General features: G+C 41.6%; 6 protein-coding genes and 1 pseudogene across 7 annotated transcripts in view; 3 read left to right on the top strand and 4 right to left on the bottom strand.

Annotated features, from left to right (window-relative positions):
• The window catches only part of LOC121996970 (protein SUPPRESSOR OF K(+) TRANSPORT GROWTH DEFECT 1), a 5,124-nt gene extending 3,342 nt beyond the window's left edge, over positions 1 to 1,782 (bottom strand). The window contains exons 1-3 of the mRNA XM_042551157.1: positions 1,607 to 1,782; positions 1,013 to 1,533; positions 44 to 149 (exon numbers count right to left, since the gene is read on the bottom strand). Of these exons, the coding sequence (XP_042407091.1) occupies positions 44 to 149; positions 1,013 to 1,484 (578 nt within the window). The 5' untranslated portion in view covers positions 1,485 to 1,533; positions 1,607 to 1,782. The remainder of the gene's footprint in view (positions 1 to 43; positions 150 to 1,012; positions 1,534 to 1,606) is intronic.
• Positions 1,739 to 2,647, top strand: LOC121996971 (annotated as a pseudogene).
• A 133-nt stretch (positions 2,648 to 2,780) lies between these two features.
• LOC121996969 lies at positions 2,781 to 5,419 on the bottom strand. Of its 2 annotated transcripts, XM_042551154.1 has the most exons (3): positions 5,152 to 5,419; positions 3,683 to 5,059; positions 2,781 to 3,621 (listed from the first exon to the last, which is right to left on the bottom strand). In XM_042551154.1, exons 2-3 carry the CDS (start codon positions 4,792 to 4,794, stop codon positions 2,910 to 2,912), a joined length of 1,824 nt encoding a protein of 607 aa, XP_042407088.1. In that variant the 5' UTR covers positions 4,795 to 5,059; positions 5,152 to 5,419; the 3' UTR covers positions 2,781 to 2,909. The 2 variants fall into 2 exon arrangements, with proteins under 2 accessions (XP_042407088.1, XP_042407090.1); XM_042551156.1 differs by lacking the exon at positions 5,152 to 5,419 and having other exon boundaries at positions 3,683 to 5,119.
• Positions 5,420 to 5,642: 223 nt separating this feature from the next.
• Positions 5,643 to 6,896, bottom strand: LOC121995062 (protein PLASTID MOVEMENT IMPAIRED 15-like). Its single transcript, XM_042548903.1, has 2 exons — positions 6,846 to 6,896; positions 5,643 to 6,749 (listed from the first exon to the last, which is right to left on the bottom strand). The coding sequence occupies exons 1-2, from the start codon at positions 6,894 to 6,896 to the stop codon at positions 5,643 to 5,645; spliced, it is 1,158 nt and encodes a 385-aa protein (XP_042404837.1).
• A 30,354-nt stretch (positions 6,897 to 37,250) lies between these two features.
• LOC121996965 (LEAF RUST 10 DISEASE-RESISTANCE LOCUS RECEPTOR-LIKE PROTEIN KINASE-like 1.2) lies at positions 37,251 to 40,378 on the top strand. Its single transcript, XM_042551151.1, has 4 exons — positions 37,251 to 38,155; positions 38,752 to 38,781; positions 38,924 to 39,247; positions 39,321 to 40,378. The coding sequence occupies exons 1-4, from the start codon at positions 37,387 to 37,389 to the stop codon at positions 40,223 to 40,225; spliced, it is 2,028 nt and encodes a 675-aa protein (XP_042407085.1). The 5' UTR covers positions 37,251 to 37,386; the 3' UTR covers positions 40,226 to 40,378.
• A 400-nt stretch (positions 40,379 to 40,778) lies between these two features.
• Positions 40,779 to 41,583, top strand: LOC121996968 (probable calcium-binding protein CML18). Its single transcript, XM_042551153.1, has one exon. It carries the CDS (start codon positions 40,835 to 40,837, stop codon positions 41,327 to 41,329), a length of 495 nt encoding a protein of 164 aa, XP_042407087.1. The 5' UTR covers positions 40,779 to 40,834; the 3' UTR covers positions 41,330 to 41,583.
• Positions 41,584 to 41,847: 264 nt separating this feature from the next.
• LOC121996967 (delta(7)-sterol-C5(6)-desaturase-like) lies at positions 41,848 to 45,773 on the bottom strand. The gene is made up of 3 exons (XM_042551152.1): positions 45,397 to 45,773; positions 42,685 to 42,990; positions 41,848 to 42,424 (listed from the first exon to the last, which is right to left on the bottom strand). Exons 1-3 carry the CDS (start codon positions 45,626 to 45,628, stop codon positions 42,132 to 42,134), a joined length of 831 nt encoding a protein of 276 aa, XP_042407086.1. The 5' UTR covers positions 45,629 to 45,773; the 3' UTR covers positions 41,848 to 42,131.
• Positions 45,774 to 71,431: the final 25,658 nt, after the last annotated feature.

Raw genomic sequence — 71,431 nt, 5'->3', positions numbered from 1 at the left:
TTCCACCAGTTCAATTGGACAATTTTGTGGTTAGAATGCTAACCTGAAGAAGGTTGATTCAGCCTCTGTAGCAACAGCCTTAGCCAAATATGACTTTCCAGTTCCAGGTGGACCATATAAAAGAAATGCCCTCCATGGCCTTCGCTTACCTATCAATTTCAACGAGTGATTAATGATCAAATAGATGTACAATTAAACAAGCTAGATGATTTCTACTAGCTTAGAACAGAATACCAAAATAAGTCAAACAACAGCAATGTATGTACAAATAAGAAAATGACTGTGCAATAAATAACTAATATCATGGTATACAACACATTAGACAATTTGGTATATTTGTCATAATGAAAATCTACAACTAAAATCCAACTACAGAAGCTATCCATACTAAATTAGCCTGATAGATCTTGTGAAATATTAAAACATACACATAAAGAAAAACCTCTTGAATTCGACTCTTCTAGCATTGAGTAATGCCTAACAAGGTATTTGGTACAAGAATGTTGGTAAAGATGTATATAAATAATGCATATCCATCAAAATTTACTTATCTCGTAATTTCTAAATCCAGCAGAGTTTAACTTTTTCCATTTCTCATCTCTCAAAAAATAAAAAATCACATCATCCTGTTATGCACTCTTCAATTCTCTAATCAAGACAATTAAGAATAGACCTAACTAATCCAATTCTAAGTTCATTGCTGGGATGAGAAGTAACAGGAGAAACTATATCTGAAGTCATTTTAATTTTCAATTCACATGATTATCTCAAAATGACCACTTGTGCTTCAAATATTTCTGTTTCAATAACCATATGTAATCCTCAATCCAACTAGACAGCACGATAAGGAAACGCCAGAAAAAAGTGGGCGGAAAGAAAATATTTTTAAGTTTTTTTTCTGGAAAAAAGCATAAATTTGCAATAAAGACAGTTAATTGGTGCCCCATGCAAAGAAGAATAGCATAATAAAGTCCAATCATGTTGCCTTATAAATTTTGTGAAAGAAACAAACCAGTGAAGAATTGAGGGAATTTGACAGGTAGGATCACGGCTTCCTGCAAGGCCTGTTTGGCACTCTCGAGCCCCGCCACATCGTTCCACTTCACATTGGGCTTCTCCGTTATGATTGCAGAGGTGAGCCCCGCCCTGAGCTTCGCCTGATCAGGATCCTCGCCACCACCTTCGCCATCCTTGGGCTTGGCCTTGGGCCTCGTGGCCACGGCAGCGTCCCCGTTGGCGGCGGGACCTGAGCCACCACCATCATCAAGCACGGCGCGGATCTCCTCCGCGCGGCGCAGGTACTCCGTGAACTTCTGGGTAATGGCCTCCTTGATCTTGGGGTTCTTTTCGTACTTGAGGTGGGTGCGGAAGTACTCAAGGGCGTTCATGTAGAGGGGGAAGGCCTTCACGTAGTTCCCGGCATTATCCTCCTGAACTGCCTGCTTCACGTACTCGATCGCCTGCTCCTTGAAATTGCTATACATCGCAGTCGAAACCCCAATCAAAAACTGAGGAAGAGGAATCCAAATAACCCTAGAATTGGACAGCAGATCTCGATCAATTCCGACAATCGAAAACGACGAGAAAAGACTCGGGATGGAAATACAGAAGAAACTTAGATCTGCAGGGACGAAATCGAAGGGGATTACGACCGAGGTTGAGATTGGTCGATCCCCTAAAATCCTTCGATGGCTTCGCGAACAAGTTGATGAAAAAATTAGGAAGAGGGGCGGGGGTGAAATAGCCAAATAGGTTATTAGCTCGCCAAGTCGGACTTGATTCACAACCTGACTTTTAAATTCGAGGATGGGGCGAGGGTAAAATTGTCATTCCGTTTATACAAGAGACCTAGATCCAGGTATTTACTAGTGCTTGTTTTTTCACGCCTTCTTGTCGCCGCTTCTTCCTCGCCTCCGGATTTCCTTCCGCCTCCTTCGGTCACCATGAAGTATAATCCCAGAGTTTAGCGGCGGCAAGGCTCAAGAAGGTGCGCTTTTTTTCTTGGCCTTCTTAGTCTTGCCGCCGCTTCTTCCTCCCCTCCGGATTTGCTTCCGCCTCCTTCGATCACCATGAAGTATAAACCCAGAGTTTCTAGCTCCCGCCGGAAGTGCCGGAAGGCGCATTTTTCGGCCGCCGCTGTCGACCGATCTGAGGAGCAAGTCCATCGTGCGGTCAGTCCCGGTGCGGAAGGACGACGAGGTGCAGGTGGTGCGCGGCACCTACAAGGGCCGAGAAGGCAAGGTCGTGCAGGTCTACCGTCGGAAGTGGGTCATCCAAGTCGAGCGCATCACCCAGGAAAAGGTTAACGGTTCTACCGTCAACGTCGGCATCAACCCCTCTAAGGTAATCATCGCCGCCAAACTCAAGCTCGACAAGGACCGCAAGGCCCTGCTTGATCGCAAGGCTCGTGACCGTGCTGCCGACAAGGCCAAGGGCAAGTTCACGGCAGCTGAGGTCGCCGCTGGCGAAGCTGCTTCACTTCAGGAGATTGACTGATCCCTCATTCCGGCTTCCCTCTCGCATTATCATTAGATTTCTTGATATCCAGAAAAAACTATAATGTTTTCTGGATTTGAGGTGTTAATTAACAGCTCTAAACTTGTGTTTAATTCTTTAATAGCTTATTGCTAAGATTTTGTTCGTCCAATCAAGTCTATTGCGTGTCTACTGAATTTATCTCTCCACTCTTATCATTTATATAATTGGGGAAAGAGATCAATTCAAACCTTAATTATGTCAAGGAAGAAGAGCACGACATGCAACTAGGATTTTTGAAGGAATTTAAATACACAAGAGGGTAAACTTATTATTTAGATAAATTTTATTCTAATGCAACCATATTACATAAGCTAGATAATAAAATAAAAGTCCCAGACTCTAGCATGAATCCTGAAACCATATTGACTACCTCAACGAGCTCTTGTTATATTTTGATTGTTCAAATCTTCGGGAGCTGCTCTCCCGTAACAAGCTGCGGATCTGGCTGGCTGATACTGCCAGGGCAACGCTGGTTGGGAAGCTGCCTGAGAGTAGACCATCTGTGGATGGCCAGTGGCAGCAGGCATTTCATAGCTATAATTAACCATTGTCGATGGGGACTGAGATAGATGAGGATGCTGTATGACATGATACCCTGTTCCTGCATAAGGGTGAGATTGATTGGCTGCAACATGTACGGGTGTTACATAGGCACTTATTGGAACAGCGGACTTTGTCGGAACTGCTTGAATCGGCGCTGATGGCTTTCCTAGAGCGTGTAAAGTACGGGCATCTGTTAAATTAGGCGGAACTGCTGCCGAATCGTAGGGTGTTGTATCGTGAACAGGCATGTAGAACACCGGAACCTGGGGATCGAGTGAACGAACTTGTGGCGTCTGGTGCATAGGATGACCGGCAATTGGGTAGTTGGAGGGCATCGAGAGAACTGCTCCAGTTGCTGTTTGATGTATGTAAGGAGTATTCGCTGGCAAAAACTGTGGATGCTGTTGCTGAAAATGGAGACGGGGCTGTTGCCTCTGTAGTTGCTCTGAGTGGGTTCGAGGCATTATATAAGCTGGTAATTCCGTGACTGGCGGCGATGACATAAAATAGCTGGTATTCACTGGATTTGAGTTCATGGCCCTGGACATAGAAATCAAAGTAAGATTTCACAAGCTTTTGGTAAAATCAATGTGTAACATACCTTGAATCTGGATCACAGGGGATGTTATTATCGTTTTGTGGGGTAATCAGCCGCTGTGACGGCTTCCTCAAGCCTCCACGATCAGACTTATCGTCATCGGAGATGTCTCTATTCGGGTTTTCAGTTGGGGAGATGTTGGGAGAAGAAGCAGAGACGATCGGGAAAGGGAGGGGCGGAGGGTGGCGGGGATGAGCAGCATGGTCTGCGTCTTTGAAACCCTCTTCGACCCTTTGCTTGGAGGCGTAGTCCGGTGATCGGTTGATGTGGGAGAACTGATGATCTTGGTGCTCAGTAGTCCGATCGATGGTAGGGACGGGGATGGGTGGGAGATTGGAGAGGGGAGTAGACGAGGTAGATCCGAAGGAAGAAGCTTTATCAAGCATTGGCGAACCAGGGACGGATTGGACTTGCTGGCCATGGCGTCCGAGCCCACTGGAGGAATCGGGGCGAAGGAGGATGCGCCGTTCGGGTTCAGATTGTCCACCGACACCGCGCATGTGGGTGGAGGAACCATCGTCGAGGCCAAGAAGGCAGTTGATCGAGGCGGAATCGGTCGAACCTCGAGGGATTTCCTCCACGGCCATGCCGCTAATCGCGCAATTGAGAGAATCAACGAACAAAGTCCCCGACTTAGACGCGTCGATCAGCGACCCAATGGCGGAAGAAGGCGTCGAATCCAACTTCGCGGGGAAGAGGAAAAGACGAAGGCCGGCGGAGCGCCTCGAGCCGCTGCCGCTTCCAGAAGAGGCCGGGGCGGCAGCGATGCGATCGAGCTCGTCAATCATGTTCTCGAGGTCCTCGTCAGCGGCGACGGAGATGAGGGAATCGAGGTCCTCGTTGGGAAGCTGGTACTTGAGGGTGAAGGGGGCGGCGCCGCCCAGTAGGTCGCGCGAGAGCTTGGCGGACAGGTCAGCGAGAGTGGCGCGACGGTCGATGACGACCATGCGCGTCTGGCCGCCTAGGTAACAGAGAGACTTGTCGGTGGGGCGGGGGAGGATGCGGCCGCCGTAGCTGCACATGACGCGCCACGAGTCGCCGCCTCGGGATCGAGGCGAGGAGTCGACGGAGTATGGGTACCCGCGCCCGGAGGTACTCGCCGGAGACGATTCCATGAACGGGAGGGTGACGGAGTCAAATCAAGGTGTAGGGATGAAGGATTCGCGGAACGGTGCAGGACAAAAATAAAACAAAGATTTTATAAGCATTAATATAAACTGGTCCCTTTCGCTTAAGCCAAATCTTTCTTCCTGTTTAAGCTACGCAGGGATAATGGAGCCACCGGTGCCTTTATTTCCTTGAACGGGAGGGTAGACGAGTATTGTGACGGTGGCAATTATGTCGCTGGCCGGATCTAGTGCGCTGCTATGTCACTGATAACTAAAAGCAAAGGGATAAAGAGTAAGGAGATGCGAAGCGTAATCAGATTGGAATTGGATAAAGATTAGTGTGTCCATCAACAGATGACATACCGAATGACTCACTCACTGGTCCATCCCTTGTATTGTTCGCCGAATGTCACTCTATGCCGGGGGCGGTCGGGACAGTGCTTTGGTGCGTGTGGCTGCAAGGAAGGGGAGGGACAAGTGCCAACAGGAAGACGCTCAAAGCAGCATTAATGTGTGCTCTCGTAACGGTGACTGACTTGCTAGAGATGCGAGCATGGTGCCATGTTAATTGGCAGAGACCAAAAATGAAGACAAGTGCCAACAGAGAGACGGTCAATGCAGTATTAACGTGTGTTCTCGAAACGGTGAGTGACCAGCTAAAGATGCGTGCATGGTACAATGTCGACCATCCAGTTCCTGGAAATTAGCATCACTATCTATTCTCGACTACAAAAAAAAAAAATAAAATAAAATAAAACAGCAAAGGGAAAATATTTATGACATGTATTTGCAACAACACCTCAAAGAAATACAACTATTGTAATATTGAAGATTGGACAGTTAGCTTTTGAAGGTCAATTACCACTTCCACCGAGAAACCTAATCAGCTTGAGAACGATCGTCTTTCTACTGGCCGCCAAGCATGTGTCCGATGAGACTACACTCGGCTGCCCTCTCGATGAGCTTCCTGACCTCCTGCTCTTCGCTCTCCTGGATTGATCTGGCACTCGGCTTACAGTAAGAGATCTCCTTTTGACAGCAGGAGCAAGCTTCAAGTCCAAAGATCTCCTTTTCTTATCTCCTTCATGAGCACTGAGCTTAGTTTTGACTGCCTTTTTAGGCACATGTACTTTGTTGGAACCGGTGGAAAGACTTTTTCTGCGAGTTTTTTTCTCTCTATCTTTTCCGTTTGCCAATGCTTCTATCCACGATTGAGCTTCTGCTACTTTTCGGCCAGCAATCTCCTGCGCTGCCTTGGCTTGCTTTATCAAATGGTACTCAAATTTAGACATGGCGTTTGCTCTGTCACTACTGGTTCTCTCAGTAATTGCCCTCAGCGTCTGCTCTGCAACTGCCTCAAATGTTATTGCTTCTTCCATCTCTTCAATTGCTGCTTGAAGTCCGTCTTCCATGTGCAAAACACTAGATTCTGTCTTCTTCACTTCCCGTCTCAAAGCTTTGATTGCTTCATGCGTCAACTCCGCATCTCTTCTGGCTGCATCTCTATCTGCCTGCAGTTGTCGCAGAGCCGCCGAGAGATCGAGGACTAAATCTGAAGCCCTCTTCTCAGCAACGGAGGCAACCTCCAATTTGGACTTGGAACTGTGGAGCTCATACTTCAGGTGCTCGAGTGTGGATTCTAGTCTCTGTTTGATGACGCTGGATCGCTCCTTCTCCTTATAAATCTGCTGTATCTCTTCCCTTATAGCATCCATCACGTCCATGAGCTTAAAACCTTCTTCTTTGAGGCTTAGCAACTCGTTCTTCGCCTTCTCCACTTCTGCTTCGGCCGCTTGCACTGAAGGAGCCTTTTCGACGCTGCGTTTTATTGAGCAGCTGCTTTGCTTAATCTCTTTTTGCAGGGCGTGGATATCTGACACAGTGAGATGAAGTTGGGATAACAATTGGTCGATTTCACTTTCAGCGTCTCTCTTTTCCATCTCAAATTTTAATTTGTTAATCTGCACAATTGAATGCAGAAACTCCTCAGTCTAGGAAGACAGCAGTGAAACAGACGAATAAATTACACAAAACTAGAAGAAACAATGAAAGATTACCTGCTGGTTTGTGTAGTTTTCCACTGCCTTTTTTCTATGGTTTATCTCCATGCAAAGGCTAATGGTTTCCGATTACAATTGTGTAGAACCAAAACTAAGTGAATCAGGAAAGAAGAACAGAACGATGTGTTTGTAATCTGTTTGGATTATTACAGAATATTTCTGGAAAAGAAAAAAAGGCATTGAATACAAACAAAAGGTTTAATTTGCTGGTGCATGCGACGCCTATCAAAGGTGTACGGCTGGACGTGGGGCTGAATTCTGCCACATAAAAATCCTAAGACGAGGAAGCATGTCATGTCGCAATTGGGTCATTCCTGGGCCCAATGATTACGAGTTTCAATTTTTATATATCAAGTTTGATATGTTAACTGTTTCTATTCGAAATTTGAGTCAGATGAAAATTGAAAAAATTATCGCTAGTATTGACGGAGAAGCGATTATGACATCCTTATTATATGTGTCTTTGAGAACGGACCCCCACGTGGCGCTGACGAACGACGATAACTAAGCCGGCGATACTTGATCTCTACACGCACTCAGACAAGCACATGGAACGTTATAGGCCAAAAACTAGGAAAAAAATCCCTGGAGCAGGTCCTACGATGCTCAAGTCAGGTATTTTTTTCCCCCAGAAGAACAGTGTATAAAGGAGAAAGAAAAGTAGAAGACAAGTGCGAATGTGCGAGAGAGCGTATCTGCTCAAGGGAGAGGACCTCCCTTTTTATATGACAGTGCGTACCTCTGGAGTCTGACTAATGTCAGGGAATATCATGTGTCAGGACCTGTCTCGGGATGGAGGACGCGTGACATCCTCTTGTGGACTGCAAGAAGGTTCCATTCGTAGATGATCGCAGATTGTTGGAATATTCTCTGACATACAACAGTTATTCTCTGACAGACGGTTACGATTCCCTGACCTTGTTGTCGCGTAGCACCTTCTGCCATGCCCGGATATGACTAGGGCTAGCTCGGAATGATCTGTCAGGTATAACACCCAACCTAAGTCTTGAGGGGCAGGGAGAGCTGTGGTGAGATCGCTCAAGAGCTGACCGGGAGTTGACCTACTGGGAGAATCAGGCTTGGATATAATCGAGCTGTGGAAACCCAACCAGTCGGAGTAGGTCAGACATCACCCCGATTGCACACCCTGAATCAATTTTGGGATCCTGATCTACAAGCACCCGACCAGGCATCATGTGACTGATGACACTAGGCGGTCCTATCTCTTCTTTTCCTAACTGCTGACTGTCACGCCCTCCTGACTGTTGACTACTACGTCCCTTTGACTGTTGACTGCCACACCCCCTTAACTTTTGACTGACACGTCTCCTTGACTTCTGACTGTCATGTCTCCTTGACTCCTGACGACCGGGTCCTACCATTATAAATCGTATTACAAGCCTCCCCCCAAGTCTAGTCGAAGGAGGCTCAGGTCTGACTGGCTGGACTCAGACCCTGGTTTCATTTATTTCGCCATTATAACCTTAAATCCTGCTCCTTTTCCTAGATCCTCGGTCGTATAACCTGTTTAACTACTCAGTCCACCTAGGAAGAAGGGTCATTTTAACTTTTGCATAAGTTGCTTTCCCCTTCCCCTTTTGTTTAAAAGGAGGTTGATCACCATCCATAGAGTCGTGCTTTCTTTCTACTGACACCCCTTACGTATGGATGTGAATTTTGAGTCGAATGAACTGTAGCTTCTCCATCAACAATTGGATCAGACGACTCAACTACTTACCCAAAGGGGTACGACCTTAGTCGAGATGACGCAGGATAGAAATCTTCAATCTTCTCTTCGCCAAGAAATTGAGGAACTTTGGTTAGCCATTAAATCTCGGCCCCGGGCTGAGATAGCGTTGAAATAAAAAGCTTATTCAGACCTGGAGAGTCAAGCCCAATTCTTGATCTATTTGAAAGAGAAACACGTCTTTTTCATAGCCCTTCTTCAAGAAGGAAATTGGCTGAAAGAGGAAACCATTGCTTAACAACGTTGCATTATTCAGTCCACCAAGGCGGAGCTGATTCAGGCTCGAGCTTATCTGGAGCAAGCAGGTCAAGCGGGACACTTTTGCCCGAGGTGTCAACCGACTACCGATACTAGAAAATGTTGGTGCAATCGACCTAGGTTTTGATCGGTACGATCATAGTTTTGATGTGTGTGTCAAAGAGTTTAAGTTAGGTTCACCCTTGTATTTGATATGTGTATTTGAGTTGTGCAAGTTTGCAGGATACACATGCGACTCAGGTTGATGGCTTCGGGTCCGGTGAAGGATGAAGCATTCGAGGGATCGTGGACAAGGCAACGAGGACAAGGGCTGAGGGAAGCGACTTTGCGGTATACGCGAAGGATGACATTGGGGACGAACTGCGGGCTTGAATGCATCCGAGGGACGAGAGCCAAAGAAAGTAGGCTTGAAGGCAAGAGGTTAAAGCTGTAAAGGAAGCATCAAATGAGTCGTAAGGGTGAGGGTACGAGTGCATGAGAAATTGTACTCGGAGTAAAATTCTAGTTTTAGGGGGTTACTGTAGCAGTACTGTAGCATTACTGTAACAGTCGACTGCATGTTTGAGCAGTCGACTGGTGCAGTCGACCGTGCAGTCGACTGGTGTAATCGACCGCGCAGTCGACTAGGTGCGAACAAAATGGTTCTGTTCGTTCGGTCAATGTGGATCAGTCGACTGCATGTTTTAGCAATCGACTGGTAAATAACCGTTGGCATACTGTTGGTGCTGCGAAGTAGCCGTTGGCTACTTCCAACGGTAACACTAGTCGACTGATGGTTTTGCTAGTCGATTGTTGTCGAGATGAGTTGATATGATGATCAACTCTCTCCTCTTATTTATAGGAAGCTTTGGGGCTTAAAGGACTTTACTCATGCTTATTGAATAACTCCTAGTCCTTGTCCAAAGCTTCCAAGCCATATTCTCTTCCTCCTAGACCTAAGTTCATCTTGTAAGAGGAAGAGAGCCTTGTGAGAGGTTTGCTCCACCGAGAAGGAGTAAGAGCTAGCCGTAGATTGTCTGGGATTGATCCACCGAAGGATCAAGGGTTCGTCCACCTGAAGGACACGCCGTGGAGTAGGAGCTAGCAATCTCCGAACCACGTAAAGGATTTGTGTTAGCGTTTGCTCTTACTTGTTTATTTTCATTGCTTTGGTTTTCATATTTCGCTTGCGTAACTAACCTTGTAGAGAAGAATCGAAATTGGGGGTGACCTAGCTATCCAACCCCCCTTCTAGCCGGCCACTGATCCCTTACAAGTGGTATCAGAGCAAGGACACTCTTCAACGGACTAATCTCCAAGAAGAGCACTTCATCAAAATGGCCGACTCAAATATTCATCCACCTAAATTCGAAGGAGACTTCTCTTGGTGGAAGAAGAAAATGGAGGTATTTTTCAATGTCGATTTTAACATTATGCTAATCATGAAAAGTGATTTTGAAGAGCCCAAGGATGAACGCAATGAGACAATCGACATAGCAAGATGGACCAAAAGGTAAAAAGAAGAGCATCTAGCAAATTTCAAGGCAATGCATCACCTACTACATGTTCTTCCACAACAAGAAGTAACAAGAATTGGAAACTATACAAGTGCCAAAGACTTGTGGGAAAAGCTAGTGGAGCTTCATGAAGGGACATCGAAAGCAAAATTGGCAAAAAGAGACATCCTTCGAACTCAACTCAACAATATCAAGATTGAGAAAGGAGAAAAGGTATCAATTTTACATTCTAGAATTAAGGAAATTATTAATGGACTAACAAGTGTAGGTGAGACACTTTCAAATCGAGACATGATGATGAAAGCCCTAAATGCTTTCCCAAGAACCACAACTTGGAGCTCCATTGTAGATTCATACTACATATTAAAGGACCTAGAGAAATCCTCTCCAGATGAACTTTGCTCAACAATGGAGCTTCACGAAACAAGAGTTGAAGGATTAGATGGAGAATCTCATAGATCAAGAGGAGTAGCCCTTGTGGCAAACAAGGGAAAGGGAAAGAAGAAGAAATCTTCATCACCACCATCTTCCGACTCCGAAGAATCAAGTGCCTCAATGGATAGCGATCAAGAGGCATATATGGTAAGGAAGATGAGAAAGACATTTAAATCTTTTTCTTCTAACAAATCTCGTGCTAGGAAAAGTTCTAGAAGCAAAAGTAGGATAAGGAAGATCATTTGTTATAATTGTCAAGGAGAAGGACACATAAGAGATGATTGTCCTCTCTTGAAGAAGAAGGAAGGGAAGAAGAAGAAGGAGGAGAAGACACAATAAAAAGGGAAGAAGAAGAAGGAGGAGAAGACAAAAGAAAAAGGGAAGAAGGCTCAAAACCTAAAAGCAACATGGGATGATCCGTCATCATCATCGGAGGAAGAAGAGCACCATGTAGTCAATTTTGCTCTAATGGGAATTGATGATGTAGCCTCCACCTCATCTAAAAATGAAGAGGAAAAGAGTTCAAGTGAAGATGAAGAAGGGATCTCAAGTGAAGGGGGAGGTCAAACATCGGATTCGGACGTCTCGGTAAATGAGGTATACAATCTTCCTCCTCATGTCTTAATTAAGATCATTAAAAGTACAAATGATGATTTGCTCAAGGCAAAAAGGAAAAATAAAACCTTGAAAAATGACATTTGCATACTTAAAGAAAAATTAGAATCCATGTCTATTAGGGATGATGATATGCATGCTTCTTCTACTAATTCAAATGATTCATGTTTAGAAGAAGAAAATAAGGCTTTAAGGGAAAAGGTAGAATACCTTACCAATGCCCTTAGAACATTTGAAATTGGCTCTAAAACCCTAAACATGATCATTGGGAGCCAAAGGGCAAGTTTTAAGAAAAATGGGTTAGGATACAATGCACCCAACAATGATAAGACCTACCATTGTCTACTTGCTAGGGGGCAATAAAAAACCAAGACCATAGATAGAAAATGGATCCCCAAGGAATATTTGGTTAACCCAATTAGAAAGAATTTCTATTGGGTGCCAAAATCAATCCTCAAGGGTTAGAGGATTTTAGGTTAGTCAACCATTAAAATCATAGTTCAAATCCTTGAAAAATGGTTGACTTGAGACTTTAAGGGGGAGCACTTAGCCTTGATAGAAATTCATGATCAAGGGAAGTAGAAGTTATCTTCATCTCACAATGATTTGCATTATTTTCTAACCTTAAATGTGAGATGATAGGATGATACAAATAATTCACTTATACTTATGGCATTTTGATGAGTTATGTGATGTATCAATTTTTAGTGATCATATGCCAACTATGGGGAAAATAAATGTTTAATTAATGGACATCTTACCCATAGATCATAATTGGACATTTCAAATGTTTTGAAAATAATTCTATGTTTTATTTATAGTGGATAGTTATTTTGAAACATATGAATTCAAAACTAGGGTTTAATTTGATACAAACTTGAGTGTTTTTCAAGGTGTTTGAGTTTTTATCAAAACTTCAAAAATATGATGAATTTTCATGGAAACATATTTTTCCATATTAAAGAACATTATAAGAAATATGTGTTCAAAATTTCATGATTTTTTGAATTTTTTAGAATTTTTTATGCATTTCTGAAGTTGACTTCGGAAAGCTAAAATTCAGCCTAGTAATGTGCCAGTCGACTGCAACAGATGGCAGTCGACTGGTACCTATTTTCCAGCACCGTCAAGAGCTGATTTTGGATATTTTTAAGTCCACATTGATACCATAGTATGTGTACATGTTTGGTATAATTTTTGATGGTGTCAAAGGGGGAGAAATGCGAAGGTTTAAGTTAGAAACCTAACTCTGTGCAACTATGTGCAAAACTTGAAAATTATGGTTGAGAGCATATGTTAAGGGGGAGCTTGGGTATTATGCTTCATGTTTACATATTGCTTCTAATTTTCATATTGATATTTATGCCTAACTTAAACATATTATCATACATCAAAAAGGGGGAGATTGTTGGTGCAATCGACCTAGGTTTTAATCGGTATGATCATAGTTTTGATGTGTGTGTCAAAGAGTTTAAGTTAGGTTCACCCTTGTATTTGATATGTGTATTTGAGTTGTGCAGGTTTGCAGGATACACATGCGACTCAGGTTGATGCCTTTGGGTCCGGTGAAGGATGAAGCATTCGAGGGATCGTGAACAAGGCAACGAGGATAAGGGCTGAGGGAAGCGACTTCGAGGCATACGCGAAGGATGACATTGGGGATGAGCTGCGGGCTTGAACGCATCCGAGGGACGAGAGCCAAAGAAAGTAGGCTTGAAGGCAAGAGGTTAAAACTGTAAAGGAAGCGTCAAATGAGTCGTAAGGGTGAGGGTACGAGTACATGAGAAATTGTACTCGGAGTAAAATCCTAGTTTTAGGGTTTTACTGTAGCAGTCAACTGCATGTTTTAGCAGTCGACTGGTGCAGTCGACTGGGTGTGAACAGAATGATTCTGTTCGTTCGGTTAGTGTGGATCAGTCGACTGCACCAGTCAACTGCATGTTTTAGCAGTCGAATGGTAAATGACCGTTGGCACACTATTGGTGTTGCGAAGTAGCCGTTAGCTACCCCCAACGGTAACACCAGTCGACTGATGATTTTGCCAGTCGACTGATGGTTTTGCCAGTCGACTGTTGTCGAGATGAGTTGATATGATGATCAACTCTCTCCTCTTATTTATAGGAAGTTTTGGGGCTTGAAGGACTTTACTCATGCTTATTGAATAACTCCTAGTCCTTGTCCAAAGCTTCCAAGCCATATTCTCTTCCTCCTAAACCTAAGTTCATCTTGTAAGAGGAAGAGAGCCTTGTGAGAGGTTTGCTCCACCGAGAAGGAGTAAGAGCTAGCCGGAGATTGTCGGGGATTGATCCACCGAAGGATCAAGAGTTCATCCACCTCAAGGACACGCCGTGGAGTAGGAGCAAGCAATCTCCGAACCACGTAAAGGATTTGTGTTAGCGTTTGCTCTTACTTGTTTATTTTCATTGCTTTAATTTTCGTATTCCGCTTGCTTAACTAACCTTGTAGAGAAGAATCGAAATTGGGGGTGACCTAGCTATCCAACCCCCCTTCTAGCCGGCTACCGATCCTTACAATTGGTATTAGAGCCCAGACTGTCAGAAGGTTTAACCGTCGACTGTGCACAAGAGCTATGGTCTGATTGAGCCATGTGGGTACAATATTGACCTCGAACAAAGAAAGTGGGGGCTCCTATGTTCGGATCAAGAGGACTAGACACCAGGCAGGAAGTCCTAGTTGCGGCTAGGCAAGAAAGTTCTAGTAGGTCCGGTGGACCGAGGGGCAGGAAGACCTGGTGGGCCGAGGATCAGACATGGGAAGCCTGTGGTCCTTTGTTTGAGAGAGGGATTGTTGGTGTTGCAAGGTTGCAAACATAATCCCACATTGAAAACACATGGGAAAGATCATGTGTTTATAAAGAGAAAGATATCTCCATTGGCATGAGGCCTTTTGGGAAGAGCCTGAGAGCAAAGTCATGAGGGTCTAGGCCCAAAGTAGACAATATCATGCTATTATCGAGATATCTAAATTCTTTTCGATCCTACAGAAAAGAACTATGATCACTTAGATGTCTCAAATGTAAAAATAATCCTTAGGAGTATTTCCTGTATTTTATCAAATAAATGCAAATCTAGTTGGGTTTTGGTCTTTGTTCATGTTTCTTTTTTCCTTGCCTCCCTGGTACTTCTTTACTTTACACAGACCCCGAGGGAGGTTAGTGAAGGCTTTGCTTGCTGATAACTTACCCGGGAATAAGAGTGTAGAAAGCTGACCTATGAGTTGCTAAGTGCCAGAGTGTGCTTGCTTGTAACCCGTGCTTGGCCGAGAGCCTGAAATCTCGATTGAGAGGTCATTGGTCACGAAAGCATGCTCACTTATAACTCGTGTGGGGCGAGAGTCTGGAGGTGTGAGAGCATGTTCACTTATAACTCGTGCTGGGGCGAGAGTCTGGAGGCCTGAGAGCATTCTCACTTATAACTCGCGTAGGGACGAGAGTCTAGAATCCTGACCGAGAGGTCATTGGTCATGAGAGCAGACTCACTTATAACTCATGCTCGGGCGAGAGTCTAGAGTATTGACTGGAAGGTCATTGGTCGTGAGAGCATGCACACTTATAACTTGCACTGGGCGAGAGTCTGGAGGTGTGAGAGCATACTTACTTATAACTCGCGTTGGAGAGAGAGTCTGGAGGCGTGAGAGCATGCTCACTTATAACTTGCGTTGGGGCGAGAGTCTGGAATTCTGATCGAGAGGTCGTTGATCGTGAGAGCTGACTCACTTATAACTCGCGTTGGGGCGAGAGTCTGGAGTACCAATCGGGAGGCCATTGGTCGTGAGAGCAGGCTCACTTATAACTTGCGCTGGGGAGAGAGTCTGGAGTACCGACCGGGAGGTCATTGGTCGTGAGAGCATGCTCACTTATAACTTGTGCTGGGGCGAGAGTCTGGAGGTGTAAGAGCATGCTCACTTATAACTCACGTTGGAGCGAGAGTCTGGAATCCCGACCGAGAGGTTGTTGGTCGTGAAAGCAGGCTCACTTATAACTCGCGCTGGGGCGAGAGTCTGGAGTACAGACCGGGAGGTCGTTGGTCGTGAGAGCATGCTCACTTATAACTCGTGTTGGGGCAAGAGTTTGGAGGCGTGAGAGCATGCTCACTTATAACTCGCGTTGGAGCGAGAGTCTGGAGGCGTGAGAGCATGCTCACTTATAACTCATGCTGGAGCGAGAGTCTGGAATCCCTACCGAGAGGTCATTGGTTGTGAGAGTAAGCTCACTTATAACTCGTACTGGGGCGAGAGTCTGGAGGCGTGAGAGCATGCTCACTTATAACTTGCACTGGGGTGAGAGTCTGGAATCCCGACTGGGAATTAGTTTGGAAGGCTGATCGGGAATTGGTCTAGAAGCCTGATAGGGATTAGTCTAGAAGCCTGATAGGAATTGGTCTAGAAACCTGATTGGGAATTGGTATGGAAACCTGATCTGGAATTGGTCTGGAAACCTGATCGGGAATTGATCTGAAAGGTTGACCAGGAATTGACTTGGAAGGGAAGCACTTGCGGCCCGAAAGGAGTTGGGCTAGTGGACTTAGCCTAATGTTCCTGCGAACACAAAGTAAATTACATAAAGCTTTAGTCAAATTTGAACCTTACTCAGATTCCGAGGATGGGTGGAAGCGTCAAATTTTGATTAACGTTTCCAACCATCTCGTGTTTCATTTCCCGAGTCTGTCGCTTGGAATTTTTGATCCTCGAGGCATGGTCTTCGTGAGGTAGGGTGATCCTGTTTGCATATCACCTCCATGATTTCTTTATCATGTCCATCATACCCTTTCATAGGGAGCTGACACGTGCCCCCCTGAACTTTACTTATGATGATGTCTGACCCACACTTTTTGCACACGACCCTAGGGCGCTTCTGTCCCTTAATTTGACGGTCATAGGATGCTCTACCGTTTCGATTATCCAGTTAGACTCCTGATGCTCTTTAAGAGTTTTAGTTTAAAAACCCTAAAGGCCTCTCATAGTGGCTAACTAGCCCATCGTCTTCCTCCAAGCTCTTTTCCCTTACTCATTTCTGCTTGTTAACCTTCCCTTTCGTGTAAGTACTGCTCCTTCTTCCTTAATTACACCTTCGTTTGTTGATTAGGTAATGGTCGGAGATACGATAGTGCCTTGGTATGCCTATTTTTGTTCAAATTTGGACAAGAGTGACCTTAAATCTGTACGATCTAGCTTGAGGTTGTCCAACGCATATCAACTATGCCTCCCTGGACCTGATGACCATCCATATCCTCCCCCCACCAGTTTCATGACCTTCTTCAAAGATCAGCTTCTTGGTGATCTACGATTTTCCATTCCTTCATTCTTCGTATCCTTGAGTCAGTATTTTGGTATCCCTTTGTCCTAATTCGCTCCCAACGCCTTCCGCTCTATGTGTGGAATGATGATCCTTTGTCGCTTGTATTAAGTTTGTTTGACTCCTCAACTATTCCATCACTTCTATTCCCTCAAGCGTTTTGAACCCGGTGTCTTCATGGTGCAATATAGGACTGGGCATAGGTTTTTTGAGGGCATGCCTTCTTCCAATAAAGGCTGGAAGTCCCACTTTTTCTACGTCCAATTTCCTGACGTCGTGACCTGGCTTGTCGAATGGTGACTCAGTCTTCCTTCTCTCTTTGAGCTGCGGGATCATCAGCACCAACCTGCTTGCTTGATAGCCTCCGAAAAACTGGAAGGATAGCAATTGTGGCTCCCTTCTTTGTTGTGGGAAAGTGCGCTATATACCTTTGGGCTAAGCCCCATCCAGACACCCTTAAGCGCACCATTTGGTAAGATTACTTGACTCTCTTTTTACATCTCCACTAACTGAGGTATTCTTTTTTGCTTGCAGAAGTCATCATGTTTCGAGCCTTCACTCTTGATTCTTCTGCGATGCCCAACGACATCCTGCGAAAGCGGGGCCGAGAGATTTTGGCGGGCCAGGAAGTTCCTCAGGCCCCTCAGGCTAGCGCCTCAGCAAAGACTTCATCGCAACAATCTGGGGACCTCGAGATCCTTGGAACTGAATCCCTCCCCACCGAGGCAACTGCTGGCAAAAGGTCTCCCTCTCCGGCTCCCGAGCAATGTTTACGCCTTCAGCACAAAAGGTGATGTGTAACTCCATCAGTCCAATCTTCACCATAGAGGTTACCTGAGTCTCGGGCTTCCTCCAAAACCAAAACCCCCGCCCAGGTGACCCCTCCCTCGGCAGCAGAGGCTGTGACCTTTTCTCCTATTCCCGTCTTCGTCTCGGAGAAGATCAGCTCCCGAGCGGGAGACCAACCCGGGGCTTCCACACCTTCTGCTCCCACTTCAGCACCTGCTTCTTCCTCCATCCCAAGGAGCGCCTCAAGAGTAGGTATGCCTTCACCTCCTTCTTCCAGCTGTCGTCTCTACAAGTACTGGGCCCCATTCCTTCCGCTAGCACCACTCCCCACCGTGGTCAGGTGCAACTCCATGGGGCTCTGGCCGACTCATGGAAAACCATTGCCGACCAAGTTTTGGGAGGCCCGCAACTGGAGTTGGCCGACCTTTTCTCGCAATGGCTAGTATCGGTGAGTTTTATCTATTTCTTTTTCATATCCTTGAGATAATACTAATCCTCCCCTACTCTTGACAGACCTGTGCCATGGGTCTTAGCCTATCGTAGTACGTCATCAGTCTGCAGCGGGAGAACGAGATCTTGAAGGCTCGTCCCCAGGAGCTGACATATCCTATGACCATCAGTCATATTTTTGACTTGACTACTATCGACAGCCTGATCCAATCCTATCTGCAAATCACGGAAGAGAAGACCTGAGTCGCCAGAGGCCTGGTTCATGTGGAGTTAGAGAAAATACAGTCCCTGTAAACCACCCTGAAAACTAGCGAGTCCAAGCTTAAGTCTGAGGGACTGCGGCGTGCCCAGATCTTAGCCGATCTAGAAGAGAGGGAAACAGAAGTGACCACCCTCTCTTCGTAGTTGCAGGAGCTTCAAGAGGCCCACAACGCTCTGGAGAGGGACCTTGCGGCCAAGAAGATAGATCTATCAGCTGGCACTGACCGGGAAACTACCCTTCGGAAGCAGTGGGAGGCATCTGAGGCTGCTTTCAAGTCTCTGCGCGACGAACTCTCAGCAACTAAGGCAGAGACCACGACCACCCACTTAGAATTAACTAAGGCATAGGCTAAAGCCCTCAAAACTAGGGAAGAGCTGAAAGAATATCAGGAGGGCGAGAGTTCTCATCTGGCAATTCACAAGGCCGCCTACCTAGCCTCCAAGGAGTTCGGGGCAAAGATAGGCAATCTTATCGACCAAATGATTTGTTACAGTGGCGAGGGGCCTTGCTGTAACTGTATGAGCAAGGCTTTCTTTGGTCATTTCCCCCGGGTAACTTCCTAGACTGGGCTTGCCTCTTAAAAGAGCTTCTCGACGAAGCCTTCCCCTCCTTTGATGACTAGTCTGTGTTTATCTTGTACCCTTCTTTTTCAAGGATGTAAGGCTTTCCCTTCTTCCGTAACTTTGAATTGAAGATTATTAAAGGCATGTGATCGGGCAAACTACCCCTATGCAATATATTGTTCACTTATTATGCTCACCTATGGTCTATGCCCATTTTCACTTTATATGTTCGAGCAATTTGTTAAGTGTTTATCCCTCTTGCAGGGGCTTAGTCAACTTTAACATCTATGTATGCATCAAGGCATGCGATTGGGAAGGTAACTCTACCTGACCGGGCATTTATCCTGACTGGCAATTCAATGCCCTGACTGGGTTCAGCGATTTAGCTACCCGGTTAGTCACTTTACATGACCAGCATACTCCAGGGTTTCCGACCGAGTTTCACACGATCTAGTTACTCGACTAGTCATGAGCCACGATGCTCAAGAGTCTTCTTACAGGTCCGAGGGGGAGCTATTGTAGTATTGCCCATTCCTGAAGCCACGACAACTCCTTATCCTCCTTTTACCTCGTGTCCCATGCCTCAACTTTTTCTGACACGTCCCTTGGTGCGGTTTTCTAAGATGATCCTACGACTATCGTTGCTTTTAAGTCTATGGTTGATGCCAGCTACCTTAGGCACGGGCTGCCTGATGGGCGCTGATGATAAGACCTTCTGCGCCCCCCTTGACAGCTATAAATATTCTTCCCCTTCCGCTTCACTAAACCTTTTTCCTCCAACTTAAGTCTTCCTCTTGTTTTTGCTACCTTCTGCGTTCTGCCCTTTTCGCTTGGTGTCTGCAAGCTCTCATGGACTCCCCTGCGCTTGCATACGCTCCTGGAGTCTTGACCTTCACTGGTGCGGTTTTGGATGATCTTCGCTTTACGTATGAAGTACCCATGGCCATGCATATCATCGTACCTTCTGAGGTTCATAGGGTCTCCTCCCCTCCGGTGGGCTATGTGATTTTTTTCAAAGAGCAGTTTGCACCGGCCTCCGTTTTCCTATCCACCCTTTCTTCTCTGATGTAAGTCTCTACTTCCGCATCCCTCTTTGTCAACTTACTCTCAACTCCATGCGGATCATGTGTGGGTTCATTCTTCTCCATTGCCGTGGCGTGCCTACCCAATGGTGATCAGCTCTTCCTTCGGCGCCCTATCTAGAGGATTTTCAGACAGACCCTAACTTTATAGAGGCATCCGCGCAATTGGAAGGTTGGCAATTTGACTTGCTCATGCTTCTAATAGAAGATGTGCTATTTCTCTTCAGGTTGAGCCACATCCCTTCGGAGCTATCACACTCTCTAGGTAAGGCTTACCCTGCCCTGACTTGCCTTTGCCATCCTACTATGATTTTGGTGCTCTCTTGCAGGCAATACTTTGACTCGAGCATCCCTAACCAGGCCTCTTCCCTTGAGCGATTTGGAAATAAATCGTCGAGGACGCATAATTTTGGATAGGAGGGGTCTCTCTCATTCTGCTCCGTTTGCTATAGGGGCGGCTGCCTCAACTGCTCCCAATCCGGCCGCTCAAGCAACCCTGCATGTTTGACCTGTTCCTGGATCTGTAAGGCACACTCCTCCAACTCCTCTTGCTCGTTGACCTTGAACTCTATCAGAGGAGTCAGACTCAGATAAACAATCGCTCTCGTGTAGGCCAAGACGCCGACCTATGGGACCCGGGCTGGTATCCAAGGTCCAGACTGCTGCTCCATTATCCCGACCAACCTCTATTTACGTTCCTGATCCACAACTCTCGAGCGACCCTCTTATGCCACCGACACTCAGGGCTAGAGCTGAGCGAGAGAAGGCTCCGGTTGTTAAAGAAGAGATCAATCCGGGCCGGCAATCTAGACCTAGCACCCCGGTCAGACCTTCTTTCCCCCGACCAATCACTTCCTCTCCACATGTCACATCCATTCACCATAGGATCGCCTCCTCTCCACCTGGTCCCTCTACTCAACCTGAACCTACTTCTTCTCAACCTGGTCTCTCTGTTCAATCAGGGCTTACTTCTTCTCATCCTTGCCCTAGTGAGACCGCTCTCGACTCTTTCCGGCCTCAATATTCCTGCTTTCATGCCACTTTGCCCACAGAGTGGGGATTACGTCGCTATCCTGCTGCCCCTGTTCGCTCTGCCCTATTGCGGGGTCGACTAACAACTCAATGGGAGCAAACTATGAAGGCGATGGATACCTGTTCACTGCCTGCCCTGGTGGACCTGTCATCTGAAACTGCCACTATGGTAAACTTCCACTTTCTCTTATGACTTCCCTCCTCCTATTCTGGCTTTCTGTTCTTACTCCTGTTCTTAATCCTATGCTATTATGAATAGATGTTTGCTCAGTTTCTCCACTTAAATCAAACATTTTTGCACATACATCGGTTGAATAAGATCTTAAAGGATCAAGTCACGGACCTAAAGTCTTAAATTTCTGACCCTACTTCAGTCGTGTCCCAACTAAAGGTGGAGGTGGAGACCTTAAAGAAGGTGAACGCCTCCCGGGAACAAACCCTGGAAGAGGCCCAATTAGAGATTGATCGTCTCCGAGATGACAAAAATAGGCTTAAAGTTCTCCTACAGTCATCTGAGGCTAAGTGTCAAGAGGAGCTATCCCTCAAGGATAAGGCACAATCAGAATTGATTCAACGAACTGTAGCTCTCGAGGACTTCAAACTTTTGCATAAGCAAGAGATGTAGGAGATCGGTGGCCGACTAGAGGGGGGGTTGGATAGCTAGGTTACCCCCAACTTCAATCGCTTCCCTATAAGATGTTAGTGCGTAGCAGAAATACAAAAACTAAAACAAGAAAAGCAAACAAGAGAGAATATAAGCGCTAACACAATTCCTTTACATGGTTCAGAGATTGCTTGCTCCTACTCCACGACGTGTCCTTGAGGTGAACGATCCCTTAATCCTTCGGTGGATCAGTCCCCGACAATCTCCAACTAGATCTTACTTCTTCGAAGAAGTGGAGTACAATCTCTCACAAAGCTCTCTTCCTCTTATAAGATGAAACTTAGGTTTGGAGAGGAAGAGTGGACTTGGAAGCTTTGGACAATAACAAAGGAGTGATTCAACAATAATCAGTAACCTCCTTTATGCTCCAAAGCTTCTCTTTTATAAGTGGAGAGAGTTGATCAATAAATCAACTCAACCTGACACTAGTCGACTGATCCATGCATCAGTCGACTGGTGTGACCGTTGGACATAGCTAACGACACTCCGGAGAATCCGCGATCCTGCCAACGGCTATGCACCAGTCGACTGGTTCAGAGACCAGTCGACTGATTCTCATAGCTGACAAGAACAGAAGCATTCTATGCTCTTCGTGAATTTGGACCAGTCGACTGGTCCAAGTACTAGTCAACTGGTACCTTACATTCACTACACTCATTCTCTCCGGAGTTGCCTTTGAAGCCCTCTTCCTCGGCCTTCGTCCCTCAGATGCACCCGAGCCCGCAACTCCTCTCCTTGACATCCTTCATGTTGCCTTGAAGTCCGTTTCCTTTGGTTTCACTCAGTTGCTTCTCATCCGCAGTCCCTCGGATGCACCATCCTTCACTGATCTCATGGACCTGAGCCATAGGATGAGCTTCCCAAGCTTAGCTGCACCAAACTCCTCATGTGTGTTTCTCCAAGTCATGTAGGACTCAAACACATATCAAATACATATGAAAGCCTAACTTAAACTCTTTAACACATACATCAAAACCTTGATCATACCGATCAAACTTGGGTCGATTGCACCAACAAGAGATGGATCGCCTGACCCAAGAGTTGAATTCTAAGGGCATGCTTCTTATGAACTAGAGACGAGATCTGGAGTCTCAATCAACAGAGTTGGGCTCTTTGCAGACAGAGCTGTCTCAGGCCCAGTCTGCCCGATCTAGCTCCATTATAGCCTTAGAGACTTATAAGGTCGGGGAGAAAGATCATCTACAAGCGAGCCAGGAAGAATATTTACGTTCTTCAGAGTTTGGCTCACAAGTGGAGAATCGCTTCGTCAGATCTATGGCTTATGGTGCGGTAGGAGCACTCCAACAACTCAAGGAGGGAGGGTATCTGTTCCTTGATCCTCCTGAGGACTTCCTGGATCATCGTCGAATCCTCAAAGAGATGCCCGATGATGTATTCTCAGAATTTAAATAACCCTTCTTATTGTAAATGAACATCTGCCCATTGTACTTTATAAAAATTAATTTTCATTATCCTTACTGCTACTTCCTTTTTAGATTTTATGTCTTTTCCTTAGTCCTTAGTTAGTGGAGCTTGAGCTGTTTATCCCTAGCATGGGGACCTGAGCAGGTCTTAAAGAAGATTCATGAGTGTTCTAGACCAAGTTATCCCGACCAAGCATTTCATGCCCAACCGATCTTGTTGTCATGATCTCAAATCTTACAAAGGAGTAATTCACTTAAGTACGATAGAGATGGAGGTAGTTAGCACTCTAAGGATGGTCCAACCTCCTACCCTGAGCGTCTTGCAGGTAGTATGCACCTGACGCTAACCTTTTAACAATTTTATACGGTCCGTCCCACTGAGGTGCTAACTTGGTTACCTCTCCTACATGCTTTGTCCTTTTCCACACTAAGTCTCCTTCTTCGAAGAACCGCGGAATCACCCTCTTATTATAATTTTGGCGCATCCGCTGCTTATATACAATTAATCGAGCATTTTTCATGTCATACAACAACCTTCTGATGGATGACACCCTGACTTCTTTGGGCACAACCGCCTCACTATCGTAGACCAGGTGAAAGGGGGTGAGCCCGGTGCTCTCTTGCGGAGTTGTGCGATATGCCCAGAGGATGCTAGGCAGCTCTTCCACCCAATCGCCGCCTACATGATCCATCTTAACCTTCAACCCTCGCACTATCTCTTTATTGGTGACCTCCGTCTGCCCATTATTTTGAGGATAAGCTACGACGTGAAAGCCTGGGTTATTCCAAATTCTTGACACCATTCTTGGATCTTGCATCCTTGGCACTGTCTTTCATTATTTGAGACCAGCTTGTGCGATATTCCAAATAGGTATAAGATGTTTTTCCATAAAAATTGAATAACGACTCCCTCAGTAATCCTGGCCAGGGCTTCCACTTCCACCAATTTCGAAAAGTAGTCCACTGCTATGAGCAACAATCGTTTCTGACTTGGTGCCATTGGGAACAATCCTACAATGTCCATGCCCCATTTATCAAAGGGGCATGAGACTATTTAGGTTTTCAATGTGTCGATCGGCCGATGGGTCAGGTTCTGATGCTTTTGGGAAGATAAGCAAGTATTCACCAATCATTGAGCATCTTTCTGCAGAGTGGGCCAGAAATATCTGGGAAGCAATACCTTTTGAGCCAGCATCCTTCCTCCAACGTGGTTACCATAACATCCTTGATGTATTTCTTGCAGAGCATACTCCGCCTCCTCTGTTCCTAAGCATTTGGGCAGCAGTCTGGAGAATGCTCGCTTGTACAGCTAGTTCTTCATCAGGGTATATACATGAGCTCTTTTCCTAATCAATTTGGCTTCTTCCGAATCAACAGGTAGGACGCCCTGTTGAAGATAAATAATCATTGAGGCTCTCCAGTCGATTAACTCTTCCATATTATTCTGTAGGTCTATCTGAGCTATTAGGAAGGTCTGAGCCATCGACCTGTCTAACACCTAAGTGGTCAAAGAGATGACTATTTTAGTTAGTTCATCAGCCCTTTGGTTATCTACCGGGGGAATCTTAGTCACTGTGACTTCCTTCATTCCATTTAGTATACGGAGGAGAGGCGGTCATCCCAGTCGAGGTCGGGATTGAGTCCGATCGAGTGCTTCACTACGACGAAGAAAATGGGGAAAGGTGACGGTTGGAGCTCGACATGGTCGATGAGACGCGCGACAAAGCGACCGCCCGGCTGACAGCATATAGACAAAGGATGCGGCAAAACTACAATCGCCGGGTGATCCCCAGATCTTTCTAGGTGGGCAACCTAGTCTGGAAAAGGGTCAAGCCGGTCGGAGATGTCAAAAAGTTGGAAGCTCCATGGACGGGCCCATTCAAAGTAGCAGAAAGTTTGCGGTTGGGTGCATACTACTTAGAGGACGCGGAGGGAAGGAAGCTGGAGAGACCGTGGAGCGCAAATCACCTTCAACCTTACAGAGCCGGGTGAGAGGTGAGCGAGTGAATTCATGTACACTTGCTTAAATGAATGTTTCCTTGGACACAGGAATAAAATAATGGGATCTCTCCTAACCCATTCTTATCAAATGCGTCATCGACAGTCGAGCGACGACCTTAAACCCTCGCGCCATCGACGGTCGAGCGGCGACCTTAAACCCTCGCGTCATCGACGGTCGAGCGGCAACCTTAAACTCTCGCGTCATCGACGGTCGAGCGGCGACCTTAAACTCTCGCGTCATCGACGGTCGAGCGGCGACCTTAAACCCTCGTATAATCAAGCGACAAGTAAGAACAAGATGATTGTCTAATCATATTCAAAGACGATCAAAATATCAAGAAAAATTGTCAAAGATAAGACAGAAACCAGTTACGTCTTAAAAGTTCATGCCAACCGGGTACACCCGATGGCCGATTAGTACAACTGAAAAAAAGCACTTAGCAAACCAAGCGAACAGAAACGCTTTAGAAGGTTCACTCCAAATAAGCCAGGGCATCGTCGAGGATAGAGTCATTGAGCTGGTCGCGATCAATCATGGAGCCGGGCAGATCGGCAGGCAGATGTCCCTTTTTCTTGAGTTGATCCAAAATGTTATCCACGGTGCAGCCGAAGAGTCGGAGAACTCGGGCAACGAACTTATCCACGAAAGTGTCAGAGCGGATGTAAGTCACCTTCATCTCTTCGAATCGGCTAGGCTCACTTTCCTTATAGGCCTCCAAGGCCGACCGGGCGCTCTCCAGATCTGCCTTCACCACCGCAAGATCGGCGTCCTTGTCGGATAGCTGGCTTCTTAAAGTGGCCTCTTCAGACTCGCGAGCTTGCCGTTCGGACATCAATAGACCTTCAACATTCTTCAACTTGTCTTTCGTCTGCTTTAACTTCTTCTCGAGAGCCCGGGCTTCCACATTTTTCTTCTCCAGATCCTCAACAACCCTTTGCTTGCAGTTGGTGGCCAGAGTGATTTTTCCCTCGAAGGTGGAGATCTCTTTCTTCAGTCGGTCAATATACCCGACTTGCTAGGCGCTCTTACCTCGCTCGGCGGTCAGCAGCTCTTCACTCTTGGCTAAGTCAGCCTGCAGCTGAGCCACCTGAGTGTCGTTTAGACCGTGAGTGGTGCCCGACTGGCTGGGGGTTTCCTTCAGCCGTTTTAATTCATCCTCTACAAAGGCAAGTCTCTGGCTCATAGCCAGACCGTCCACCCAAAACTGCGAAAGTCGTGATTGGAAGGGGATCAGAAACAAGGCCAAATTAATCGGTATGAAAGTTAAGAGAAAAACTCACGCTGGTAATCTGCTTAGTATAGCTGTTCGCTAATACCCCCAGAGGAGCAGCCGTCGCCCGGGCGCGCGCATCTTCCCATATCTCGGCCAAATGGCCTTTAATGATAATCCGGTGTTCAGTCTGATCGGCTGAGCTGCCCGGCGCTGAAAGATCTTCAGTAGGAAGGTGGAGTGTGGCCGTGACGTGTCTCCGACGAGTTATGGCCGAATGGGAAGAGGCAGATCGGCCCGCGCGGGAAGAAGAGGGCACTGGGTTAATGCTTGACCTTAAGATGCGGCCCTGAGCCGATAAAGGCGGCAGACTAGCGGCGGGTGAGGCAACGAGAGGGGCGGAAGGTGTTCGGTCAGAAGAGACATTGGCAGCCTCCGACAGTATCTGACCGGAAGCACCGGTCTGATCAGCAACCCTCGCCACCGAAGTCGCGGAGCAAGCAGCTTTCTTCGCACGACGCCTCTTGCGCGTATTCTCAAGTGGCACTTCCGATTGCGAGCCCTCTTCTGGAGCTAGCTGATCCACCGGAAGCTCCGCGATCGGCGCTCTCGCTGCTGCTGCTCCGACTGGCATCAGGTTTGACTCCCCACCGGCCTCCTGAGTAGGCCCCTGTTTGGGCAGTACCGGTCCAGGGAGATCTTCCAGCTAAAACCCCCGCTCGGCCAACACTTCAACCACTACCTGGTCAACATCGGCAGAGGTAAGCTTCGATTGTCCGACCAAGCGCGCTCGCATCATGATGTCGGCTGCAAAATAAAGAAAGAATCAGTTAGATAAAGAGAAAGGAGGAACACTGATGGTGTACCTAGGTTGATCGACTCGTCGGGGCTGATCGGACTAAGGACAAAAAGCGCCAAGACTCCTTCCTCTAGCAGCTTGTGAATGTTGAACTTCTGACCAGCTAGCATGGAGGCAGCAAGCAAGTAGGCGGGAGTGTTCTTGTAGCGAGGCAACAAAAGTTGGGGCCCCAGCGAAAGTTGCCAAGTGATTTGGAAGGAAGGCCGGTTGGGGAAGTGGACAAAGAAGAAGTGTTCTCTCCAATGCTTATTGGAGGAAGACATCCTATCAAAAAAGACCAAGCCCGGTCGAGCTTGTAAGAGGAAAGTGCCTGGCTGATCGGACAGCTTGGGGTAATAAAAAAAGTGAAAAATCGAAGGGGTCAGGGGAATGCGATGTAAGTGGAATAGGATAATTACCCCGCACAGAAGGCGAAAGGAGTTAGGGACTAGCTGAGAAAGGGATAGACCGAAGTATCTACAAACATCAAGGATGAAGGGATGAAGAGGAAGCCGCAGACCGGTAGCAAATTGGTCGCGGAAGAAGCAGACACAGCCGGTCGGCGGAGCAGAAGGCCGATTGGTGGCTAGCGGGACATGGATCTCGTAGCCGAGAGGGAGTTCAAAGGTATTGGATAGGGTTTGGGCATCATCCTCATCGAATCGCGACTCCATAGTATCATACCAAGGACTCGTAGCAGAGGACGAAGGCTGCGATGCATCGGCCATGATAGAAGGGAGGAAACGAGAGGAGTCGGGAGGAAGTGCAAAAAGAAAAAGAGGGCAGAAGCAAGAGAAGGAGCTTGCCGGAAGATCGTAGGAGACAAAACAGTTAGGGGCTACAGAAGAAGACAATGAACTCACCAGGAACGGAAATGATAGGGGAACAGGAGGATTTGCTGAATAACATGAAGTATTCGCCAGAGAACGCGGACGAAGTCGCCGGGAGCAAAAGCATGAAAGAAAAGAAGACGGCGGCAACAAGCTAATAAACATCAAGGGACCTCGCTTAGCCGTCCGATTGACAACGCGAATACCTAGAGGCAAATCCGACCATTAAAATTCAAATATCCCAAAGGTCACATCCCAGCCTGTCACCTCAAACGTGCGCTAGCAGGAGGAGACGTGTGGCGTGCGTCAATAAGGTGGTTGTTAGAGTAATTAAGGAAGCGTGCTTCACATCAATGCCTCGGGCTGGTACAGGTTTCGAAGAGATTTTTGCGAGGAGCGCCTTAGCAAAGGCTCCAGAAACCGACCGAGCAAAGATAGAAAGCTCGCGGATAAACAATCCGGCAGGCTGGCCGACGGGCTCGTGAAGGGGGCCGACTGACATAGGTGACCGCCATGCTCGCAGGAAATCACATCTTCACAACATTTTGTCCAGTTAGTCGGACTTACAGCCTCCTTCAACTAGACTTAAAGGGGAGACATGTGATTCGGTGATAATCTAGGAGGGCCCCCTCCCAGGAAGTGCAGCGCTTAGGTGGACGTCAAAACTGAGAGATGGTCAGCTAAGGGACCAGCCGAGCGGACGTCTATACAGGCCGGTCGGCCGGAAGAATTCGCCGACCGACCGGAAGAATTCAAGAAGAGTTGGGTCAGCTTGTGGCGCATGGAAACCAAAGTTACTCACGCCGCTCGGATGTGATATACTCGTAAGGGGATATGGAATTGGCTGATCAGAACGATCAAGGGAAGTTCAATCAGACTAATGGCCGACAAATCAGACGGGAGATATGTGCCAACATCCTTTTGGGAGTCAATGCCACTGGCTGACGGCGCTGATGGACGGAAAATCGTACGGGAGAAGATCCCGCCGCCTTGATAGAGAGGCATTCACCCCGTTATAGTAGAACGTCAGGGACCATTTCTCGATGTTAGTTTTTGGGGAAATTTTGGGAATGGGCGACTGCTCGGGAAATGTGCAGTCAGCCTGCCGAAGCTCTATATAAGAGAGGAGGTGGTCATCCGCGGAGGTACGCGCAGATACGTCTTTAGGCACCACCATTCACTTCTTTGTTTCCTTTATTTTCCCCTCCTGCTGTTGTGTAACTTGAGCGTCGGAGGGTCGTCGCCGGGAACCCCTTCCCGGCTTGGCACTAACAACTTGTGATTGCAGGAGCGAGGCGTTTCCACCGCACACGGAGATCCACATCAGCGTTATTTCCCGGCAGCCGTCTACTCAGCTTTAGGGCAGGATCAAATATTTTTTGTATTTTGATTGATATTTTCATTAGTTGGATTAGGTAAATTATTTTCTTCATCAAAAATCACATTAATTATTTTTTTCAACTTTTAGGGTATTCTTGTTATAGACTCTATAAGCTCTACTGATTGTGGAGTATCCTAAAAAGATTTTTGTTGTTGATTTTGATGTAAATTTTCCTATGTAGTCTTTAGTGTTTAGAATATGGACCTTTAAATAATTTAAGTTAGGGATTTTATTATAATATATTTCATATGGAGTTTTATATTGAAATTTATTGATTAGTATTCTATTTTGAATGTAACATGCCGTATTTATTGCTTCGGCCCAGAATTGATTATTTATGTTATATTCATTTAACATGGTTCTAGCGGCCTCTTGTAGGGTTCTATTTTTTTATTTTACTAGACCATTTTGTTGGGAGGTTCTAGGACATGAAAATTCATGATTGTAGCCATTTGGTTGGCAAAATTCATTAAATCCATGATTGTCAAATTTCCCTCTATGGTCACTTCTAATTCTTTTAATTTTAGTATCTTTTTCATTTTCTATTAACTTGCAAAAAGAGTCAAAGATTTTGTAAGTTTCATCTTTTATTTTTAAAAATTTTACTAAAGTAAATCTTGAGTAATCATCAATTATAACTAAGCAATATTAGTTTTTGCTTAGTGACTTGGCTCCATGTGAATCAAATAAGTCTAATTGTAGGAGCTCAAATATATATATATATATATATATATATATATATATATATATATATATATATATGTATATATATATATATATAATCTTATATATTTTATTTAATTATATATTTAATATTATATATAATATATTACTTATGTTTTATTTCTATATTAATTAGATGAATAATCAATATAAAAATTTATACACATAGGTTATATAAATACTAAGTCTTTATAAATTTTTATATATTCATGTCCTACTATTTTCTTAATATAATTGATTAATCCAAATATCATAATTGTAGGCTAACTTAATTAATTTAAAACTATCTACATTAATAAATTCTTAATTAAATTGAATGAATCCTCTTAATTAACTATTGGATTTTTTTATACTACAATTCTGACTACTGTGATGCATGTGAACCCTTACAATTTGGAATGGGACCAATGAGTGCAATCCAACCTCTCTAGGTCCATCAATGAGTTTTGACCAAAACTCATTGATTGACCTAAAGACCTTGGATTTCTGAAATTTTGATATTGATCGGAAGGGGTGAATATGTAGAATCTATTTATGCTCTCCAAATCTAATTTTGAGACTTCAACTTGAATTTATGACCGTCTGCTAATTGGCACGGACCTTGGCGCTATTTTTCCAAAACCAACTACAGCATGGCGCTGGTCTTGGAAAAGCAACTTCCATGTGGCACTGTACTTGGAAAACCTGCACCCCCTATGTTAACAAACCTTCAACTCGTTTGGACCATCATTGAGAAGATATCTAAACATTAATTGAGGGTATATTCTAACTACTGTGATGTATATGAACCCTTACAACTTGGAATGGGTCTGATCCGACCCCTCTAGGTCCATCAATAGATTTTAACCGAAACCCATTGATTAACCTAGAAGCCTTGGATTTCTGAAATTTTGAATTGATAGGAAGGGTTGAGTATGTAGAATCTATTTATACCCTCCAAGCTTAGTTCCGAGACTCCAACATGAATTTATAGTCGTGTACCATGTGGTATGGACCTTGGCGTTGGTTTTCCAAAACCAACTGCAGCGTGGCACTGGTCTTGGAAAAACAGCTCCCACGTGGCATTGTTTTTGGAAAACTAGCATCACTATGTTAACAAAGCTTCAACCCATTTGGACCATCATTAGGAAGATATCTAAATAGTAATTAAGGGCATATTCTGACTGCTGTGAGTCGTATGAACTCATAGAACTTAGAATGAGTCCAATCCGACTCCTTTAGGCCCATTAATGGGTTTAAGCTGAAACTCATTGATTGACCTAAAGACCTTGAATTTCTAAAATCCTGGTATTGAAAGGAAGGGGTGAGTTTGTAGAATCTATTTATGCTCTCTAAATCTAGTTCTGAGACTCTAACATGAATTTATAGTCGCATGCCAAGTGGCATGGACCTTGGCGTTGGTTTTCTAAAATTAGCTACAGCATGGCATTGGTCTTGGAAAAACAACTTCAACGTGGTGTTGTACTTGGAAAACCAACAGTACTATGTTAACAAAGTTTCAACCCGTTTGGACCATCATTGGGAAGATACCTAAATAGTAATTGAGGGCATATTTTGACTACTATGAGCAATATGAACTCATAGAACTTGGAATGAGTCTACTCTTTAGGTCCATTAATGAGTTTAGACTAAAACTCATTGATTGACCTAGGGGCCTTGAATTTCTGAAATCTTGGTATTGATAGGAAGGGGTGAGTTTGTAGAATTTATTTATGCCCTCTAAACCTATTTTTGAACCTCCAACATGAATTTATGGTCGCATACTAAGTGGCACGGACCTTGTTGATGTTTTTCAAAAATTAGCTACAGCATGACGCTATTCTTAGAAAACCAGGTTCCACGTGGTGCGGGTCTTGGAAATCCAACACCATTATGTTAACAAAGCTTCAAATATATAACAACTATTTCATTTCAAATTGGAATGAGGCGACCTTTACTAATATTGTTACAAATACAATATAGAAATAACATAATACTAATGAAACCATAGCTCTTCTATATTTTATAAAAATAGATATACAAGTAACAAAAGTACACAATATTAGCTTTATAATCTCTACCCAAGTAGTCAAGTTCAACACAATATATAATTAGACTGAAAAGATTAAGAACTTGTCCCTCAAAATTGATATTGATACATCTATTCTAAATCTTTTCATGTCTGCTTATTTGAATTTCATCTTCAGATCATATAGTAGACATCTAATGTATTGCATCATCAAGAAGCCACAGTCATTACTATAAATAACATGAGCAATTTAGTATTTCAAATTGAAGATAAATTTACATATTCACAATGACTCTTATACTAATATGGTTTCTTGTTATGGACAATCAACTGTGGCATTGACCCATTTGGCAAAGGTATGGTGATATTCTAGCCCAGGATAAATAGAAGCAAGTTGCTCATGAGAAAATTCTTTTATTTGGGATACCTATAAGAATAAAAAAACAAAACTAATATAAACTGTAATTTATATTGCAATAGTATCATAAACAGGATTATTGTTCTCTCACCAATGCTTTAAAATCTGATGATGATTTACAACTATTGCAATGAGAATTAAAATTATAACTTGTGTGCATGCAGCTCAAGATTGCTTTTGTGTCAATAGGTATAAAAGATAATTAATCTCCCTCTAGCTAGAATATAAGGCAAACTATTCCATAGATATTTTAATGTTGACTACAATTATGCAAAGAAATATATATATATATATATATATATATATATATATATATATATATATATATATATATATATATATATATATATATATATATATATATATATATATATATATATATATATATATATATATATATATATATATATATATATATATATATATATATATATATATATATATATATATAAGCAACCAATTAATATGACATATTCGACCATTATATATTATCTGATAAATTAAATTCCTTACAATGAAACTGGTTGAAAAATATATAGAGTTATTGTATGACATACAAGATGAGGAGACCCTCCTAAATAGAATTGAACAATATGTATGAATTAACTCTCCTCTTGTAAACACATTAGTATTTACACTAGTGGACAAGGAAGTCATTTTTAAACAAAAAGTTGCTTCATCCCAAATATGTTCTGTAGCATGCTTGGAAAGACAATCATTACTTTCAATTAGGTCAATAAATATTATAACCTGTGAATTTGTATACTTGTCATAGAATTGAATTAACTATAAAATGAGGGGTTGAAACTAGCATACTTTAGTTTTTCCAATGCATTTAACAAATAGGTCACATCTTCATCTTATTTTTTCTTCTTGAGAGTTATAAATTATTTCTTCAAATACTACCACAAATAAAAATATTTGTAATTAGTGATTGAAATCAAGGAACTAAAGCTAATTGATGTGTACATACAGATTTACTGCAATTAATTACATTCTCATTTTGTTAAAATGTCAATTCTTTCAACCTCCTTTCTGGCATCTTCTTCAAAATTTACTTTTGGAATTGATATAAACTCTCTATCCTCTTCTCTATCATCCATATCAATTTTTTCTTTTCCCCGATCAAGACCAAATGTAGATATTGTGATATTCTCCGAAGGCTTGCTGAATTCTATCTTGCTTTTCTTCTTCAACGGTAACAACTTTAACCACATAGGAATCAATAGGAGTATCATTGTAATCATAGCAACTTTGGTCATGACCTCTCATAGTTCTTGTTCTAGGAGCAATAGGTTGAGAATGAGGATCCCCTATAGGGTCGCTTGATTCAGCCAAGATGCCCTGATTTTCTATTATTCTAAGTAATTCGTTCACTCTTTCATTTAGCTAATTGTTCTCCATTGTTAGCTCATTGATTCGGTCCTGATGAATAATACATTTAGGGCATTCACAGTCAGTTGGGCAATTGCTTTCTATATCATGTACCGGTGGTGTCTCTAATGGATGTGGAGTAACATCAAGCTGAGGGAGATTTTCTACCAATACTTTTTCATAAGGGGTAGGGACTAGTTCACTAATAACCTATCAAATTAGAAATAATTATTTAATAATTGCAATATAAAATTAGGTGATAGTCTTAGATATTTATCTCTTCAGGTGATACTTGCTCCAATAAAGCTCTCACCTTACTAATATGGGAAGGAGTAGACATCCACTTATTTATTGTGCCCCTTTAGTATTTATGGTTTTTGGATTGGGACATGCTCCAAAAACCATGCTTACAACATTAGAAGCAATCTTAAATACATAATAATATTCATATAAAAAAAAATCACATTTACCACTTAAAAAAAACTTATAGCTAAAAGACCAGCAAATCCCTTGAGGTATGGAACTGAAAAAGTTATATGGGATGTCAGACTTGATGCAAAAAGATCTCCGATGGTAGGTAATTGGGGAACAATAAATTGATGAATCGCTTCAACCCAATTGAATCTACCTAGATTTTTAAAATCATCTACAATATTTATATGAACTAATGAAATTTTATATATACTAGACGAAAATAAAATATAAACAAATATATACAAAATGTATAATTTACAAAATATTAAAATATCAATATCTACTTTAACTCTATGAGAATAGAGTTTAAGCAACTTCTCAATTCTTGATTTAATATATATTTTTTTTATAGAAGAGGTGAGCAAGAAAGAGGTCACCTGATGTATTAGTTGAGTTCATAGGAATAGAAGTACCTCTATTTGAAATACCAAGCAACAGGGTTCATCTCTTCTAGTGAAAGCTACTGGAACACCTGAAAATTTAAATTGATTAGTTTTTCTATTATACACTTCTAACTTTCAAAGCTAGAAAATTTACCTGAAAATATAAAAGTTTGAGATGCTAAATCTTAACTTTGAAATATATTCACGAGTAGACCACGAATTTGTTGAATATCTTGAATGTCTGAAAGAAAGAACAAAAGGAGACTGTTTAATAATCGTTTTGTGTTAATCATGTAAATGAATAGAACCACGGTCTTGTCTTTTCATTGTTGGACAACAAAAAAAATATTAAAGTGACCTAAAACACTGATTCATTAGAGTTTATGACTAACATCAACTGATGACTGAAATCTCATGGAAAAATATCAATTATTAACATAAATAAATAAATATATGCAAAAATAATGTTTCTATGATTAAGGAAAACCATCACATTACAAACCAGCACAACGTTGTAGTTAGTATTGAAAAGACAACACCACATTGTAGTTGATTTGCAAAAACTAGCTCCAAGGTTGGTGATTTGATTGTTTGCAAAAACCAGCTACAATGTGACCATTTAAATAAACAACATATACGAATTCAATTTTTTTATAAAACAATAGTACGCGGATAATGGTTTTTAAAAAATACCACTTATGTGATCATTTTTAAAAACTAGCACCATCATGTTCCTTTGAAATCAACTACTAAACTATATCTCACGGTGGTTTTTAAACAACTAGTTTTTAGAAACAAAGATGGGTAAAAGAAAAATAATCAACATACCTTTGTAGCACCCATGGAATGTGCCATTAAGAAATACAAATTGAAAAAGGAGAGGAGGGAGATGAGCAGTACAAGTTAGACAAAAACCCTAACTCACTCCAACCTAGCTAATCGTCGAAGAAGATGACCTGGATCTAAGGTCTAACGTGGGAGAAGAGAGGAGCGAGATGAGAGGGGAAGAGGATTTAGGACTTTGATTTTGAAAACCAACAACATAGACAAAGGGATGGGAAGAGAGAGAGAGAGAGAGAGAGAGAGAGACCCAAAATATGCTCGTGCATTTTGAAGAGACAGAGAAAATGTTGGATTTTGTTTGCGTCAGCTCGCCACAATTGCTATCGCCCACAGTCGGCCATATAAGAGTGTGCAAGGTAATATTTTGTGTATGTATATCTATATGAGGTTTTTCTTGATTTAGGAGTTAACGATTTTTTTTATTAAAAATACCCTCCGATAAAAAAAAATGTAAAGAAAACTATATTAAAAAAAACTTTAAAAAGGAAAAAAAACTTAAAAAATAAAAATAAAAAAACGTAAAAAAAGAGAAAAAAACACACAAAAAAAAAACGTTAAAAATATTTAAAAAAGGGGGGGGGAAGTAAAAAATATTTGATTATATTGTATTATTTAGGTTGAATCAAATAATATTTGATTATATTTGATTATATTGTATTATTTAGGTTGAATCAAATAATATTTGATTATTATTATTTAGGTTGAATCAAATAATATTTGATTATATTTTATTTTTTTATAATCTTAATTATATGATTATCTGATTATCATATAATCAAAATTATATATGATAATTTAAAATAAACACACTCTAAAAAATTAAGGAAAAATTCATTCTAACGGATATTCTAACCATTTAATACTTAATACAAATGTTCAAGTTTCATTCAAATAAAAAAATAATGTCCAAAATATTCATTTCATTTAAATTTTAAACTAAGATTTCATCACTTTTTTTTAGAGAAAAAAACGCAAATCAGATGAAAGGAGCCGACCAAAACCAAGAAGTGAAATACATGCACATACAGTCAAGAATAACACGATATTTTAATGATTTTCTATTGATTATTCCTTGCACTGTTCAAATCTAAGCAAATCTGGAGCCTCACCGCGGCGATTCTTAAAAAGAGTAATCCCAGAAAATTTTGTTCGTCAATAAGATGAGGGGACGATTGCTGGTTTTTATGATTTAAAGAATCTTATTCGTCAATAAGCTGACGGGACAATTGCTATGTATCTTCAGAATATATTGTGATCTATACAAAAGATCAATTCCTATCGCTGAGACAAGCGAGAATGAATTTGTCAAGATAAAACAAAAAGTTGAACTCGACCTAAAGCAAGAATCTAGCCCCTCCTCCATCCCTGATCGAACATAAGTCAGTTCATTTATGGGTAATTTTGCATGCAATCCTTACATGGGGATTACATGCAAAGTTAACATTATGATTGAGGATTTTTCTCTAATTTACCGTTCATTTATAATCTTCAACTACCAAACTATCTGGCAGTTTACTTCTGAAATGCAAATAGGCTGGGTCACTTCTTCTTTCTTATTTCAGATTCTGAGTTCAACGCGAGATCTACATGCATGGGGGCAGCTCTAATTGCTGCTTCTCGAAGTAGACATTCACTAGAATTTTTTCTGCGATATCACATGCCTCATTAATTCCCTTCATTTGGAATTTGACCAATTCTGTTGGAGTTAGTCAAACTCGTGTTATTTAATGGCCAAACAACTCATCTAGACCCTCGTTATTTAATCACTCACTTTTCAACGCCTTCTCAAAGACGCCGTCTCCTCTGCTCTGCTCTGCTCGCTCTCTCTCTCTGTCTTCCTCATTCCGCTTGCCTGCCAAGCGACGATCGCAGATGATCAAATCTCACCGTTTCTGACATCGATCGCAAACAAGACCCATCCAAATGCGCAGTCATCGACAGTCGTGGACTCCCTATCTTGTCATCTTCCTCTGTTCCGTTCTTGTGACCTTCTCGCCTTCTCTCTCCGATGACGACGAGCTGTTCCGGAGCTGCGGGAAACGGCCGTTCACCTGCGGCGAACGCACCGTGCAAGTCGCCTACCCATTCAACACCGCCGACAAACCCGCTTCTTGCGGCCACCCGAGCTTTGAGCTCAACTGCAACACTTCCGGTAGCTCTGCCATAACCATTAACGTGGGCCGTAAGACGTACGTAGTGATGGACGACATCGATTACTCCGATAACCTGATCACGCTCCTCGACCAGAGTTTCTTCGACAGGCCTTGTCCACTGCCGTCGGAGAACACCGATATCGACACGACTCTGTTCTCCTACACCGATCGCGATGTCGAAGTCACCTTCTTCTTCGATTGCACCTCTTTTATCGTTGCGCGACTTCTCAATATCTCGTGTTCATCCACTAGTCCCTGGTACTTTTGGCCGAACTCTAGCTTGCCTCAGTGGGCATTTCTTTGTAGCAGCGTCCGCGTTCGGATGGATAGCGCGGCGGTGGATAGGATGATGTCCATTAGCATAAGCTACGCACAGGCACTTCAGGAGGGATTCACAGTCACTTGGAATGAGAGTATACAGGGAAGCTGCGGCGAGTGCATCAACTCCGGCGGGGTTTGTGGGTACAACAACTCTAGGCAAGTCTGTTTCTGCTCAAACAATGGCTCGGCCTCAGAAAGCTCTTGCAATCCCCAAGGAAGTAAGCTTCTTGATCTATTTCATAGTTTATTTTTTCTTTGCTTAATTTTTTGTTCATAGTTAAGATTACTTCGATCTTTCCCCGTCTTTGTCCTTGATCTCTTTTCCGGTGATTGTTTTTTTTTCATTGCTTTTTGTTTGGTAGTCAATCTTATCCCAGATTGTTCAAAGGCAACAAATGGGTTTCCACTAGTAGATTTAGAATCTTATTTTTCTAAAGTCAAGAGGTAGATTGGTCATCATTTTGAACGGGTCATATAATAGTTTTTCCTGTGTTCTTCTAGTTCACGTACGTAATCGAAGATAAAATCGCAGTGAGGGTGGCCCGCCAACCGTTAACATCCACCATAAGAAAACAAATATCTCAATGAAAATTTACAAAATTATTTCAATCTCTTCTTTCTCCATCATTGTTTTGTTTTGATGGTAACAGAGCCTTGAATCAAACTCCTCGCATTGTTGTCTACTATTTATTCACGAATATATTAATAAGATTTATCGCAGTTATATCTTGTGCTAAAAGCAGACCAGTTCAACATTTGTTTTTCCCCCTGTTTTCAGCCACTTCGATTTGATTGCAATTTTTTTTTCTTGCAGATTCTAGCGGGAAAACTGGAGTCATAATTGGTAAAAGATTCGATCTTCTGAGTTTACTTCTAATTCTCAAAACAACGAAATTTAATCCATATTTCCAGAACGAATAAGAGAATTCCTTATTTTCAGCAAAGAAGGAATGTGAATTTGATTTCTGAATTATTTCGATAAGCAGGAGCCGCCGCCGGCGTAGGAGGTTTGGCCGCCGTAATCTTCGTCGGCGTTTGCTGCTACTGCCGTCGGAGGAACAGAGTTCCAGAGGAAGCACAACAGCACGCAATTCTGCTGGCTCAAACCACCTTTAGCATCGAAGCGAGTCCCCAAATTATAGAGGCGAGTCCCAAAAAAGCTCCAGAAGTTTTCCGTCGTGTCGAAGAACCGCTTAAAATCGATAGTAGTAAAAACAAGATTTTTGAGTACAAGGAGCTCCACGAGGCCACCAATGGTTTCGTCAGCTCCAACGAACTCGGCAATGGCGGCTTCGGCATTGTTTACAAAGGTAGTCGTGCTTCACTTTGCCATGGGGCTTCCTTGTTTTTCTTTTGTCCCTTTCTCATTCATGTCGATCGCAGGGAACCTTCGCGACGGCCGCACGGTGGCCATCAAGCGTCTCTACGAGAACAGCCACCGCCGGATGCAGCAATTCCGAACCGAAGTTGCCATCCTCTCCTCCCTCCGCCACCCCAACCTCGTTAGCCTCTACGGCTCCACCGCCCGCGACAGTCGCGAGCTCCTCCTCGTTTACGAGTACGTCCCCAACGGCACGATCGCCGACCACCTCCACGGCGCCCGCGCCACCGACCGCGGCCTCCCCTGGCGCACCCGGATGAGCATCGCCATCGAGACTGCAGACGCGCTCAGCTTCCTCCACGCCTTCAATATCGTCCACCGCGACGTGAAGACCGACAACATCCTTCTTGACGGCGACTTCCGGGTCAAGGTCGCCGACTTCGGCCTGTCCCGTCTGTTCCCGCCCGACGCTACTCATGTCTCGACGGCGCCGCAGGGAACTCCGGGGTACGTTGACCCGGAGTACCACCAGTGCTACCGGCTCACCGATAAAAGCGACGTGTACAGCTTCGGGGTGGTGCTGGCGGAGCTGATATCGTCGAAGCCTGCCGTGGACGTCCAACGGCCGCCGAACGACATCAATCTCTTCAACCTGGCAATGAGACGGATCCAGAAAAACGAATTGGAGGAGCTGGTGGATCCGCCGCTGTGGCGGCAGTCGAACGGGGAGGTGATTTGGATGATCAGGCAAGTGGCGGAGGTGGCGTTCAGGTGCTTGCAGGAGGAGAGGGAGATGCGTCCGACGATGAGCGAGGTTCTCGATGCGCTAAGGGGGATCGACGACGTGGGCCGCAACGGAGCGAAGTGGAGTGCTGCGAAGCTCGACGAGATCAGACCGCCGGGATCGCCGGACAATGTAATCGCAGCGTGGGAAAGCAAGAAAACGACGCCTAACGCCAGCGCGTAGTTAATTCCCGAAAAGGTCATTGACTTTTGTGTCGGCTAAGCTCGCTCTTGCTATTGGCCCGCTTAGTCCTAATTAATTTGTTTTTTTTTTATAATTAGTTCATAGTTTAGAGACATTTAATTAGGTTTTACTATGGTATTTCTCATGTATATCGGATAATTAATAAATAAAATATGATATCCGCTTAGATGTTAATACGTGAGTGTTATAAAAGATGTTATAATATTCTCTGTTCAATTTTTTAAATGCTGTTAATAAAGGATTTTATATAAAAAAAATTCAAAAATAAAAAAATAAATTTTAGATATAAAAATAAAGATGAATAAATGTATCCATAATTAATTAATATTAAATCAATATAAATAGGTTAATAAAAAGAAAATATTAATATAATATAAAATGAACGCATCTTCGGATCTTCCAGAGCCAACTGTTGGCTATTCCTTACGTTAACGCAAACGCGTTCGAATTTGTTGTTCGATTCTTTTTTTTTTAATTAAAAAAAATCCTTAAAGAGACAACTCAACTCTGAATTTATTCCACGCGCTGTCTTTGATTTCTATTTAATTGTCTATCTTTACACGAGAAATCGGAGGAAGAGGATAAGCCATGGCGGCGGACGCCCAGCGCTCGCTGCGCTCCTCCCCCTCGTTCGGCCTCCACCGCATGGACGAGATCGAGAAGGTGTTCGCCCGCTACGACGCCAACGGCGACGGTCGGATCTCCGCCTCCGAGCTCGACGACGTCTTCCGCGCCCTCGGCTCCACCGCCTCCCCCGCGGAGATACGCGACATGATCGCCGAGATGGACGCCGACGGAGACGGCTTCGTCGACCTCCAGGAGTTCGCTGATTTCCACCGCCGCGGCGTCGGCGGCGCAGACGTCGACAAGGAGCTGAGGGAGGCGTTCGACGTGTACGACCTAGACGGCAACGGGCTGATCTCCGCGGAGGAACTCCATCGGGTGCTGAAGCAGCTCGGGGAAAAGTGCTCCGTCAAGGATTGCACGCGGATGATCCGATCCGTCGATGTGGATGGCGATGGGAACGTCAACTTTGAGGAGTTCAAGAGGATGATGGCCAACGGCGGCGTCGGACGGAGATGAAGTCCTCTGCTTCCGTCGGCGGCCGAGGGACCCCTGTTTGATTGGAGAAATAGGGCGACTGGGACTAACGATCTGACGTCATAGGTTAGCATTTAGAATTGTATCTAAAGAACTAATTTGGCGTTGGTTTGTGTATTACTTAGTCTTGGATCTGGTAAACCTTTATTGCTTCGATCAGATCGCGCATGTTCCGATTGCTGTTTATAATTTAAAGGCATATTTTAGTCCTTAAGTGTTATTGGATTTTTAAACAATTGTTGGAAAGTGCTCTAACTATATTTGTAAGAATGGACTCGGCTCATTTGTTTTACTAAAACGAAAAAAGAAAAACAGACAAAGAATTCAAACCCACTACTGTATTTAATATATGTAAAGAAGACCACCAAACTCCTACATGATTTTCTAGTTGCAACTTGCAAACAAATATTAGGAATTGCTAACAGAAATGAAAAGGGTGAAACAAACTATTCCCCAAGCACAGTTGCATGTCGGAGCCCATAATCAAAATGCAAGGCATGTGGACATAACGGAACAGGAAAAACATTGAGCCAGCGAATACATGAACATAGTTGGGCAAACGCAGGCTGACAGTGCGTCGTCTCTATGAAGAGTACACAGCAATCTAAACAATCTTTATGCAAATAAAACCAAATTGTTCTATGAAATTTCAGGTCGGGTAACCCACCATACAGAATACCAAAGCAACTTGAAGATGAATTTCACCTTAAATTGAAATCAAGATGCAAGGTATCAAAAACATTTGGTAGCCAGAGCACAAAAGCAAACAATCATTCTGGTTGCATCACTTTGCCTTAATGAATTCCTCCTCAGGATCTCGAAGGGTTCCAAACATCCAATCCATCCATATTGTGTAGTGGCCGTAGTTGTGACGGTATGTGGTATGGTGGATTGTATGGTAACCTGCGCCCATGATTGGCCAAACCTTGCCATGGATGCAATCATGGATATTGGCAGTCCATACAGCCTCGCAAAAGAGTAGAGCCATGTGAGTCAAGAAGTGGGTTGGGACAAGGAAGAGAGCAATCACATGTGGCACAGCCTGCAGTATCCCATCCAACGGATGAAATGCCAATCCTGTAAAGAGAAAGGGTATTTAATATTTATTTGGATGAATGGTAAACTAAAGAGCAGAGCATTGAAGTGTGCATGAAAAAAGGATACAAGAACATGAATGAGGATAAGCAAACGAGAGAAATTCCAAGATTCACTAAAGACTTTAATCCATAAGGATCTATATAATCAAACTGAGTTAATTTTGTAGCATGTGCATATGATGGTGCTAGGAATTTTCCAAAACTAGCAAATTAACAAAAAATGAAGAGTGAAGAGCATACCTGCAAAAGGGGAGAGTGTGTTTTGCTTGTTGTAAATGTGGTGTACTGTATGAAACCACTTGTATAATGGTTTTATGTCATGCAACTCTCTATGCATCCAGTATATTCCAAATTCAACAAGGGCCAAGTATATCATAAGGTAAACAGTATGTGCAAGCCAGCCAACTTCTCCAATGCTAGAATAACATCTTGTCCATCCCCTTTCAACCATGTATTCCGAAATTGTTGGAAGGCCGCAGTACAAGGGCATAGCCTTCATTGTAACAATTATTTGTAGAAACATGGCTTTGTTCGAAGGTATAGCATCTGCAACAGAAAAGAGAATACAAGACTTTGAAAACAGTGACTCTTTGTATAGCAAAGGTACTCCATGTTTACAAAACAAGTATACATATCAACTTTTTACTATACTATTAAGATAAAATGCACTATCAGCAATATAATATGGCGTATACATCAATAATGGACTGAAGGGGATATTGACAGACCAAAAAGATAAATTCAAAGATTTGAAAACACAAGAAAATCCGATCCAAAAGGTTAGATATAAGAGAAGCGAATTGCTATTGAGAATTTTAGTAAGATCAGTTTGAGGGTTCTAATGTAACAGAGAAAAGGAGAAAGGATCCATGTTATTTATCTTATTTAGCAAACCTTACAAAAATGTTATGTAAAATTTCAAAGAAAGGATGCATAAACGTTTGTGCCAAAATTAGGTATAATCACCTTAAAAAGCTGAATTTACAACCACCTAAAAACATTTCATTGTTGTATGCCACACTCTAACAGTAGCAACTTTCTAAATTAATTAGGTATAACAAATTTTATTTTAGATAAAGAAAATCTGATGTATAACCACCTAAACAATTTTATCTTTATACATCAACAAATAGCACATGCTAGAAGTTTCAAAATAAAAATTTCTAGATTGCAATCTAAGAAGATCAATAGAAAACACACAAGGAAACATATCAAATTTGTCTAGAGACACTTCAACCATACACACACATCCAATTGGTCTATATACACTTAACACACATGCAAACAAAATCACATTTGCCAGAAGCGCTTCAACCCCACATACACACCTAAATTGTATCATTTCACCAAATATCTAAGAGAACACAGACGTGTACACACATGTGTACACACAAAAAATATCAAGTTAGTCTAGAACATGTCTTTTGGCTAAAGTCTAATGCGCATGCGCGCACACACACACACACATCAAATTTGTCTAGAACATGCCATTTGGCTAATTCTGATGCAGTATCATGAAGATAAATAGTAGTAATCCACACTAAATCACTATATCATGGGCAAAATTCTAAAATACAATCCCAAGCTAAATGAGGATCTGAAAAGAGATCTTCAATGCAAGAAAATGCGGTCTACAGTCAAAGAGGGAAAAGGAAAAAAAACAAGAGTCCTAGCAAAAGCAAAACATTGAAACAAGACAGACTCAGTTTAAGGCTAGTAAAGTAGTATGTAACTCGCTTAAAGCTCTTAACCCATGACATAAAAGTGTTAACTTCCCACCATTAGTAGTTTAGTGCTTTATATCTTAACCCGTTATCCACCTACCCCGCTCTCACTGACTTCCTTGGCGATCTATTGCGAGACAGATATTAGATTGAGCTTGACTTGGGTGAATGCAAGCATTTTCGAATTTGGTTTTAGGAACACTTTTTTTTTCAGTAATCATTCTTTCTAGCTAGATCAAGTCTTTTCCTCAAAAGAAAAGCAAAGCTCTTCATGATTACACTAAGCAGAATTCTAAAGAGAGCACAACCAAAGCTGGGCTTTTTATTAAAAAAAAGGTGATAGCCTGAAAGCAGGCAAAGCAATATGGGGGGTTTTCTTCCTTTATAGATGGATAGATAGTAACTGACTGAATGACCAAGGCAATAAATAGACAGTGGGAGACAGATAACAAACTGAAGACAGTGTTCCCAGTATGAGTAAGGAAAGACATTAATGGCAGTTTATAGTTTTCACTTTTCACCAATGTCCCAAATCTCATCAATTTTTTTTTTATATGACACTAAGGATTGTCAGGCTTAGTCTTCTTTCCAGCAACTACTGATTCAAGAAGATCAAATTTTATCTCAGTAAGGTTTGTTGCCTACTGTAACATTCAACAAATTTTTTAGACATTACTAGACCTAACACAGGACAGTACAAAATCGTCTAAGGGGGAAAAATCTCTAGAATCACCAAACTTACTCTTCTTTCAAGCAACTTAGGTTTGAAAAGATCAAAATTTGTCTCAGAAGTTTTATTTGCCTGCTGTAACATTCAGTTTTTTTAGACATTACTAGACCAAGCAAAGGACATTATATCAATTTTTTTATTGAAAATAAAGAGCCGAAAACACTGTGCAAACGAGCCCCGGAGGAATCTAATGAACATTTCAACATTTCACCAAGACCTAAATACCACCCGTTCACCCATTTCAAGATGAGGACTATCTGCATGGGAAAGGGAAGGAAGCACATGGTGGGGATCAAATAAACATCATGTTTCCGGGAAGCCACCTAACGCCAATAAACAAACCTCTATCTACTAAATCAGGCATCAATGGGGGCAAAAACGGCCCCATAAAACAAAAGGGAGTCATAAAGTGAAGATACTAAACAAGAAATACTACGGACCATTCGATGCAAACCAATAAACAATCAAATTTTAATGAAAGAAAGAACATGATGCGACCTTTGGGGAGGTAAACATGGCGCTTCCAGTAGTAGATGTAGAAGCACCAGAGAAAACCGGAGATGAAATAGACGGCGGTTCCACCGATGTAGTTACGCAGCCAGGACTGGATCGGCCGGGGAAGGCGCTTCCAAGCGTCCCCGGGTATGATCAGGCCGAGCAAGATTTCGTTGTACCAATCGGTCTCCTCAACGAACTGTCTCAGGTACTCCGGCGAGCTCGCGTTCGTCATTCTTGACTCTCCTAACAGGATCACAATTAAACCTACAAGGACGGCGACCAAGATCGGCAAAACGATAAGAATACCGCAGCGACAACCGCCTGCGATTGTCGAAACCACCACCACCGCTGGTTAGTCGTAATGACGAATTTAAAGCGCCTCCAATTTTTTTCTTTTCGGATCCCCTGTCTCCCCTCGCTCGCTTCCCACGTCTCACTACCGGTTGTTGAAAAATATCCGAACCCGCTCCATTTATTATTCAGTACTCATTGTTCGTCCAAGAAAATGAACAATGGATCTTTTAGGTTACGGATCCAATCCGAATTCGAGTAGGGCAGTCTTTGGGAGCGGTGAGAGTATGCTTTTGCGTACCGAGGGTGAGGACACTGACCTTCCCCTAGGTAGTATCAATTAGTACCTTCATCGCCAAAAAAAATCCTTTTTTTTTTAATTTTAAAATAACACCTTAGTCTAGTTTTCATTATGAACGTATTTTTATTACAACAAAATTATAACTTAATATATTTTTTATTACTTTCTATTCGATGTGGCTATAACTGTTATAATATTAACAAATATTTTTATTTAAATATTATATATGAAATAATATTATATTTAAATTCTTTTATTAATTTATTTAAATTTGATTAAAATCACATTAAAACTAATACAAATAATTAATTTTAATTAAGTTGTAATTCTTTTTAATATAATAATACCATTAATTTAATCAAATTAAATTAAAAAATATTAAATTTATTTTATTTTAATACATTATAGTTTAAATATGTTAGATAATAATTTGATATTAAAAGAAAAACCTCTCTTTTATGAAAATGATAATAAAAGTGTTTTTTTAATTTTTACCCGAATAAAATATCCGCAAGGATATTAATAAGACTAGAGATGCCAACTCACTCTGATTTGGCTTTTCTTCCTCCCTTTGGACTTTTGGTGAGTTGTAAGCAGCGAGAACGCACGAGCGACGGTTTCGCTCACTGGCGTTTGCTTCAACCATAACATTATTATTATTATTATTATTTAAAAAAACGACAAATCTTTGTGTTTGGACTTCTGCTTTTTTTAGTCACTTTCACACCGTAATTAATGGAGATATGATAATATATATATATATATATATATATATATATATATAATTTTAGTTAACTATGAAATATTTTATAATAATATTAATAATTACATAATATAATTTCCATCTTTGTACCAGTTATATTTTTAATTTGGTAGGACAATAATACATTACTTAGTTGACAAATATAGAAGTATAAATTTTTACATGGGATTTTTAAAACACTTATATAGTTTGTCATCAGAAACTTATTTTACTTAGATGAATTTATCAAAAATAAATAAATTATTTGAACAGTTTGTTTAATTATTTTAGGAGATGACTTCTATTTAACAATTCAACAAATTAGAGGGCATTCCATCCATGAAAGACAAATACAAGCACGGCATGGCTTTGTTAATCGCCTTTTCAATGGATTTGATAGAGCAATAAGGGTCATGAGATCATTTCAAATTATAAAACCCAATTTGATATATTTTCAGTATTAATTTGGTGTAATTTTAATACCAAATATTTTTCTAACTCCAACTAATACACATCATTTTCTACCCTAAAAGTAATATTCCTTATAATATTCTATTTTTCCATCTTATAATTTATTATTCATCATACATATTAATTTTTTAAATATTTATTGTGATAATAATAATTATTAAAATTAATAATTTTATGGTACATAATAACTTTATGATATTATAACTAATTTATAATAACTAATTATTATAAATTTTAAAATATTTAAAATCTTAAGTAATATAACAAATATTTTAAATATTACTTATTTAACTTAATAACTAATATAAATTTATAATATATAAAATTTACTTAATAAATTCAATTCAATTAAATAATATTAATTTATAATATTTAAGAATATTTTAATATAAATTTAATATTATAATATATTATATTTAAAAAAAACAGCACCGGCACTATTTCAGTATAAGTAAACAGTTCGCTTGCACCATCTAGTGCCGCACTGTTAGCTTACATTAAAATAACATAAATTTAACATATACATTGGAATGTATTTAATGTCACTTTTATAAAAAAAAAGTAATAATTTATCAAAAGACGTAGTTTATATATTGCATTTATCAAAAACATATGGTAATTTTATTTATATCAAAAGACACAGATAAAAAAAAAAATTTCAATTATCAGTTTATCCCTCTGGCAATCTGACAATCTCTTCTTTTCAATCATCATTTTCTAAGCATCCAATCTATAAATTAAATTAAAAATTAATTTATGGTTCGGATGCACGTCCTCTCACCGTCTCTCTTCCTCCATCCCTCTGCCTGGTCTTATAAACACGAAAGAAATATGAACTTCCTTTGCTTGTCATTCCTTCTCATGCTGGTTAGCGGGATTGCAAAAAACCAATTAGGATTTATGGATATTACCGTAAGAGTTTCAAGAGGAGTCCAAAGGACAACAGCAGTTAAGAACGTCAGTGTTGAAGGACAAACTTCTAGTAAGAGTGAAATTAGTAGAAGAATATAATTAAAGATTTAGCGATGTATGTATAGATTTATTACTGCAAAATAGGATAGTGATGTAAAAAAAATTACAATTTGGTTGCAAAGGGTGATGACAAAAATCATGTTTATGGTTTCATTGGATGTGTGCGGAATAAATATTCAAAAACACCTACAATATGATATACTCAAATACTTGATCGATTTGCAAGGTGCTCCACTATGATGCTAGATTTTAGCTAGACCTTGCTCATGCATGTTAGGTTAATATAGTAGATATGGACGTTGGGTCTGATATACGATTATATCAGGCCCACTTTCTACCTTGATCAAAAGTTTTGTTTGATACCATATCTACCTCCTCTCCTCGTTCAACCCTTTATAGTGATTGAGAGTTTGCATAAATCCAATTATCCTTGATCTATCAATGTGTTTTTACCAAAAGCCGCTTATGGACCTAAACATGTTTGATTACACCCATTTAACGTGTTGTTAGTTTCTGTGGTTGTAAGGAGTTAAATTGTGCTAACCAAATTTTATTTAGGCCTCTCATTCTCTCAGTGGAGGTCCTAGTTTACGAGAATTCTTTGCTTCAATGCGGGTCTGATATTAGATGATATCAGGCTCATGCGGGGTCTGATATAGGATGATATTAGGCCTATCATGGGCTTGATATGAGATCATATCAGGTTCAATGTGATTTTTGGTTAAAACTTTGCTTTTACATCATATAAATCTTTTCCTTGCTCAACCCTTTTTAGTGGTTGAAATTATACAAAATTACAAAAATTCTAGGCCCATATCAGTCAGATTGTGTCACAACCACTGATAAATTATGAAAATCTAATATGTACACCATATACTTGGTCTTTGATAAATTTGTATATACAACATCACTTGATTATGTAGTTCCAAATTTACTAAATTAGTTTGTAATTTATTTATCAGGGACAATCATATAACTGAAGAAATTCTCTTTGATATATGGAATACGCTTGATACAAATTCTTGCATTGAGCATGGAGCTAATGTTGGAGAATTATCCAGAACAAATATTCCATCGTCTTCGGAGTATAGTGGTGTGTCTAACACAAATAGAAATACAAACAGTAATTTCACATTTGTTCTAAATGAAGAAGCAAGTATTCAAGAAGATGAGGTTCTAAATCCTTGTGCAACACTTGGTGATTACTTTGAGCCTACTTGGAGTGAGGAGGAAGGACATTATACCCGAATTTGAGAGGAATTACCATGTAATACAGATATACAAGAATTCTTAGCTGATGATATGCAGATTGAACAATATGAAATTGCTCCAGAGCAGTACAATGACTTAGAGGAGGAGTTCCCAATAGCTGATCATATATTCTAAATTCTTGATTGCTCCAAAGGTCAATTAAAGAGGCAACAGATGAGCATGAAATTTGTGTTAGACAGATTTTCCGTCTCGACAAGAGTTCAAGAATGCACTTGTGAAACATGTCATGGTTAAACATATGAGATATAACCCAGTTGACACTATGAAAAATAAAGTAAAAGTTGTCTTCTTCAATCAACCATGTACATGGAGAGTAGTTAGCCGGGAGATGTAGAGTTCATTGTTACGAAATATGTAAAGGAACCCCAATGTGACACCATTAGGGAAAATGCTGATCATCAAGCATGCTCTTCCTCCTTTGTAGCGTCTTTTGTTGAAGAGCAATTTCTTGCTAATGAACAGTGCAAGCCAAGTATGATTATATCAGATATAAAAGTTAGGTTTGGAGTAGCCATATCATACAGAAAAGCATACATGCTCGAGAGAAAGCGATGGAGAAAGTCATTGGAGATTATGACCAAGCATATAGAGATCTTCTACTATATCTGCGTGAGTTAAGAGTCAGAGATCCTGAAACCTATGTGTCACTACACAGGAATGAGGATAATAAGTTCCAACGATATTTTTGGGGGTTTGGAGCTTGTAGAAGAGTTTTCAGGTCTTATCTACGCAAATTGATTGGAATTGATGTCACGCATCTAAGAGAAAAATATCCGGGTGTGTTGTTGATCGCTACTGCAATTGATACTAATGACAATTGTCTCCCAGTAGCCTTTAGAATCGCTGAAGTTGAATGTGGGTCTGCATGAGAGTGGTTTTGGATCATACGAAGAGATTCTTTGTTGTTGATGCAGAGTCAATGAGGATAGTATCAGATAAACATCGTGACATTATATTAGCAGTTAGGAAGTGTACCCTACCGCCCATCATGCTTTCTGTTGCCACCACATGCCTTGCAATATGGTAACAGATACTGGCAGTAGGTTAGGTTTAGGCTTGTTTTAGGCAACAGCTCGAGCAAACACAACACTCCAATATGATCTCATAATGCAGTCCATGCTTGAAAAACATCCAAATGCTCATAAGTGGCTTCAGAACATTGGCCCTAAAAGATGAGCTAATGCACATTTTAGTGGCAGAAGGTACACAATGCTAACCACCAATTGTATAGAGAGTTTAAATGCTTTGTTCAAGAAGACACGTGAACTTCCCATAAATATGTTAATTGATAATACCAAAAGAAAGGTAGCTCAATGATTCTTTAACCATAGGCAGGAAGTCTCAAAATGGTATATTGCTTTGACACCTCATGCAACCAAAGAAATGGATTCAAAGAGGGAGAAAGCTAGACGATATAAAGTTTACCCCTAATCTCAATATGAAATGGAAGTAGAGACATGGGGTGCTTCATTCATTGTTGATTTGGAGAGAAAATATTGTAATTACGGGGAGTTTCAAATTTCAGGATTGCCTTACTCACATGCAATTGTCGTCATCATTCACCAAAACAAGGATACACTCCCATATTATGAGTATTATTTTCATTCACAGAATTGGAATGCGACATAAATGGATTGTATTATGTTGGTTGCTACTCGGAATATCGTACTGGTTCCCTTGTACAAAAATTTTGTACAAGTCCTGAACCATTCCTAACAACCTATTGTGTTCTTTAGAAATTAAATTTGGAATCGCAAACAAAACTTAACATTATTGATTCCAAATTCAACTTATCTGTTCTTAGAGATATAGACTTGGATCGCAAACGATGCTTAACATTATTAATCCAAATCCACCTATATTACAAATTTGATTAAATATTTATTTCAGAGATCAACTTCCAGGTTAAACATGGCGAGGCACTAGGCCTTCTTGGTTATGGGAGAATCCACCACTTCCTAAACAAAGCCTTTCAACGAAATTCAATATTTAATCTCATTATAGTAACCCTGGGTTTAACCAATAAGAACAATCGAATCACAAGATCGAAAAACAAAAGAAACATAAATTCGAATCATAAATCCGAAACCTAGAAATGTTAGCCTCTTGTGTTTAGTATTTCAAAATCCGTACAAAGAAAACTAGTATGATGCGGAACAAGACAACTAGTTATACCTTTCTTTGTAGCTAATAAATCTCATGATCCTCTATCGTATTCCTCTTCTTATCTCGGAGGTCGTGTGGGCGACGATCTACCGAGACGAGAATCTGCCCAAGCTTCCTTCTTCTCCAAGCAAGTTTCGACCACCAACAATCTTCAAGAGATGAAGAATTTTCGGCCACCAACTAAGCTCTAAGGGATGCTAAGAAACAAAGCCTCCTATCTCTCCTTCTTCCTCTAACAAGATCCGGCCACCACCAAGCTCCTAGAGATGAAGATGTCGCCGACCACACAAGGAAGAAGAATAGGAGAGGAAGAGGAAGAGAGGGCCGACCACCACCAATGAAGAGAGGAATAATAGAAGATATATTGTTGTGAGGTGAGGCACCTCTACCCTCTCTTTTATATTCTTTGGTCTTGGCAAATAAGGAAAGTTTTAATTAAAACCTCCTTATTTTCCTTGCCATTAAAAGGAAAATTTTAATTAATAAAAAAAAATTCTCTTTTCTTCTATTAATGCAACCGACCCCTATAACTCCTCAAACAAGGAAAGTTTTAAACACAAAATTAAAACTTCCTAATTTGTTTCCGAAAATTTTTAAAATAAAAATTTCTCTTTAAAAATTCCCTTCATGATTGGTTATAAAAGGAAACTTTTATAAATTAAAATCTCTCTATTAAAACATGTGGATGATTATAATAAGGAAAGTTTTCTCCAAAATTAAAATCTTTCTTTCAATCTACAAATAAGGAAAGATATCAAACATTTCTCTTAATCTTTTGTAGAAACTATAAAAGGAAAGATTTAATTTTAAAACTCTCTTTTAAATCATGGTTTCCACATAAGGAAAGATTTAAAAAAATAAAATCCTTTTAATTTTATTGTGGCTGACCACCTAAGTTTTGGGTTCAAGCTACGTCGGCCACACTTCAAACCATCCAAGTCTTATCTTGGTCGGCCCTTGCTTGGGCTCCAAGCTTGGCTTGGCCGGCCACCTTGGGATGGGTAAGAAGGTGGGTTTAGGTGGGTATACAACTTTATAACTAAGAGACTACGACAGGGACCGAGAGGAGGAATTGGTTTTGGTCTCCTGATGAACTTGAGCTTCTCGTGTTCGCCCCGAATACCCAACTCGAGTTCATCAATAATAACTCATACCACTAAAGAGTTATTATTGAACTACCGCACCAATCCCATATTACTATATGGGCTCCTTCTTATCATGAGTGTGCTAATCTCCCTGTGTTTAAGATATAGAATGTCAACTAATTAAATGAGTTACTGACAACTAACTTAATTAATATCTAGCTCCAAGAGTAGTACCACTCAACCTTATCGTCATGTCGGACTAAGTCCACCTGCAGGGTTTACATGACAATCCTTATGAGCTCCTCTTGGAGACATCATCAACCTAGATTCCTAGGACACAGTTTCCTTCTATAATCAACAACACACATTATAAATAATATTATTTCCCAACTTATCGGGCCTATTGAATTATCGAACTAAATCACACCCTTTGATAAATTAAAGAAATAAAATACTAAATATATGCGCTTGTTATTATATCAGGATTAAGAGCACACACTTCCATAATAACAAAAGTCTTGTTCTTTTATGCAATCAGTATAAAAAGAAACTACCTTAAATGGTTCTGCTCAATACACTCAGAGTGTACTAGTGTAATTTTATAGTCAAGATAAACTAATACCAAATTACACTACGACTATTCCAATGGTTTGTTCTTATCCATCTTAGTTGTGAGCTGCCGTTTATAATTTATAAGGAACTGACAACATGATCTTCTGTGTGTGACACCACACACCATGTTATCTACAATATAAATTAATTGAACAATTATACTTAGCATATAAATGTAGACATTTGACCAATGTGAATCTTTATTTCAAAATAAATGTTTATAAAAAACTAGGCTTTTAGTATACACTCTAACAAATCTCCCACTTATACTAAAAGTCTATGCTGTCATAAACGCTGCCATACATCTTATTCTCATTCCTTCAACATGGCGATCGAAAGCTTTCGCTGGAAGGGCCTTAGTGAATGGATATGCCAGGTTATCTGCTGATACAATCTTGGCGACAACAACTTCTCCTCGCTTTACGATGTCTCGTATCAGGTGGTACTTGCGCTCTATGTGTTTACTCGCCTTATGGGCTCGTGGTTTCTTCGAGTTTGCTACTGCACCGCTATTATCACAATAAATTGTGATGATTTTGGGTAAACCATGAATCACATCTAAGTCCATTAGGAAGTTCCTAAGCCATACAACTTCTTTGGCTACCTCAGAGGCTGCCACATACTCAGCTTCCATGATTGAGTCTGAAACGCATTTCTGCTTAACACTCCTCCATGCAATAGCTCCACCTCCTAAAGTAAACACATAGCCTGATATAGACTTACTATTGTCCCTATCTGATGGGAAGTCAGAATCCGTGTAACCCACAGGGAGAAAATCATCTTCTTGGTAAATCAGCATATAATCTCTAGTCCTTCTCAGGTACTTTAATATTTTTACAGCAGTCCAATGTCCTTATCCAGGGTTACTTTGATATCTGTTAATCATGCCTATGGAAAACAGATATTCGATCTTGATCCTGTCCGAGTCGCTGAATCGACGGACGCTGGGCACGTGGCGCTCTCCCCTGTCTTCGGCCAGCTACACCGACCTCCGGCGAACCTGCACAGAAGTCGGGCCGGGGAGGGGTCCCCGGCGACGACCCTCCGACGCTCAAGTCAGGCAAGCAGACAGTAGATATGAGGCTCCAACATGCCAGAGAGTGTACCTTCGGCGAAGGGTGAGGACCCTTATATAGGGCTGTGAAGAGGCATGTGCACTCATACCGAGGTGCACACGTGTTCTGTGCCATACCTTAGTATGGGCTTGTCAGATGAGCTTGCCTGACCTCTTACTGCTACAGTCCGAGTACGTCTCTGATGGGACAGTGAGCCCATGCCTTAAGATCCTGCGTATCACCTGCTGTCAGAGGATGTTTCTGTCCTTGTCTCCATGCCGAGCGTCCGACCGGTCGGCGGTTTCCTCACGTCCGACCGGTAGGAGCTTCCTGATCCGCTCGGGAGCTTCCTGGTCGCGTGCTCGGGACTGTTCGCAGTGTTTCATTCTTTCGGCCGAGCGGGCCATCCGCTCGGCTCTACTATACTGTTCATCATGAGCGTCGGAACCCCGACTCCCCGCCGGGGTGTATCGCTTCCGCTCGGAAGCTTCAGCCGGTCGTCACCATCATAATCAGCTCGGCCAAGCTTCTGGTTGGCCTTTTACCTTTCGACCTCCACGTGGCGTTGACTCTGCTAAATGGGGTCTCCCATTCTTACTGCCGGATCACTTGCCTCCCCTTCAAGTCTAGTCGAAGGAGGCGATTAAGTCCGACTGACTGGACTGTATGTCCGAGCGGGTGCTCATCGCCTTTTGTTTTACAAGTAATCCACAGGCCGCTCGGCGTGTGCGCCGAATTCAGCCGTTCGGCGCTCGCTCAGATGTGACTCATGCGGCCTGCCGTCGTTGCCGCCTGTCCGAATTCCCTCGGGAATGGCCGCAATCTATTCCATTAAGGCTGCGCGTGCGTGGTATGGTGCACATTAAATGCGCCGAATCACTCAGTGCTACGTGTCGACCATTGCGTGGCAGCAGCATTACTTATGATGGGACGCCGGCTCGTCTCCACGGTTTAACGTCTGGGCTAGACGGTCTTCCGCTCGGGGAGTTTATAGACGCCGGCTCGTCTCTACGGTTTAACGTCTGGGCTAGACGGTCTTCGGATATTTATAGCCGGTCGGCGCGGCTCTCGATCTTTAACGACGGAGCTCGTCGGCGCGGATATTTATAGCCGGTCGGCGCGGCTCTCGATCTTTAACGACGGAGCTCGACGGCGCGGATATTTATAGCCGGTCGGCGCGGCTCTCGATTTTTAACGACGGTGCTCGTCGGCGCGGATATTTATAGCCGGTCGGCGCGGCTCTCGATTTTTAACGACGGTGCTCGTCGGCGCGGATATTTATAGCCGGTCGGCGCGGCCCGCGATCTTCAACGACGGTGCTGGCGCGGATATTTATAGCCGGTCGGCGCGGCTCTCGATCTTTAACGACGGAGCTCGTCGGCGCGGATATTTATAGCCGGTCGGCGCGGCTCTCGATTTTTAACGACGGTGCTCGTCGGCGCGGATATTTATAGCCGGTCGGCGCGGCTCTCGATCTTTAACGTCGGTGCTCGACGGCGCGGATATTTATAGCCGGTCGGCGCGGCTCTCGATCTTTAACGTCGGAGCTCGACGGCGCGGATATTTATAGCCGGTCGGCGCGGCTCTCGATTTTTAACGACGGTGCTCGTCGGCGCGGATATTTATTGCCGGTCGGCGCGGCTCTCGATTTTTAACGACGGTGCTCGTCGGTCTTCAAGTGAGACTATATACCCGGCCGAACGGCTCGGGCCTTCACATCGAGCGCTGGGCTCAGATACCATATACCCGGCCGAACGGCTCGGGCCTTCACATCGAGCGCTGGGCTCAGATACCATATACCCGGCCGAACGGCTCGGGCCTTCACATCGAGCGCTGGGCTCAGATACCATATACCCGGCCGAACGGCTCGGGCCTTCACATCGAGCGCTGGGCTCGGATACCATATACCCGGCCGAACGGCTCGGGCCTTCACATCGAGCGCTGGGCTCGAATACCATATACCCGGCCGAACGGCTTGGGGCCTTTCGGGCTAAACCATATACCCGGCCGAACGGCTCGGGCCTTCACATCGAGCGCTGGGCTCGAATACCATATACCCGGCCGAACGGCTCGGGCCTTCACATCGAGCGCTGGGCTCGAATACCATATACCCGGCCGAACGGCTCGGGCCTTCACATCGAGCGCTGGGCTCGGATACCATATACCCGGCCGAACGGCTCGGGCCTTCGTCCTTGAGCATTTTGCATGAATAATTTACCTCCGGCCGAACGGCTCGGGGCCTTCGTTTTTTCGAGCGTGCAGCTCGTTCAATATACCTCCGGCCGAACGGTCCGGGGTCTTCCCATCGAGCCTTTGGCTCGGCTAATACACCCCCGGCCGAGCGGCACGGGGTCTTCCCATCGAGCTTGGGGCTCGGTTAACATACTCCTCGATACTCGAGCGCTTGGCTCGGCTAATATACCTCCGTCCGAATGGCACGGGGCCTTCGATACTCGAGCGTTTAGTTCGGATAATTTACCTCCGGCCGAACGGCACGGGCTTCCCATCGAGCTCGGGGCTCGGCTAATATACTCCCGGTCGAGCGGCACGGGGCCTTCCCATCGAACTCTTGGCTCGGCTAATATAATCCCGGCCGAGCGGCACGGGACTTTTAGCTCGAGGAACTATAATAAATCTTACAACGGAACGAGGATAACTGAAGAACTGACCTGCCGACCAGCGAGGGTTCTGACCCAATTTCTCGACTCCCGAATACCCGTGGAGTGATGAAGAATATATATACTTGTCGAAACTCATCATGGCTTCCTCGTCGGACCGATATCGGGGCAGGAGTTACTCCCACTTGAGTGCTGATTGGACCCTTATTTTACTCCCATTTCTAATGTTTCTCCGGTCAGTCCTCCTGGGTCGCTCGGATATCCGCTCAGCTTGAGCCTTTTGTCTCTGTTGCTCCACGAGCTTAGCTGCTCTTGCCCTCATTAGAGCGTCGAGTTTCTCCTGGGGGAGCATCACGGTGTGAGGTCATCCAGCCTCGTCCATCTATTCCGCTCGGATACAGGCGCGTTCCCACAGACGGCGCCAATTTGATCCTGTCCGAGTCGCTGAATCGACGGACGCTGGGCACGTGGCGCTCTCCCCTGTCTTCGGCCAGCTACACCGACCTCCGGCGAACCTGCACAGAAGTCGGGCCGGGGAGGGGTCCCCGGCGACGACCCTCCGACGCTCAAGTCAGGCAAGCAGACAGTAGATATGAGGCTCCAACATGCCAGAGAGTGTACCTTCGGCGAAGGGTGAGGACCCTTATATAGGGCTGTGAAGAGGCATGTGCACTCATACCGAGGTGCACACGTGTTCTGTGCCATACCTTAGTATGGGCTTGTCAGATGAGCTTGCCTGACCTCTTACTGCTACAGTCCGAGTACGTCTCTGATGGGACAGTGAGCCCATGCCTTAAGATCCTGCGTATCACCTGCTGTCAGAGGATGTTTCTGTCCTTGTCTCCATGCCGAGCGTCCGACCGGTCGGCGGTTTCCTCACGTCCGACCGGTAGGAGCTTCCTGATCCGCTCGGGAGCTTCCTGGTCGCGTGCTCGGGACTGTTCGCAGTGTTTCATTCTTTCGGCCGAGCGGGCCATCCGCTCGGCTCTACTATACTGTTCATCATGAGCGTCGGAACCCCGACTCCCCGCCGAGGTGTATCACTTCCGCTCGGAAGCTTCAGCCGGTCGTCACCATCATAATCAGCTCGGCCAAGCTTCTGGTTGGCCTTTTACCTTTCGACCTCCACGTGGCGTTGACTCTGCTAAATGGGGTCTCCCATTCTTACTGCCGGATCACCACTGATGACCTACGCTACTTGGATTTACTTGAAATCATGCTCCATATGAAGGTTTGAGAGGGGAGATGGTATATATGGTGTCAAGACTTAGTTATACACCCTACCTAAGAAGTTCTTGCTCCATATCATTTGGCACGGAACGGTGCATGCTTGGAGTTACCGGGATACCAACCAATTTTTTTTTTTTACTCATAACTTAGTTACTTTGGAGTTCCATAATTACATGTCTAATTCAAATTTCGATGCAGACCTTGTACACTTGAAACCGAGTGTTGGACCTATCCTATTTGGATTTCTGAAAAATCCCAATCGTTATAAAGTATTTAGTTTTCAGAAGATAGATATGATGTGCAATATAAGTTATATAAATTATGTCTCTTTTCACTGATAAGCACCAGCATGACAATTTGGATATTGTGATTTTTAGTTCACTAATCACTATGCAATAGTATTATTATTCCTATGACAATTTAGTATACTCTTCTCATTGTTAGGTTTTTCGGGCCGCGAAAACCGCTTTTCGCGTCGCGGAAACCCGAATCACCCATGCCACTGGATCTCGTGCGAAGAAAAACTTTCGAAAATACGAGTACGAGTTTTAAACTTTGATCTACAGTAGATCTACAAAGGAAAAATATTTATACCTTCGATGCGTGCCCTTCGCAATCCCGCAAGTCCAAGGTACGCCGAATCTCGAAGTTGTCAACGTAGACAACTCTCTAGTGATATCCACACGAACAAGAAGTGTTCTCTAACACTCAAGGATGGAGAAGAGAGCACCCCAAGTGTGCTAGCACTTTCTAGGGCTCTCGGGTAGGATTTGAAAGGAAGAAAAAGAGAGAATGCAAAAGAATCTCATACACTCAAGAAGTAGTTTCCTCCTTTGTGACCTTCACTCTTCCTTATGCTCTTGGAATTCACTCAACCACCTTAACTTTGTGACCTTCACTCTTCCTTATGCTCTTGGAATTCACTCAACCACCTTCTCCTCCTTTGAAACCCACGGCAACAACAAGTAAGAGGAGGAAGAAGCAAGGAAGAAGAAGAAGCAATTACCACACATCAATGCCACCAAATGAAAAACCCCCTCCTCACATTAGTGTGGTCGGCCACACAATGTAACCTCCTCATTTAATGTGGCCGGCCACATTAAGTGGTATAAGATGTGTAACCTCCATGTGGTGGCACACCATTATGAGGTGGAAATGATGTGGCAAGGTTAGTCATGCCATGTAGGATGAGTCAACCTTCATGATGTGGCAATACATCAAGTCAAACTTGATGTTTCAACTTCCATTTAGTCAAGTCAAAATTGACCAATTATCTTCCTTGTTGAGTTAAATCCAACCTTTGATTCAAGTCAATTTTAATTTAATGAATCTCAATTCATTAATATAAATTGACTCAATGAATCAAATTTAAATTAGACTCATTCAACAATTGAATCTAATTGAGTCTAACTCAATAAGTCTAATTTGAATTAATCCAAATCCAATCTTTGGTGCATCATATGAACGTAATCCAATTGGTTCATCCTATGAACCTAATCTCCATCCACTTGTTCTTTATGTGTGACCCAATAGGTTCTTGTAACGTTGGCAATGCCCCTAAACCCATTTAGGACCATAAGTAATGAGCGGTATCTAGCAATACATCATTACTACCCAAGTTACAAGAATGTTGAGATCCAACATCACCTTGTGACTATCAATTGTGACTCCTCACAATATATGACAAGTGTCCTTCTATCCTAGACATCTAGATTGATCAATGTGAGGCATAGACCGTGTCATCCTCTAATCAATCTAAATCTTGAACTCCAAGTAGACTCACTCGATCAAATGAGCTCAACATCTCATGTTGACTCATTTGGGCATGACCATGCACTTCGTGGTCTAACTCTATCAAGAATACCGATGTCGCTCCCGTCATATGGGAGGGATAGATCCCATCTACATCACTCACATCCCTCTGCATAATTCATTATATACCCAGTAATCGCCTTTATAGTCCACCCAGTTACGGGTTACGTTTGACGAAACCAAAGTACATAACTCCTTATGTAGGGAACCATGGTGACTTCAGGTCTAAGGACTAGTAGTCATACTAATAGCCACATGAGAAAGTATATGACACTCATATAATGATCCATGATACTTTCTCATGGCGGGTCATTCAGTATACATTCTCCAATTCATACTCATGTGTCAACTTGATATCTCTATATCCATGACTTGTGAGATCAAGTCATCGAGTTGACCTACATGCTAGTCTTATTGCATTAACATTGTCCCTGAATGTTAATACTCGACTAGGAATGATTAAGAGTAGTGTTCCCTATATCATCTCACTATCGGTTCAACTAACCGATTGATATAAGTGAGAACCGTCTACTCAAGGACGTTATTATACTTAGTTTATTGGCACCAATACAAGTAAGTATAATAACCAAAAACTAAATGCCTTTATTTATATAGAATATGGTACAACAAGTCCAAAATACAATCATCAAATGATTGGCTCTAGGGCTCTAGCTAACACTCATATCATACATACCACTGTATTAAACAACATAGACTACATACAAAGATATAAAACTACAAATACTACGTATTTGTACCTTTACATTCTCTACCAACTTTTTAGCTTACAACACTATGGATATTTAATCCAATATTTTACTTAACTTATCCCTCAAAATTGATACAATTACATCAATTTTAATTTTTTTCATGTCTCCTTGTTTGAAGTATATCTTCATATCGTATAGAAGACATTGAATGTATTGGATCACAAAGAATCCACAGTCAAGGTTGTAAATAACATCACCAATTTAATGTTTAATATTTTATATTAATATTTTCTATTCACACTATTTGCTCGATTTACCTAACTTCTTGTTGTGGACATTCTATTATGCGAGACATCCATTGATCGAAGGGATGATGCCTTTCAAATTTTGGATCAATAGCAGCAAGGTGCTCACGACTATAGAGTTTTAAATCTAATACCTATAAGATTGAAGAGGAAATTTAAATTTTACATCAACTAGAATTTATACATACTACAATACAAACATACACATGAATATTGGATGCTCACCACTGCTTCAAATTCATATTTGTATTTTCTTCCACTTGCTAGAGAATTGTAATGATTGAACGCCATTGATTTGGTGTCCACCATCAACAAGTGGAAGTGTGCATTATCACTGCATAAAGGTATAAAAATATACCCAACCTCTTCATCTTCTGTATCTGTCTTTATCAGTTGTTGGAAGGCAACCTTGCTTGAGAATTTTATTAATGACTACAAATATACAAAGTCATACATACTTAACCAAATAATAAAATGTATTCAAATTTTAACTATTCTCAAATAGATTCCTTACTATGAAGAAGGTTGAACAATATATAGACTTATTGTATGCCCTATTAGACGAGGATGACCTCCTAAATAGAATTTTACAATATGTGTCAATTACCTCCTCATTTGTCAACATCTCTCCATTCATACCAGATAAGAAGGAATACACATTTAAACCAAAGGGTGGTTCCTCTCAAACTAATTCATTTGTAAACGTACAAAGTAAATCAATGATTATAATTCACAAAATTTAATTACAGAACCATATAATTATTTAAATTAGAAAAACATATAATTGTCTTGACTTATAAATTAATTAAATCAACTATGTAATTCACATACTTTAGTTTCTCCAACTCTTTTAACAAGTACGTCACATCTTCGTCTTATTTTTTTTTCTTCAAAGTCTTAAATTGCTTCTTCACAAACTATGTCCATAAACATAAAAGGAATTTAAATAATGAATTAAATCAAACAAATTACTATAAAATTTATAAATATCGACTTACATCAATGGCTTGTTTCCTCATTTTGTTAAGTTTGGCAATCCTATCTACATCCTTCTCTGTCTCTTCTTCAGAATTGTCTTCCTTCAATTGTAGAATGTCTCTTTCTTCTTCCATATCATCCACATTAATTTTTCTTTTCCCCTTCTCCAGATCATCAAGTTCTTTTACAAATTTTTTTTCCTCTTCTCGTCTTGAAATGTTCTCCGCAGGCACACATATTTATATATTTCTCCGCTGCCTCTTAGGTAAAATTTAGAGCCACAATGGACTATCAATTGGAGTATCCCTGTAATCATAGCGACTTCTGTCACGTCCTCTCCTACTTCTTGTTGCAAAAGCTACTGGTTCACATTAAGGATCGTCTACAGGCTCACTATATTGAGATTACATGCCTTTATTTTCTAATATTTTAAATAATTCTTTCACCCTATTATTCAAATACATGTTCTCCATTGTTAGCTCCTTAATTCTGTTTGCTTGAATAATGCAATTACAACATTCCTTATTACTTTGGCTTCCTTCTTCATTTACTTCAAATTGTGATGTCTCCATTGCACGTGGAATGTCATCAACGCCAACAAGGTTCTCAACCAATGATTTCTCATATTGGGTAGGGATTAGGTCAATCATAACCTATCAAATTATTAAAACACATGTTAAAAAAGGATTTTTAACCTAACTAAAGTCATAGTATTGAAAATTTACCTCTTCAGATGAGACTCGATCGAACAAATCCCTCACCTTACTAATATGTGAAGGAATATTTCTCCATTTATTCATTCTTGCTCCTTCTATTTTGTATGGTTTTTGGATTGGAACATGCTCTAAAAATCATGCCTGATTCACCATCGTAAGTGTTAACTATTCATACATGTCCACAAAATATTGTTAAATTTAACATCAATTATACACTTACTGTCAAATGACCAGCAAAGCCCTTTAGGTAAGGGAGGTTGGTGTTAGAATGTATTGTATGAGTTAATGAAAATATGTTCCCAATCTTAGGTAATTATGGAGGCATAAATTCATAGATGGCTTCAACCCAGTTGAATCTAGCAAGATTCTCAAAATCATCCACTATATCTATAAGACGTAAAGGGACCTTATATGTATTAGAAGAAAACAAGACACAAACAAATATATACAAAATATAGAATTTATAAAATAATAAAATATCATCTTCTCCTTCAACGCGATTGGCATAAAATTTAAGCAACTCCTCGATTCTTGATCTAGTAGCTTCTTTTTTGTTTGAGGTGTATGTTAGAAAGAGGTGACCGGATGCTTTAGTTGAATTGATCGGAATCGAAGCTTCTCAGTCTGAAATACCAAGCAGCAATGAAATGTCTCTTCTTGTGAAGGCAACCGAAACACCTGACCAATTAAATGATTAGTTGATTTATATGAAGGCCTGATATGATCATATCATATTGGGCACACCGTAGGCCTGATATGATCATATCAAGCTCACGTTAGGTACTATTTGGTTTTAATCCTTGTGTCTAAGTGTGCAGGAGCTTAGGAGCACAGGAAGTCGAGCGGAAGATGCGACTGACAAGAAGGACAGCACGGGAAGGGAGCTGATGGGATCGGTGCGTCCGAGGGATGAAAGAGCTACGAAAGAGTACACCGGTGGATGAGAAGAACATACACAACGTTCGAGGGATGAGAAGCCGGAGCGGAAGCCTGCTCGAGGAGAAGGTCGGAAATTGGGTTCAGGTGAGCCCTATTTCGGTTGGCCGCAATCACCTAAGCAATCAGAGCTTCAGAAGGTCAAAAGGAGTTGGAAAAGCAAACTGAAGACGCCTCCGAGGTGACCTAGGCGCCTCCACCTTCTTCAGGCGGGAGAGCGCCCTCCATGCCTTGAGGGCGCCCTCCATAACTATCCAAGGCACCGTCAATGGCATTGAGAGCACCCTCGACCAGTCAAAGATGACCATTTTAGCGGTGGATAAAGTTTTATCCACCGCTGCGCTGGAGGAGCCCTCCAAGCCTCTTGGAAGCGCCCTCAACGCTGTAGATAGAGTTTCCAGACCCTATAAAAGGAACCCTAGAGCTAGGAAATTTACAATCAACTCTTGTACTAACTTCCTAGCAACTACTTAAGCTTTTATTGTGTAAAAGGAGATTCTGACTTAGCTTTTTAACCGCCTTGGATTAACGACCACCTAGGTTGTAACCAAGTCAATTCCTGAGTCTCTTCTCTAATTCTGTTCTTTTATTTTTATTTATTATTGTTGCACCTTAAGAGTTGAAAGAACGAGGAGGATATTTTTTTTATTTCAGGTAATTCACCTCTCCCCTCTTGCCGACCTGCTGCACCAACACCATGATGCCTTCCTTTTTTGTGGATGCTTGAAAACAACTTTTAAAGTGACCTAAGACATTGTTCCAATGCAATTTCTGTCCAATATCAACTGAACCCTACAATTTAGAAAAAATAAAAATTTTTAATCATACTCGTTGAGCTTTTCAAAATCACAGAGTTTATAAGGTGATACCTTTACAGATAATTGAAGTGGAGAGGATGATACACCTGATCCACTTCTTTGCGTCATTATGAAAAGAGATTATTGGCGGAAATCCTAAAACCCTTCACTGGAGCCTCGCGAACACTGTGGATTTTTAGGTTAAAATGCTTGATGTCGCTTGAGAGAGACACGAAGACACTTACGTGGGGTTTCACTAGGGGGATGATTTTGCCACAAAATTAGAGATGCAATTGGAGAGTTACGAAGAGCACCCAGGCATGCACGAGTTGAGAGAGGTAGGCAGAAAAATGATCGCACGATTATTTTTAAATCAAACTGATTCAAAATGTGGTTCGGATGCTTGGGAAATCATGACTGAAGAGGAGAGGTTGGCGGGAGGGTTAAAATGAAAATTTTACGTCACTTAACTATGCCTTTTGATAAATACATAATTACGATATATTTTTTAATAATTTTTTTATTCTATATATGTCTTTTGATAAATTGTAAAAAAAAAAAAGTTGATGTGACTTCTATGTTATATTAAATCCGAAATAATAAATATGTGGCAAAGTCAGGGTTCTCGTGATAATATGAATTATAATATGGATAAATATGGCATGATATAGATTCACAATCAGTGAACGCGTCTTATTTCTCTTCAAATGCACATCGAGAGTTCAATAGTAATCAGCGGTGGTGTATACTGACGAATAAAATAACATTAATCCTGAAATGAGAATTTATGATCCTTTAATCTAACCAAACCCCATCAGCTTTGGAGCTAATCTCACCAGCCTGCTTACGGTATTCGGTAAGAAGAAGTTCCTGGCGAACACGAAGCAAACCCTCGTGCCCTTGCCGTTTATTCACATGGGGCTCGTATCTGAATATTTGGATAAAGATCGATGTGAAAAATATTATAGAAAAAAAATTTTATTAATATTTTTATAATAAAATTTAGTCATGATTTTTTATAATAGAATTTTGTTATAATTTTTATAACAAAATTCTATTATGATTTTATCGGATCTGAGATTTAAGCACTATTTATAGAGATTATTATAAACCTATTGTATAATTACAAGAATCATGGAATATAATTCAATTGTGTAAAGAAAATTCTAATAAAATTTTAGTCATTTTTATAAAATAGGTACACTGCCAAACCACAAGGTTGTGAGGTGTTACCCCCTCTTTGCGTAATAATTAATATCAGAGCTATAGGTGCTGGCAGATTTCTTCAATATATAGGGGACGACTTCTGTGAAATTTGATATAGTGAAGTTTGACAGAACCGGGAACTTCGGATTATAGTAGAAAAGAGTCAAGGACTTGTTAGTGCAACAAGGCATGATGAAGGACTAGAAGAAAGGAAATTGGAAAGAATGAAGAGATCAGATTGAGAAGAACTTCATACGAAGACAGTGGCAACAATCAGACTTTATCTTACGGATGATGTGATGTACTATGTCTTGGACGAGGAGTCACCGGTGGTAGTTTGGCAAAGGCTGGAATGCTGGTACATGTCAAAGTCATTGACAAACAAGCTATATCTTAAACAGAAATTATTCAAGCTGAAGATGACAGAAGGAACCGATCTAAACCAGCACATCTACGTATTCAACTAGATTATGAGCGATATGAAACGGGTTGATGTGAAGATTGAAGATGAAGACAAGGGGCATGTTATTGAATTCTCTACCTTTATCTCCTACATATGAGAATTTGGTTACTACTTTGATGTGGGATAAGTAAACTCTCAAATTGGAGGAGATCACAGGTACGTTGCTAGGTTTTCACCAAAGGAAAAAAATAAGCGATGAAGTTTCTTAAGGAGAAGGACTTACGGTAAATAGAAACTAAGAGTGTGGTAAGATCAAATCTCGATATAGATCTAGTAACGATAACAAGACTCGTTCTAAGTCGAGAAGAAAGAAGGTGATCACGCGCTACAAGTGTGGAGGCAAAAGTTATATGAAGAGAGATTGTCCAGAGATATAGAAACATGTTGCAGAGAACAAAGGTAGTTCGGCAAAGTCTACAAACATAGTTGAAGAAAAAAATTAAGAGAATGGTGATGGAGATATGCTATTAGTTATGTCGAGTTCGGAGCAACTGACGGATGCATGGATTTTATACTATGCATGTTCATATACATGACTCCAAATAAAGAGTGGTTTGACACCTTTAGGTCAGTGGATTCCTGGTTCAATGTTGATGGGAAACGATGCATCATGCAGAGTTATCGGCATAGAGGACGTCATAATCAAGATATTTGATGGTGTGATCAGAACCCTATGTCATGTCAGATATATACCAGAGCTAAGGAAGAATTTGATCTTGTTAGGCACACTAGATGATAATGGTTGTAGTTACAAATAAATAAGCGAAGTGATAAAAGTCAGCAAGGGGGTTCTGATGGTAATGAAAGGACAAAAGTTAGCAAGGAACATCTATTAGTTGATAGAGACAACAGTTGTATGTGGACCCGCCTCGGTGGAGTCTAAATCAGACAGTACTGTCTTGTGACATATGCAGCTAGGGCATATGGGTGAACATGGGATGCTGGAACTTTACAAGAGAGATTTGTTGAAGGGTGTCAAGATGTGAAAGCTTGAATTCTACCAATTTTGTGTTCTTGGGAAATAGAGAAAAATGCAATTCGAGACAACAATAAAGAAGATGGAGGGGATTCTGGACTACATACATACGGATCTATGGGGACTAGCCAATATAGCATCACGTGGAGGGCACTCATATTTTGTGAGTTTTACTAAGGATTACTCACGAAAGGTCTGAGTATACTTTATGCGTCATAAGTCAAAAACTTTTGCAAAGTTAAAACTGAAGAAAAATTGAAGTGGAGAATCAGACCAAAAGGAAGATCAAATGCCTTAGGTTTGACAATGGGACTAAGTACACAGATTCAAAGTTTTAGGAATTTTGTAAGCAGCATGGGATAATGAGGCATTTTTTGGTTCGCAGGACACCTTAGCAGAATGGGGTGGCGGAAAGATTGAATAGAATAATCATTGAGAAGGCAAAATGTCTTAGGCTGAATGCAGGGCTAGCAAAGAATTTCTGGACAAAAGTGGTTAACATGACATGTTATCTCATTAATAAATCACCAATGGCAGCACTAAAAGGTAAAGTATCAGAGAAATATGGATAGGAACTTTAGTAGATTACTCTCATCTTTGAGTTTTTGGATGTTCAGCCTATATGCACATATCTAGTGAGGAAAGATCAAAGCTGGATATGAAGTCAAAGCAGTGTATTTTTCTAGAGTATCAAAAAGAAGTTAAAGACTTCAAGCTTTTGGATCTTAAGGAAAATAATATGGTGATCAACAGAGATGTGGTATTTGATGAGAAGGTTATGCTACAACGTACTCAGGAAGAAGGAAAAGAAACACCAAATAGTAACATAGAGAAAGATATTGTGTAAGTGGAGCTAGAGACTGATTACTCCGATGATTCTAGCTTAGAGCACATAGAGCATTATACTATAGCTGGTGGAAGAATGAGACGTCGTAAAACCACCCACCAGATACGGATTCAAAAACTTGATATTTTATGCGCTTATCACTAGTAGTGGAGACTTTACATCTTTTCATGAGGCGATACACAGCTCTGAGAAGGACAAGTGGATGAGTGCTATGGCAGAGGAGATGAAGTCGTTGTATAAGAACCAAACGTGGGATCTAGTAGAACTTCCTGAAGAAAAGAAAGCTATAGGATGCAAGCGGATATTCAAGAAGAAAGAAGCAATGTCAGAGGGAGAATAAGTGAAGTTCAAGGCATGGTTGGTAGCAAAGGGGTATTCACAAAGAAAGGGGATTGACTATGAAGAAATTTTCTCTCCAGTAGTATGACATGCGTCAATTAGAGCAGTGTTGGATTTGGTGGCACATTACGATTTGTAGCTAGAGCAAATGGAAGTGAAAACGACATTTCTTCATAAAAACTTAAAAGAGAAGATTTTTATATCACAACCTGAGAGATTTAGTCAACCTAGATGAAAGTGGTTGGTTTGCAAGTTGAAGAAATTGCTCTATAAATTGAAATAATCTCCTAGGCAATGGTACAAACGTTTTGATTCATACATGATTCAAAATAGATATAGGAGATGTGAGTATGATTGCTGCATATATGTAAAGAACCCTAAAGATGAATCATTGGTTTTCTTATTACTATACGCAGATGACTGATAACTAGCATTTTTATTGGTTATTTTGGCTCTTATTCTTAATATATTTACCTTTTCACATGCTTAATTTTATGATTATATTATATTTTGTGAGTAGAATCTATTTGGACTTATTTATAAATTTCCTATACATTATAGAATTTAATTTCATGTTTTTATGTGGTTTTGTAGGAAATTCAAAGAGCCATGGATTAGGGTCGAGCTGGATCGAATTTGACCTGATTTGGAGGTCAAACGAAGGAGATCAAGCTAAGTTAATATAAATTGTTGATCCAGATTAAGAGAGATCTTATTCCTTCATTCAGATCAAAACATCCTGCCCTTGATCCAGATATGAAATGATATGCACCATTGGATCCAAGCAAGAAGACAACTTGATCCGGACCATTCATCTCTTCATCAGTTAGATCAAATGGTCAGATCTTCATCAATCTTCCTTACAAGGAGGAAGGAGGAGAAAACCATTCTCTTTACTTCTCACGCGACGGGCACAGTGGCGACATCTTCTCTGCTTCATGTTTCTTCTTCTTCGATTAGGGCACGTGAAAACTCCCACCGTCAGCCACCTCTCCTTTCTTCTTCCTCATCTCCGGTCGACGGCTTCCTCTCTTCTTCTATTCTCTGTCGCCTGTCGGCCAACCCTTTCCACCTTCTCATCTTGATTCCAACGGCAAACAACAACAAGCATCTCTTGGCAGCGGCTGCAAGCGACGACGACGATCCCCTCGGTCAAGCTCAACTCATCGGAGGGGTTCTCCAGTGTTTACCTTCTTCCCTCAAACCCTAGAGGTTGGTCACAGTGGGTTCCAAAAGCTAGGTCTTCAAGGTTCGGTGGTGGCAATGAGCTCCATCCAACTTCACCTCGCCAGAGGGGTTCTCCAGTGTGATCTCCACCATCCGGGTACCTTCTGGCAGCTCCACTTCTTGGGGTTAAGGCAGTGGAGGAAGGAGGGAGCGGCGGTGGTTCATTCCATTTCACAACGCATTCTCACAGCTAGCCAACTTCCAGCAGAGGGATTCTTTGTTGTAGGATTCATATCATCCTCATCATTGTCTATTCAAGCAGCAATTCGACAGTGAGCTACTATTCATTGGAGTTCAGGGTTCGAGACAGTGAGCTACTATTCACCGGAGTTCAGGGTTCGATCGCCGGGCCCTTGTGTGACAACGAGGGTAGTCGTAGGAATTGAAGTGGTTGGGTGGATTGTGGTTGGAATACTTAGTTTATTTCATATTTATTGTTGATGTTTGCTTGTGTTGAAGTTTTTTTTTGAATGTTTGTATTGATTTGGACTCCTCATGCTAAGATTGCACACACATTATCTAATTTGATTTATGCATACAACGTGTTCAATGAATTGCTTCAACCAATAATTAGGTTTAATTTGATGCATTTTAGTTTGTTTAATTCTTACTTTGTCTTGTTCTTTTAATTTCGTTAAGTTCTAGTCTTGATTGAATGCAATTAGGATAGATTAGTTTAAGTTTTGTTTCATGCTTTAGGTTTCATTCAATGCTTAGTTTTATTGATGCTTTACTTTATATTGTCTTTTATTTTCTGCAATTGTAATTAGGTTAGACTTAACTTTTATTACTTGCAATATCTTTTATTCATTAGGGTTAGTTTCAATACTTGCATTGTCTTACATTTACTAGATTAGTTTTCATTTAATACTTTTTCAATTCAATCCTTAGTTGTGTTGATAGTGAAATCCATAGCATAGAGTGACAATACGTTGTGGATTTATTGTTGACACTTAGTTAGATTTCATTCTAGCATTAGATTAGTTTTCTACTCTTTGCTTTTAATTTGGTAGGTTAGAATTAAAATCCAAAACCTCCATTTTCGTATTAAAAACTCCAAAAATAGGAATAACATACAATCCTAGATTACCATCCTATCATTGTATTCGTTGGAAAATGACCTGAGTCATTTCTATATTGCATTAGTGTAATTAGAGGGGGTTCAGAAATTTAAATTCTTTTGATATCGTGTTCTCACGAATCAATGACATGTTTATTATTGCAAAGAAGATGAAAGAGGTCATAAAATTGAAGAGACTACTGAGTAAGGAATTTGACATGAAAGATTTGGGAGAGGCTAAAAAGATTCTTGGGATGGAGATTCACAAGGATAGAGTTGTAGGGAGATTATGATTGTCTCAACGTAACTATATGGAGAAGGGATTGGATAGGTTCAACATTAAGAATGCAAAGTCAGTGAGCACACCCCTAGCGCATCACTTCAAGTTATCCAGTACACAGTGTCCAAAGACGAATAATGAGATCTAAGAGATATCAAAGGTTTCTTTTGTCAGTGCAGTTGATTGTCTGATATATGTCATAGTTTGCACAAGACTAGATTTGGTACAAGCAGTTAGTATGGTGAGCAAATTTCTCTCAAATCCTAGTCGACCACATTAGGATGTAGTGAAGTAGATTTTTAGATACTTGAGAAATACAACTGATTATGACATCATGTTCAGTAGACAGCCGGAAGATCCTTTAATTGTTGGGTACGTAGATGCAAACTATGCAGGAGATTTAGATGGCAAGAGGTCTACTACAAGATATGTGTTCACTATGATAGGAGTATAAGTATCTTGGTTTAGTTTTGATGTGGTTAACCAAATTAAGATAGGTCCTGTGTATTTGATTCTTGCGTCTAAGTGTACAGGAGCTTAGGAATACAAAAGGTCGAGTGGAAGACGT

This window comes from Zingiber officinale, chromosome 6A (genome assembly GCF_018446385.1).
Source record: "Zingiber officinale cultivar Zhangliang chromosome 6A, Zo_v1.1, whole genome shotgun sequence".
Classification (NCBI taxonomy): Eukaryota; Viridiplantae; Streptophyta; class Magnoliopsida; order Zingiberales; family Zingiberaceae; genus Zingiber; species Zingiber officinale.
The sequence above is the reverse complement of the archived record's forward strand: the minus strand, read 5'-3'. Positions and strand labels throughout refer to the sequence as shown.

Coding starts and splice junctions, on each gene's coding strand:
- LOC121996969 (XM_042551154.1), bottom strand. CDS start 4,794: ATGGAATCGTCTCCGGCGAGTACCTCCGGGCGCGGGTACCCATACTCC. Junction 3,622..3,682: donor CCCTGTGATCCAGATTCAAG/GTATGTTACACA, acceptor TTCTATGTCCAG/GGCCATGAACTCAAATCCAG.
- LOC121996968 (XM_042551153.1), top strand. CDS start 40,835: ATGGCGGCGGACGCCCAGCGCTCGCTGCGCTCCTCCCCCTCGTTCGGC.
- LOC121996965 (XM_042551151.1), top strand. CDS start 37,387: ATGCGCAGTCATCGACAGTCGTGGACTCCCTATCTTGTCATCTTCCTC. Junction 38,156..38,751: donor CTCTTGCAATCCCCAAGGAA/GTAAGCTTCTTG, acceptor TTTTTCTTGCAG/ATTCTAGCGGGAAAACTGGA. Junction 39,248..39,320: donor CTTCGGCATTGTTTACAAAG/GTAGTCGTGCTT, acceptor TGTCGATCGCAG/GGAACCTTCGCGACGGCCGC.
- LOC121995062 (XM_042548903.1), bottom strand. CDS start 6,896: ATGGAGATAAACCATAGAAAAAAGGCAGTGGAAAACTACACAAACCAG. Junction 6,750..6,845: donor AAAACTACACAAACCAGCAG/GTAATCTTTCAT, acceptor TCAATTGTGCAG/ATTAACAAATTAAAATTTGA.
- LOC121996967 (XM_042551152.1), bottom strand. CDS start 45,628: ATGACGAACGCGAGCTCGCCGGAGTACCTGAGACAGTTCGTTGAGGAG. Junction 42,991..45,396: donor CCATGTTTACCTCCCCAAAG/GTCGCATCATGT, acceptor TTTCTGTTGCAG/ATGCTATACCTTCGAACAAA. Junction 42,425..42,684: donor CACACTCTCCCCTTTTGCAG/GTATGCTCTTCA, acceptor TTCTCTTTACAG/GATTGGCATTTCATCCGTTG.